Below are 72,089 nucleotides of genomic sequence, written 5' to 3'. Positions count from 1 at the left end.
AATGTGCACTAACAGTTATATATTATGACGAAGTAGACGGTGTTCGCACACAGTTTCCTGACATATATGAAGTCAAATCTGGAAAGGCTGAAGATATTTGTGATGGTTTATTAACTTGGCTGCAAGACCGGCAAATTCCTTTAAAAAAAATTGTAGGCTTTGCATCGGACACGACTAATAACATGGTAGGCGAACACAACTCTGTGTTTAGTCACTTGAAACAAAAAGTACCGCACATTGCATGCATCAAATGTAGCTGCCATATGATTAATCTTGTGGCATCCCAAGCGTGTCTTAAGCTGCCAAGATCTGTAGAAGATTTTTTAAGGAGTATAGGAGCTCATTTTAGCCGAAGCACTAAGAGGCAAAACAAATTAAAAGAGTTCCAGGATTTTTTTAAAGTCGACATTCATAAAATATTAAGCCCGGCAACAACAAGGTGGCTATCATTAGAGGCATGTGTCAATAGAACCTTGGAACAATATCAGGTACTCGGTGAGTACTTCAAATTGGAAGTATTCGAGGATCCAAGCAAAATAACTGAAGACATACTTACAAGTTTAAATAATATATTTACAAAAAATTATCTCGAATTTATGTCTTACGTGCTAAATCTGTTCAATGACTTTAATAGACTATTTCAATCTGAAAAACCGTTGCTACATCAATTAAAACCAGAAGTACACAAATTAATTAAAACAATAGCCAGTAATTATATGGATTTCAATTATTGTAAGACTACTGATGCCTACAAAATAGAGTATGCCAATCCAAGATTCTATTTGCCCCTTGAGAAGATATATTTAGGTGTTGCAGCACAGGCATCAATTGATGAATTTTTGAAAGAAATACCTCCAACCCAAATTGCCGAATTCCGAAAAACATGTTTGTCTTTTTATATTGAAGCTTTAGCACAAATAAGAAAACGCTTTACTTTCGATGATCCTCTTTTTGATTCATTAGAAAATGTTCTTCACCCAATCAAAGCACAAAAATTTGAAGTGAAAGACTTATCATGCGTAATAAAAAGATTTCCAAATATTGTTATTTATACAGAAAATTTACATAAAGAATGGAAGAAACACGCTTTTCTCGACTTCAGCGAATTAAACATTTCGCCTGACATGCCGGTCGAAGAATACTGGACTAAAATCCTAAAAATGACAGATAGGACAGAAGAACCCATGTTCCCAAATTTAAAGGAAGTAATAATGGTTTTGCTCGTTTTGCCATTTTCCAATGCATGTGTGGAACGAGTTTTCAGCCAATTAAAACTGATAAAATCGGACCACAGAAACAGACTAAATACGAACACCATTGCAGCTTTGATGGCTACCAAAGCGGCTGTAAAAAATGCCACAATATTTGAGCCATCAAAAGCATTAATGCATGCTACAATAAAATACAGCAAGGATGGTGATGATGATGGTGAAGGCTGGTACTTATTGCTTTTTCTTATTCTTTAACACATCAGCAATTTTTTTTTCCAAGAGGATATTTTCGAAACCTTTATTTGAAAACGCAGAAAAAACATTTGATTTTAAAATTTCAGATGCTGATGTGCTGTCTGGGCTCATGTACTCTTCGGTCATCATTTGAATTTCATATAATTATTTTAGTCTCATAATCACAATTGTTGTACCTAAATAATACACTAACTTTGTACTACAGCCCGTTTTTAATTACTTAATATATATTTTATGGTGCAGTCAGACATACAGGTTATACTCAGTAAAAAAATATTTATTGTATCAATTTACAAATTTGAATATAGAAATCGTCAATTGTACACTTACGAGTATGTACTTATTAATTTTATAAAATATGAATTTTGGAATCATTAAGTAATATAGAAATTTAAATTCATTCATATTAGGCGCCCTTGCGTGCGCATTTGATGGACCATATTTTTGCGATATCTCGATACTCGTTTAACTTCATATCAATTCTTAAGACAATGACACCAGCAAAACTAGCGCCACCCGTCATTTTGTTATTTTAATCCTTTATCAATTATTCCTTTAATAAAATAACAAAATGACGGGTGGCGCTAGTTTCGCTGCTGTCATCGTCTTAATGGGTGTGTTCCGCCGATGCAAGCGCTGAAAGCGCTTACGAAAGAAATGATCAACTGCCCTTTACCACAATGTAAACGGACGCCATTTTTTTGTCAATGTATCAATTTTATTTTATATGATCAATATGAACAAATCAAAAAATGCGGGCAAGTACTAAAATTCTCATCTATGTTTCTGTAAATCAATATAACAAACTTATCTTCTATTCTATTCTATCAACATAAAATACCTTTCCAGTAAAAAAATATTAAAGGTTATTTTTTTTACAAAAAGGTTACTTTTCTATATATTTCAGGTGATTTCTGACACGACCGACTGGCAACACTGGTACCTTTATCTGTAATTATTTCTTTTGGCACTCCGTATCTCAGGATGAAATTAGAAACGAATTCTCTCGCTACTGATTCGGAATCCTTACTCTGCATGGGATATACCTCTACAAATTTAGATAAGTCACATTGCAATGTTAAAATATATTTGTTATTGTTTATATCAGTCGGTAATGGACCCATGATATCTAACGCTACACGTTCAAATGCTGAGCTTGCAGTATTTGTTACAACCATTGGTTCTCTTACGAGGCGATTAGAAAATTTATTATATTGACATTGTTGACATTTTTTAACGTAATTAATAACGTCATTCGTCATATCTGGCCAGTAGTAATATTTTTTTAAATTCCCTAACATTCTGTTTATCCCTGCGTGTCCGCTCGTGGGTAACAAATGAAAATCATTTAATATGACTCTTTTATCCTCGTGATCACAAATTCTTATTATATCTGTTGTAATTAAAATTTTAGGTACCTTTACTTGCAACTTTTTCATATGACTTGCAAGTATTTTTATATTTGTTGCATTTTTTCTACTTAATATTTCATTTATATTTTCTTTTTCGCACAACAATCCTAAATCTCTCGCTAACTCAGTCGGGGTAGATAACGATCGAGTATTCAGGTATATAGTACAACATGAAGGTACATATGTGCAATATTCTTTACTAGAATAATTATTCAATTTCTGAAATTCTTTGTCATTAATAAAAATGAATTCTATCACATCATTCGGTTTTTTAAGAATTTCCACAGTCTCAGGTTGATGAGGCCTGCTACCGTTAGAAGATTCTTCTGTCAAATCATTATTATCAGTGGATAACTGAGACGTTAGCTTTTTTGTTTGTGCTCGCGTCAATACAGAAACTACCTGTTCTCCAATAGATTTTAAATCATCACAAGTCATTGTCATCGGGAGTCGACTTAATGCGTCTGCAGCTGCATTATTTCGACCCGGGATGTGCACAATTTCGAAGTCATACTCTTCAAGATATAGCCTAAACTTAGTTAGTCTGCTAGAAGGGTCCTTTAAACTAAATAAATACACTAATGGCTTATGATCTGTAAAGATTTTAAACCTTCTGCCATACAGATATGGTCTAAAATGCCTTACTGCCCATACGATAGCTAGTAATTCTAAGTCTATTATCGGATATCTACTTTCTGCGGGCGATAAGTTACGGCTCGCATAAGCAACTACATGACCATTACTATTAGACAAAACCGCGCCTAATCCTGTCTTACAAGCGTCTGTTCGCAACTGAAAAATATTCGTTTCCGAAAAATCGGGATACTGTAATATAGGCCGTGACATTAAAGCTGATTTTAACTTATGAAAAGATTGGTCACATTCGTATGTCCGTTTCAATTCTACATTCTTTTTACATAACTTATTTAATGGATGCGCAATATTGGAAAAGTTAGGTATAAAACGTGCAATGTGCATGCAATGTAACGCTTAAGGTCGTCCGCGTTCAATGGCACCGGATACTTGCGCAAGGCCTCGATTTTGCTGTCGTCAGGAAAAATGCCATGTGATGTTATTTTATGACCTAAGTATACTATTTCAGTGCGCAAGAAATCACATTTAATAGGATTTTATTTTAAATTGACCTTTCTTAATCTTTCCAAGACTGTAATTAAGTTTTTATTATGATTTTCCATAGATTTTTCTATAACAACACAATCTTCGAGATAAATAAAAGCTTGTTTATAATTAATACCTGACATTGCAATAGTCATTAATCTTGAGAACACACTGGGAGATGTTTTCAAACCCATAGGCGAGCGCTTCATCTGATACATTTTATCAGTAGTGAAGGCCGTATATTTACGTGATTCTGGATTTAATTCTAACTGGTACATTTTATCTACACTGAATGCTGTATATTTTCTCGAATTTTCTTCTAATGAAAGTTGGTAGTAACTTTGCGAAAGATCCAATTTTGAAAAATAAATGCTACCTGAGAGAGAATCTAAAATATCTGTTATGTTTGGTAAAGGAAATTTATCATCTTTGATTCTGTTATTCAGCTGTCTGTAATCAATGACTAATCTCCACTTTTTCTCGTTAGATCTATCAGACTTTTTAGGAACTAATAAAACTGGGCTGGACCATTCTGATGTCGTTTCTTCTATTTTATCGTTTGCTAACATTTCGTCAATTTGTTTTTGTACCTCCTTTTTCAAGGAATGAGGTATCCTGTAAGGCTTAACATAACTCGGTGTCACGTTATCTTTTAAAGATATTGTATGTGTCATAATATTTGTAGTTGATAATTTATCACCTGGAAGATGAAAAACGTCGGCATATTTTGCACAAATATGTTCAATACTACGTTTTTCCTCTGGGTTCATATTCGATAAATTTAATAACTCAAATAATGTTTTTACGCGATTGACACTATTTGTATTTTCAGAAAAATTACAAATATCAAAGTTATTTATGTCGTAAATAATAAGATCTTGAAAATCGCATTCTACTTCGTTATCTGTCGTATTTAATATCCTTAAAGGGATGCGACCATTATTTGGTTTCGAGATTATGCCAGCTACGAAAACTCCTTGCTGGACTTCTTTTGATAAAACTACACAATCGCTACTCGACGAGGTTGGAATGAACCTTATTACCTCGCACCGAGGCGGAATCGAATGCCTATACCTAGCATTATAATGTATTTCAATAGGAATGTTTCTATTGTTCTTATAAAGTTGTAATATACTATCTCTATAATTAATAATTGCTTCATATCGCTGTAAAAATTTATCTCCTAAGATCCCATTTGCAGTACAAGACATATTCTTAAACACATAAAATTTTTCACTAAATATTTCGTTATCATATACTAAATCTAAAAAGATATATCCTTCCGATTCTAACTTACCACTTACACCTCTAATGGTTATTCTATCATTACGTAACTGTTGTAATAATTGAGGATATTTACTAAGCCATTCGTACTTCAGTACACAAAGACTGGCTCCGCTATCAACTAAAAGATTAATTACTTGATTATCGACTAAAAATCTTACTGTACTACTATTATTAAAATTAAAAACGAAATTTTTAGAATCAACGAAAAAAATCGTTGGATGCACAATTGGGAGTAACTATTTGACTCGAATTATTCGTAGTAGTGCTCGATGGTTCCTGAGTAGTATAGTGAACCATGACAGAAGGTCTGTGGGACTTAAAGTCATATTGTCTAGTACTTTGACCTCTGTGAAAAGTTCTACCTCGATCGCGATTGTATTGTCCGCGATGAGACGATAGGTTACCCGATGCCTGTGGTCTCGCCTTACCTTGCTTATAATTAGATGAGAAATAATTATTGTTGCGAGATCGGGCAATATAATTTCCACGGAAATTATTATTAAAATTTCTATGATCGCGATTTGGGTAATTATGACATTTGATATTCATAATTTCGAATGACGAAGACAAGGATTGTTCGTCCATGGCAGTCCTAATAGCTTCCTGTAAAGATTGAAAATTCCTAGCCGCTATGACGGTACTCAATCTGGGGTCACTCAAACCGTCAGCGAAACGTTTTAAAGCAATTTTTTGAAAAGATCATAAGAATTTGGATTGTCTTCTGACTGAGCGATAGTTAAATTAACAAACAACTTTTCTAATTCATTACCAAATGACTCAATAGAGCGATTACCTTGTTTACATTGGTGTAATTTCCACTGTAAAGCTACTTCTAGTTTAGTTTGTATTAAATATTTGCGCATGTCGGCTAAAAGATTCTCAATGGTATCGACGGTCCCTACGTACAATAACCTAATTGCAAAACGCAAATTTTACAGGAGAGCGGTTTGAAGTTTCAAACACTTGTATCTCAAGTTCTATCAATCGCAGAGCTATGAAATTTTGCACGAAGTCTTTATTTGTTGTCTTTTATGAGAAAATAAAATAAAAACGTTAAAATATATTCATTTTATGTACCATTGGTCACAACCGTCGTTTTAGATCGGAAACATTCCGACTAGCATTTACCTAAGTGGTACTTACTGATCTTTACATGGGGGATTGAACAACGATCTAAATTGTAACTGCCTTTTACTAAATTTTACGTTGAGTATAATATTGAATTACGGTGTTTTCATACTGGAAGCCATGAGGTAAGGGCTGATAATAAAATAAAAAGAAATATTTTATAAACTTTTTTTATTAATTTCACAATAGGCAACCTTTTTCTTCATCATAAAGATATAAAATATTACATAGTAATAATATTGAGCAATCATAATTAGGTACTTGTTGAATATGGTTGCTCGAGAAAAATATTTCAAGTATACATCAACACTTCCAAAGAAGGATGATGAAGCCGAGATCGAGAAGGATCAAGAAGCATACACGTTAATATGCCTTAACTTAGAATCTCATCTGTATCCGTATGTTCAAAATCTTACTTACGCAAAAGAAGTGTGGGTAGCATTGACAATAATTTTTGAAGACAAGGGAATAAATAGGCGCATAACTCTGATGAATTGTCTCTTGGATGAGAAGCTGGAAAACCACCGATCTGCTGTCATGAGTCACGCTCAAAAGCGTAAAGAAATCAATCAAAGTTTCGATGACGATTTGGTTGCCGTGGTACTTTTGCGAGGTATACCTTATGTTTACCGACCATTAAAATAAAATAGAGCATTCAGGAATGAAGATTACTTCTCAAAATGTTCGGCAAAAGCTTCTACAAGAAGATAGCGCTCAGAGCTCTTCAAATGAATCCTCGTCGAACTCGGCTTTAGTAGTGAAGAAACAAAACAAAACAAACAACTGCTTTTAATGTGGAAAGAAAGGTCATAAGAAGTCCGATTGCCCGATGCTGGACAAGGATGTGGTGCACGCTTACCAACGGTTTCCTTGAAGTCGAAGAAAGTTGCGTTATGCTGTTCAAGTGTTCACTGTCGGTGCACACATCCTTCAGCCCCTCGACGTTTTATCTCGATAGTGGAGCCTCGACACACATGAGTTTTCAGAAGCAGTGGTTTAGAGACTTTAAGGTTACTGATAAGAATGTTGTGACGTGTGCAAATGATGATAGAATGTCAAGTGAAGGCAAAGGTGATATTATAGTTAATGTGAAAGGAGTTTTGTTAACTGTAAAAGATTGTTCCTTTGTGCCTGGCTTGAAAGTTAATCTTTTGTCGGTATCTAAGTTGGTACAGAATGGATGGAGAGTTATTTTTGATTCTAATGGCTGTAGGATGTTTCACCAATCGATAAGCGAGATAACGAGTAAACTTGTGGTTACTGCTAGTGAAGTCTCAGGTTGTTGTTTTGCTATTGTAGATGGTGCTTTGGCTACGGTTCTAGTTGAAGACTTGTTGGCAGTTTGGCATCGTAGATTAGGGCATGTTAACTTGAATGATTTACGGAAGTTGCCTAACATCGAGGTTGGAGGTAAAAGTGTAATGGAACCTTGTGCTGCTTGTATAAGAGGTAAGGCACATAGATTACCTTTTCCAAAGGGTGAAGCAAGGCGAGCGTAAGACAAACTCAGTTTATTACATGCTGATTTGTGTGGTCCCATGTCGGAACGTTCTTATGGTGGAGCTCGTTACATGTTCGTAATAGTAGACGATTTCACTAGTAAATTTCTTTCTCAGGGAGAAGTCTCAAGCTTTGAACTTTTTCAAAGACTTCGTGAGGCATGTGGAGAACGAAACACGTCTGACAGACCCAGACAGTATTGAAGATGCGGAGGAGAGCTCAGACTAAGCAGATGTGGATACAGATCCTTGTGTTGAATCTGTGGAGCCTGTGAATTCAAATGAATCTGATGCTGAACATTGTGATACAAGAGTCAGAACAGTAAGTGTGAATATCGAGGAAGAGCCTAGGTATCCTCTGAGGAATAGGCTTCGTAGCGTACAAAGTGGACTATATTGCTACAACAGTACATGCAAGTTAGAGGAAGAACCACGTTCGTACAAAGAAGTCCTTCGAAGACCTGATAGCCATGAGTGAATAGCAGCGATGAAGCGGGAGTTGGAGTCCATGAAGGAACACGATGTTCGGAAGGTGATTGAGAAACCCCCTGGAGCCAAAGAGAAGACGTCGGTTGTGGCGATTCCAATATTTCTGCTATACTTGAATCTGACAGTATTTTATCACCGAGCAAATTTGAAGCTAATGGAGCCGAGGGTGGCGTAGGACTCCTTTTTGCATGGATTTGAGCCAGATCTTAGTGTTCATCTTTTGATGCTAGCGAAAATGGACCCGAAAAAAATAACAAAAAACAACGTAAAATAACAGAAATGGTAATTACTTACATTTTAAATTAAATATTCCCGATGTAAAATAACTTAAGTGGCAGTTACTTAAAACAGTAGTATATGTTCTCCCACGTAAAAACACTTATGTAACACTTAAGACTTTTTGATTCAAAACACTCCCAAGTAAAATAACGTCACTACCAAAACCGACTAATTACGTCGGAATTGAACAAAGCTTGTTTCGATTACCAAAAAAGTAATTTAAGTTGATAATGTAATTAAAAATAAACTTTTTACTGACTAATAATTAAAGTTAAAGAAGGTACAATAAAATAAAACGTCAAATTCAACTTACCTGATGATATTTTGATGGTTTTACCTTTATCTTTTACATTTTTCATTTTCTTTTTTGCGCGAGCGCAACAAGCCCGCATGTGGGAGTTACGGGGGAGGCGCGCGGGAGTGTTGTTGACTTGCCAATGTAAAATGTCTTAACTCTCACTAGTGACATTTTACATCGGAAGTGTTGTAGTTCTGGGGTTTGTCGAGTGTTGATTTAGGGTAGAATTAAAGCATTTTTACTAATTTTTCTTTAATCAATCGAAAGTATATGACAACCGGAAGGTCACGAAAACAAAAAAGGCAAATCCCGTAAGTACCACTTGAGGGAATGTACGTAGGGACCGTCGGTATCATAAGTTGATTTCATACGTAATTTTGCACTCTGAGAAAGTCTGGTTTTTAGTATGAAATTAATTAACTCTTGAGTAGACGTTTCTAAGATCATCTTGCTGTACAACTCAATACAGTCAATATGAGATTTAGGTACAGATTCCTGTCCAGTCATTACAGGCAATAAAGAAATAGCAGTTTTTAAGTCGAATTCCTTTTTTGTAGACATTTTTATTTGTTTAGTGTCTTTAAGATCAGATAAATTAATTATTTTATTGTATAAAATATGTATATCACTAATTATTTTATGAACAGAAGTGATATCGCATGTACTTATTTCCTCGCGTTCAATTTGCAAGTGCAACAGAGATAAAATATTTTCTAAGGAAGAATACAACCTTTTTGCTTCTTCTATCTTTTTCTGGCGAAGTTCTAACTGTCTTTTTGCTGGACCTAATTTAACTAAATATTCTTTAAGATAATTTAACGAATTACGAAGTTCATGTAATTCTAAAATCAAACTTGTCATAATATTAAATTAAATACTAACAAAATAACAACCCTAATTAAGTAACTTAAAATAACTGAAAAATTACATACTTTTAGTCGCCGATACAACAAAATTTTCCCATTGTGAAGGTGCACGTAGATAGATGCTGGCACGTGGCTGGTCACGAGTAGGGCTGGCGCTGACGTGGAGCTGTGTATGGCGCCGCTGCTGATGACTCAGGCTGCAGTTTTATGTGTGGAGGGGTGGGCCGGGCTCTACCCTGGACTCCTCCAAACCTTCTTTTTTTTCTTTCTTCTTTCTTCTTAAACGGCAGTGGTGGTCAGGTCAGCATGTGAGATGGTGGCTAAGTTGTGTCTGTTCAGCTCTCGTTGCAGGGTCCGTACGTGGTGCTTGTTGCATTTCTTGAAAATGTAGTATACTACGGCGATTACCAAAATAACGACGACTCCGGTGATCAGAAGTTCAATCATTTCCAACCGTTCGATGTGGTATTGTTGTGTCGTCGCTGAAGCTGCTCCGTTGGCGTTCTGTGCAATTACGACTTGTTCCTTCGAAGCAGATTTCCCCATAGTATAATGTATTTAAAATCTTCTTTCTTGAAATATTGAAATCTTCTTTCTTGAAATTTTGGAATCCTCTTTCTTGAAATCTTCTTTCTTGAATTGTTGGAATCTTCTTTCTTGAAATCTTGGAATCTTCTGTCTTCGTTCTTCTTTCTTGAAATTATGTTTAATCTTCTTTCTTCATTTTTGATTTAAACGGTGCCAATGGCAGGGTCGCCATGTAATAACATGTGGGACTTAAGGTGTTGTTTCAATCAAACATGTCTTACTCGTTCAGTGTCCTTTATTGAATTGCCAATCAAACATATAAATACAAATTACAACAATATGCTTAACTACGCAATACCTAAATATAAAGTGTATTCGATGCAATATTCGTACACGTGAGTTTTTACTTATTGCTAAATTAAAAGCATAATAGCGTATTACACTACACCACCATAGTTGCGAAGGGTCTTGACAGTTTGCTTAACACAGAGTTAGACTATTGTCTCAAGATCCATGATAACCAATTTGGTTTCAGGCCTAGCCTGTCAACTGAGACTGCAATCTTGTGTCTTAAGCAAACTGTCAAGTACTACACAAGTCGCAAAACGCCCGTATAAATGCGTGTTTCCTGGACCTCTCCAAGGCCTTTGACCTGGTTAACTATAATATCTTATGGGAAAAGTTTAAAGACATCAGTATGCCCTCGGAGTTTAAGCGTATGTTTAAGTTTTGGTACCTTAACCAGGTCGATGTCGTGAGGTGGTCTGGAGCTTACTCAGAACCAAATAGGTTGGAATGTGGGGTAAGGCAGGGAGGATTATCCTCTCCCAAGCTATTTAACCTCTATGTTAACGCGCTGATAGAGCAGCTGAGCGGCGCCAGGGTTGGTTGTCATATTGATGGAGTCCCTGTTAATAACCTAAGCTACGCTGATGACATGGTGCTGCTTAGTGCCTCTATATGTGGCTTGTCTAAAATGTTGAGCGTTTGTGAACACTATACTCTTAAACATGGCTTAGTTTACAATGTTAAGAAGAGCGAGTTCATGGTCTTTCAAGTCAGAAATAGAGATCTATCTGTCATTCCGGCAGTGAAAATGAATGGTAGTGCCCTAAAGAGAGTGGAGAAATTTAAATATCTAGAGCACTGGCTCACCTCTGACTTGAAAGACGATGAAGATATAGAAAGAGAGCGTAAGGCGTTGTCTGTCAGAGCAAATATGATAGCCCGCAGGTTTGCTCGCTGCACGGTGGAAGTAAAAGTTACTCTTTTTAGAGCATACTGTACCTCATTCTATACCAGCAGCCTGTGGGTTGATTACACGCACAGACAGAACAGCGCCCTTCGTGTACAATATAATAATGCTTTCAGGGTGTTGGTGGGGTTGCCACGATTTTGCAGCGCCTCGGGTATGTTTGCCGACGCGCGTGTCGACTGCGCAAACGTTGCTCGTCACTGCTAAGCAGAGTACGGATTAGCCCTAACAGCATCCTGAAAGCATTTGCGCAGCATTTCGACTGTTGTTACTTGAATCATTGCTGTATGATTCGTGTACTGCCAAACAGATGATCTCATTATGCTTTGTTTATTTTAATTATTTTTCGTTTCGTTATATGATCGTTTGGTCGAAATAAATGATTATTATTATTATTATTATAAAATTGATAATTTCGTCAATTTCGATTAGAATTGTTATGAGTATTTTTTGTGTTACAATAATATTTTATTAACAAAACTGTAATAACAGGTATCAAAAACTTAAAAACAAAGATAAGCTTGTAAGTGTTTTTGTTTTGTTACTAAGGTGTTACTCAATTTGTTGACTGCTTCCCATAAGTGATAAATTATAAGATAATAAGACCGATTATTTCCAAAAGACTGATGGGTAATAGAGTGTTTCGATTAAGATTGTTATAATTGTACAATCAACTGTACAGGTTATCATCTGGATTTGTATCATGTTTACATTCTATATTCTTAGGCATATCTCTGTTCTCTTTTCTGCCCTCGGCAGCATGTACAATCAACTGTACAGGTTAATATTATTTTATATACATAATTAGCATCGCGCTGCGTGTCAGCACTTTTATATTTCGTAATCCGCGCAGCGTGTCAGCATTATCTTTATTGTAATTGATTTGTACTTTTAATTACTTAGTGACATTAAAGCACTCGTCGTGAAAGGTTGTGTTTATCATTCCCTATACCACAATCTTTATAACATCTATATCATCGACACACGTCACTCATCAACTAGCATCTCTTTGTAGGCAGTGACAACTCCCTACAAAATTTGGTCCTTCGAGCCGGATCTAAACCGGGCATCATTATCATTTTTGTGTTTGTAAGTATTCTAGTTTCGATAGCGAATCGGTTCGCTGGCCTCCCACAAGCGGGTCTCACCAGTAGAATTGAGAAGTCGCATATATCGAGCTAGAAATTACATACACGCAGCAATCACGATTGCAATCGTTTTATCAAGCACAGGAGAACACTCCTTCATCAGCAATCACAATAGCGATCGTTATATCAAGGACCAAATTTTGTAGGGAGTTGTCACTGCCTACAAAGAGATGTTAGTTGATGAGTGACGTGTGTCGATGATATAGATGTTATAAAGATTGTGGTATAGGGAATGAGAAACACAACCTTTCACGACGAGTGCTTTAATGTCACTAAGTAATTAAAAGTACAATTCAATTACAATAAAGATAATGCTGACACGCTGCGCGGATTACGAAATATAAAAGTGCTGACACGCAGCGCGATGCTAATTATGTATATAAAATAATTTTAACCTGTACAGTTGATTGTACAATAATATTTATTTTTCTTAAAATTATATTTTAATTTGAAGAACTATTTACAAAAACAATAAGTTTAATTGTACACAGTATTAAATAAATAAAATAAATATTTTAGGACAACCCACACATGGTCATCTGATTCCAAACTAAATACATACTTATGTAGATAAATTAACAACCAGGTTCAGTAGAAATACTCGTGCTTATCACAAAAATATTAGTAAGTATGTATTAGACAACTGGAAAGCTAATTTACAGATACGAATAAACATATTCGATAGACATAATCAAAATCAAATCATTTATTCATTTTAGTAAATATTGACACTTACGATAGTCGTTACAATTACTGAATCTACCACTAGCTCGGAAAGGGGGAAGAGCCTTATGAGAAGAGCTAGCGAGAAACTCACGGCCACTCTTTTCAATCGCCAAAAGTTTTACAATTTGGTTGATACAATAATTGATCATGCGAGGCGCTGCCAACAATCAATGATTTAGACTAAACGTCAATTAAGGAAAATTAATATAGCTAGGATATTTAACAGTCTCTAATCATACCGTATGTTAGGAGCACCTCATAACATGTGACAATAAAAATATGGGCAGCAAGTGAGCACATTGATTGTGCACATTATAGAATTTAAAAAAAAAGGTGACAGTTTTATGATTAACATCAAGTTGTACGTAATATCACTTATTTGCATCATTAATTAATTTATTTATTTCAAACTTTATATACAGGGCTGTATAAAGGCGGACTTAATGCCAGGGGCATTTTCTGCCAGTCTACCTTGGGGTGATGCAGAGATTGTTATGAAGGTGTTAAAAAGAGGAAGGAGAGTGAGTTGAGAAAGGGTGTACAAATAAATAATAATAGGTGTAGACAATATGAGGTGCAAATAAATAATAATATTAAGTATATATGTTACTGTAAAAGCCCGAACTGTGGTAAATCCTAAGATTTTCCGGTAAAACCTAAGATTTACGAACTCTCAATGGTAAAAGTCCGAACGTTCTTTTATTTCGAACTTTTACCACCATTTAATTGGCAAATCTTAGGATTAACATAATGACACGGTAAAAGTTGATTAAGTCATATCATAACGTGTTCGATAAAATTATATGCCGTAACATAGTTATAATGAGAGTTTGAAGATGTCGCCGGAGCCCCGCTTCGCGGGGCTCCTCCTTGTGGGTGGTTTACAAAAAATAACCACGAACCTAATCTACCCATGTCGGTTTGCCCAAAACACCTTCTTTATAACTATGTTATGTATTTTTCAACATTTACCTGCCCTTGAGGTAAATCCTAAGATTTACCAAGTGAATAGTGGTAAAAGTTCGAAATAAAATAATTGTTTGGACTTTTACCATTGAGAGTTCGTAAATCTTAGGTTTTGCCGGAAAATCTTAGGATTTACCACAATTCGGGCTTTTACAGTAACATATACACACAAAAAAATACAAATATACATACATATTAGCTACATAAATATAAATAACATACAGTAATAATAGGTAGGTATAGACTAAGATAATTGTGACGATTCTGCAACATTGTTCAATAAAAGATCGCGTACTTTACTCTTGAACATAAGACGGTTGGTGTACATCCTGATTTCAAGAGGGAGCGCATTCCATAACAAGACTGCTTGGAGAGGGAACGAAGAATTGACAAACCCAGAAGTGTGGGATGGACAGAGAAGAATAAGATTGCTTGAAGAGCGGAGAATACGATTGTGGTTATCACACAAGTATTGAAAGTAGGGAGTTAGGTAGGCTGGGGGAGAAGAAGAAGTAAGGAAAGAGAAGAGTGTGGTGAGAGCTAATTACGGCGCTCACGAATTGGTAGCCACCTAAGTTGAGAGCGATAAGTAGATACATGATCATACTTACGTAGATTAAAGATAAATCGAATGCAGTTGTTAAGAAGACGGTCAAGTTTGTTGAGGAGATCTGCATTCAGGTCAAAGTAACACACATCACCATAGTCGATCAGAGGGAATATTAAGGTCTGCACAAGCATGGCTTTGGTCCTAGATGTCAGAAAGTTCTTGAGGCGATATAAAGCCCGCAGTGTGCTAGTCACTCTACGACAGACATTGGCTATTTGGATTTTCCAGCTCAACGTTGAATCAACGTAAAGACCTAAATCTCTCACTGAGGATGCCATTTCGATAGTCGAGCCGTTAAAGACAATAGGTGGTACATGAACATGACCTAATTTGCTAATATTGCGGTGACTGCCTACCACTATAGCTTGACTTTATCAGGGTTAACGGTCAAGCCAAATTTCTCAGACCAGCACCTAATGTGTTCGAGGTCGCTATTCACGACGTCTACCGCTATCGATATAGAGTCCACGGATCCTTGCAAGTAAAGTTGCAAGTCATCAGCATACAGATGATACGATCCTCGAAGATTTTGGGTTACCAGATTGATAAATAACGAAAACAATAAAGGAGGAAGAATGCGGCCTTGTGGGACGCCAGAATCCAGTCCACGCCAGCTCGATGAAGATTCACCGAAGTGAACCGATTGCTGGCGCCCTTGAAGATATGAGGAAAACCAATTCAGCGCACCGGAAGATATGTTAAGATGGGAAAGGATAGAGAGAAGGATATCATGACTGACGGTATTAAAGGCGTTCGAGAAGTCTAACAAAGCCATAACAGTGACTTTAGTATCCTCCATCCCCGCCCTAATATCGCCAGTCACCTTACGGAGTGCCGACGTAGTGCTGTGGCCTGGCCTAAACCCAGATTGGAGCGGGCTAAGAAAGTTGTTGTTTAACACAAACTGTGTTAGCTGTTTATGTACACAGACCTCCAGCACTTTAGAGAAACGGTAGAATGGAAATGGGTCGGAAGTGAGCTGGAAGCGACGGCCTTGGGATTTTAGGCAAAGGAATAATGTAGGCTTTGCGCCACAAAGAAGGAAAGGAACCAGAGGTAAGGGAGAAATTTACGATATGACATATGGCGGGGAGCAGGTGATTCAAAACAGTGACAATCATGCGTCGCCTGACGTCATCAGCGCCTACTGCATTCGATTTAATGGACAGGATTATCTTCTTAATTTCTTCCCGTGTTACTGGAGATAAGGAGAAGGATTCAAAATAAGGTCGGGGTAATTCCAATATGGATTGGACAGTATCGGACTCGGTTTGGTGATCAATAGATGTAGTGGACGCAAAGTGACGATTTATATCATCCAAACCAACCGTGCACTGTAAGTTACTGCTGTGATGTTTGCCAATACCGAGGGTCCCGAGAAACCTCCAGATATCGGCAGGGAAGGAAGAGGAAAGATTATTTAGAAAATGCCGGCGTTTAGCGTTACGTACCATCTGATTGCAATTCTCGTCACACCGATCTCTACGAAACTTGGCAAAAGCCCTATCTCTTCGCCTCATGGCCATTCGAACGCCCTCTGACATCCAGGGGGCAGGAGGACGTTTAAGCCTTACCTTCCTTACTGGCGCGAACAGACAGCAAACAGCCCAACAACAGCTGTATTGAATACTAGCTGACCCGCGCAACTTCGCTTGCGTCACATAAGAGAATCATAATTTTCCCCGTTTTTGTAAAATTTTTCACTGGTACTCTGCTCCTATTGGTCGTAGCGTGATGATATATAGCCTATAACCTTCCTCGATAAATGGGCTATCTAACACTGAAAGAATTTTTTAAATCGGACCAGTAGTACCCGAGATTAGCGCGTTCAAACAAACAAACAAACAAACAAACAAACAAACAAACAAACAAACAAACAAACAAACAAACTCTTCAGCTTTATAATATTAGTATAGATATAGATAGCAATTTTGTCGTCAATGCTCGAAGCTGTTGTTAGCTGCTCCCAGTTGAGGTTAGCAGCGTCCATACCTAAATTGTCGACATTCATACGCCCGAAACAACGCTTGTACAGAACCTTTGGACGGGATTTAGGAGGTTTTAGGGTGTAGGACATGAAGATCAAGTCGTGGTGAGAGAAACCAGGAGCAAGGTATTGGCCAGAGGATGAGACAAGGGAGGGAGCAGACGTTAGGATTAAGTCCAGCCAGGTATCTCCAAACTTTGGCGAACAAAATCACCGAGCGTGCCCCTTGTGGAGCTGAAGCTATCGTTCAGGGAAGAGCTAAAATCGTCAGCAGATGCAAAAGAAGATTCATCTTCGCTAATGTTGAGTCGTTGACTCATGCTCCACATAGGCGGGATCGCGGATGGAACGCGGTGGGCGGAGCGGTAACAGCTGCGTCATCGCAGCGGGCCAGCGCCCCGCCGACCGGCCGCCCGCCAGTGCCTGACAGCAAGCAAGACCGAACATACGCGCTCGCGCATCCTAACATTTACGTTGTTTGCCGTTCGATTGTACTCTTGAAAATATATTTTTATTCCCTTTAAATACAGTCCACTCATTTATCAACAACCCAGCTATAGTTGTCGTCGTCTCAACACAGGGATCCAACTATACATTTTGGTCCTTCTACCGGATCTTTGAACCGAAGAAGGAAATCATATCGAGAAGAATTTTTTGACCGTTACATTTTCAAAAATATTTCAAGATCTTCACCTGTCTTCACGTTGGCTTTGCGCACTCATATCATCATCATCGCTCTTCGTGTCTTGGTTTGGACGTCGTGAACATCGGCACCGGTCTGAATACGTAATTCAGCCGTCTTAGCCTGCTTCAACCCAACGGACGAGAAGAGAAGATTAGAAGAATTTGTTGGCAGCAGCGGAATAGCAAAATCACAATAGATTGTCGTCGTGTATTGAAGAACATCCGTCGTTGGAATATCTCATCACCACAATCATCATCAGTGGTTTGCAGCACAAAACCGTGAGCTCGTTCCAATTCCTTTTTTCATATCATATCCATAAAATCATTCTTATCCATAATCATTAAATCATAATTCATTCATTATTTTCAACTTCTTAGTTAACCTTAAAGTTAGCTGTCATTTTTTTGCAAATCATCCTAATCATAGTCATCTTCAGCCATAAACTTTGAATTTAAACAGTTTCATCACACCTTCCATACATAAAGTAGCTTAGAATATCATATTTTTGCTAATTCACAATACCATTTTTAATATTTTTTGTGTATTTTAGTGTTTGCAAGTTTGTTACATTACAGTGCATTATTTGATCATCGTAACTTGCAAAGCTTCACATTGCTATAATTTTTTTGTCAGGCATCTAACTTTCTTGTAGTTCAAATTGCTAACGATTTTTCTCAGGAACTTAACTTTTACATTGCTCTAAAATTTTATCAGGTACTTAGTCAATTTATTTAGAACGCCTCTTTCAACAATATTTCTGCTTATTTATTACTTCTTCATTAGTATAATCATCTATTAGTTAGTTGGCTTGGTTTTGCTTTTAGATCTTTCCTTCTCTATACTTTTAAAATGTCTGACACAAAGACTCTTATTAAAAAACGCGCTTCAATCAAGGCTAAGCTTACGCAGTTTTCATCGTACCTCGAGATCTCTCGTTCGTGTGAAAAGCTTAGTGAGGTACAACTGGTAGAAGTAGAATACCGTCTTAATATATTTGAGAATTTATATGAGAAATATGACACGTTACAGAACCAGTTGGAGGAGTTAGCAGACGAACCCAGCGAGCAATATGCAGAGCGTGAGCAGTTCGAGAGCTAGTTCGCGAATTTGGTGGCTTCTGCACGCCAGTTGCTAAACAGTACTCGCAAGCATCTCGCAGAGGAAGACTCCGCCTCCGACTTCGGTTCTTGCAGTAAGCACACAAACAAACACAATTCTATTCATTTACCTAAAATAGATTTGCCTAAGTTTTCTGGCAGCTATCATGATTGGCTAGAGTTTCGCGATACTTTTCTTTCAATCATACATAATAACGACAGCATTGACAAAATTAATAAGTTGCATTATTTGCGTGCATCGTTAAAGGGTAGCGCTTCACTCGTGATTGATAATCTTGACTTTAGGTCTGCCAATTACGACGCTGCTTGGAAGCTTCTTTGTGATAGGTATGACAACAAAAGGTTACTTGTCAACAACCATGTCCAAGCCATCTTCAACATGAGTCCGGTCAACAAGGAGTCAAGTAAGGCTTTACGATATATAGTAGATAGTGCTAATAAAAACTTAAGAGCTTTATCCACCTTAGGTCAACCCGTAGAACATTGGGACACTCTTCTTATTCACATTATGACGAACAAACTTGATCAGGTGACTAATCGTGAGTGGGAAGAGCACCGCAATACGTTGAAGGAACCTCCAACATTCAATGACTTCATTCAGTTTGTTAGTAATAGGGCTGATTTACTTGAGACACTTGAGGAGTCTAGGTCATCTATCGTAAAGAGCGAGGGCTTACAATCATGTTGGCATTTACAAAACTAAAAAACCCTCAGGTCCTTCAGACCCAACATCTTCATTTAAAACCATACCATGTCCTATGTGTCGCAAGGAACATTTCCTTTTTCAGTGCGATGTATTTAGAAGTTTAAGTATACCAGCGCGTATCAAGAAAGCCAGAGAATCTAATGTATGCATGAATTGTCTTCGACCGGGGCATAATAGCAAAAAATTTAGCTTGGGACACTGCAAGTATTGTCAGGACAAACACAACACGTTATTACATATTGATCCTGATAATACAATTACAAATATACCGAATATTACGTTAGCTGCAGATAATATTTACTCATCCCGTGTCGTATTGCTGTCCACAGCGCTTGTTGAGGTGGTTGGTTCCGATGGTAAACATCACACCGCGCGAGTCTTGCTCGATAGTGGCAGTACGGCCAATTTCGTGACGGAAGAATTTGCTCGTAGTATCAATTTACCTACTTATAATGTCGCATCAAAGGTAAGAGGTATCAATGACCCTAGCTCTAACTGCGTTCAAGGCTGTTCTGTCTCATTTAAATCGGTTCATAGCGACTATACGCTCAACATTGAATGTCACGTTTTAACAAAAATTGCATCTTCAGTACCAAACACTTATGTAAACATAGACAACTTAGTATTACCGTCTAATATAATACTTGCCGACCCTAACTTCTTTGTTCCGTCTGCGATCGACATTCTTGTCGGCGCGGAAGTCTTTTGGGGTATCATAGGTAGTAATCGTATTCCTTTAGGTAAATTAATGCCAACATTAATCGAATCGAAATTAGGTTGGGTCATATCGGGTACCGTTTATAACTCTAACTCATCTTCTAATCTATGTATGCTTGCTGAAACATTGCAGCCGGACTTAGATCGCTTCTGGGAGTTAGATTCAGTATCTGCAAAACACCAACTGACTCACGAGGAGAGATCTTGTGAGGAACTTTACGTAGAAACTACATTTCGTGCTCCCGACGGACGATTTGTGGTAAGCATACCTCTTAAAGAGTCACCAGACGTCTTGGGTGATTCATATGGGATGGCTAAGCGTCGTTTTTTATCATTAGAACGCCGTTTAGCTAAAGACTCCTATCTAAAATCATTATATGTCGACTTTATAAACGACTACATTAAATTAGGCCATATGTCTAAAGACAGTAATAAATGTAGCTCGAAACCTTCTAATTATTTACCGCATCATGGTGTTCTGAAAGAGTCGAGAACTACGACTAAATTAAGAGTCGTTTTCGATGCTTCAGCCACCACATCTTCTGGAAAATCCTTTAATAATATTCAAATGGTGGGCCCTACTCTCCAAGATGATTTACTTTCAATTCTTCTTAGATTTCGTCAACATAAAATTGTAGTTAGTGCAGACATCGAGAAGATGTACCGTCAGACACTTGTAAATGACATTCATCGGCCTTTACAAAACATTCTTTGGAGAGAAGAGCCTACACATGAGTTAGAATCTTACACACTTAACACGGTGACGTACGGCACAGCCTCAGCGCCTTACTTAGCTACTAGGTCTTTAATTCAACTGGCTGAGGAGTGCGATGATTTGCCAACGCGATACACAATAGTACATGATTTTTATGTCGATGACTATTTGTCCGGTGGTTCATCTGTCGGCGAAACAGTAGATAGGTGTCGTCAGGTCATTGCTGTTCTTCAGTCAGCCAAATATAATCTTCGCAAGTGGCAATCTAACTCAAATGAAGTCATCCAAGCATTATGTAAAGACCATGTTATTTCTGATTTTGTGAACCTTAGTGATAACGAAACATCTAAAACCTTAGGGCTGAACTGGCGGTGTTCAAGTGATACATTTTCATTTTCCATTAGCTTAACCTTCACTACCAGTGACATTGCCACAAAACGCAAAATCCTTTCAGTTATAGCACAAATATTTGACCCACTTGGTTTAGTTGTTCCATGTATTGTAGAGGCTAAAATTATCATGCAGCAGCTGTGGCTTGTAAAGTGTTCTTGGGATGAGCCACTACCTGAAAACATTCAACATGCATGGAATAATTTTCAAAATAGCTTACCTTATTTAAAACAGTTCACGGTGCCACGATGGGTAACTTGTGATTCGCCTTCTTTTGTACAGGTGCATGTGTTCACTGATGCGTCGGAGAGAGCATACGGTGCCTGTGTGTACATCCGCAGCGAAGCACAAGACGGAGAGATTCACGTTCGTTTACTTACTGCCAAGAGCAAGGTAGCTCCGGTGAAACCTACTACCATACCTCGTCTCGAACTTTGTGCTGCTTTGTTAGGTTCTAGATTATACCAGAAAGTGCGTCACTCACTAACCTTAGTTATCCATGATACTTACTTCTGGAGTGACTCCACTATAGTTTTGGGCTGGCTGTCTGCTTCTCCGTCACAGCTTAAAACCTTTGTCCGCCATCGAGTATCTGAGATTCAAGAAATTTCCGGGGGCAGGACTTGGCGTTACGTTCCTTCACTTGAAAACCCCGCAGACCTCGCTTCGCGTGGACTCAGAGCTGAAACATTGCTCACTTCTACGTTGTGGTGGTCAGGACCACACTTCTTAAGTGAAGATGCTTCAAAATGGCCACAATTTCCCAAACATCATCGACAAGAACTCATAAACTTACCAGAAGTGGTCAATTCTTCTTCTTCCTTTCACGTTGATACTTCTGATTCCATAGGTCTCATATCGAAATTAGTTTTAAAATATAGTGATTTCAATAAAATACAGCGCATGACCGCCTATCTTATACGTTTCATAAACTTTAAATGTAAGAAACAACCTAGCGTTGGTCCGCTGACGTCTGTAGAATTACAAAGTGCTCTAAATGTGCTACTTAGGTATAGTCAAAAGGAATCTTTTTCTGAGGAGTACAAGCTTCTTTCCAAAGGCAAAGACTTACCTGCAAAGAACAAACTCTTATCGCTGTCTCCATTTTTTGACAAATCTTTTTGTTTAATTCGTGTTGGAGGCAGATTAAACAATTCTTTTTATGATTTTAACATTAAGCATCCTATTCTTTTATCTAAATCACATAGAATATGACGTGATCTCTTATTTCATACTAGCTGACCCGTGCGGCTCCGCTCGCGTGAATTTCGTACTGTTGCTTATTCGTTTGACTACGCGAATTGCGAAGCACTCGATACACCTACACATAAAAATGCTAACAACTCTTTTGTCATCTAATGGTTATTTACGAAAGGGACCCGAAGGGCACACAATGTGACACAGGCTCAGGCAGGCCTGATTTCCTGTGGTTACCTTCTTTCCCGCTCTTTTCTGTATCCATACCAGTTTACACTGTAAAATATAATAGGTACCTTATTATAGACGGACCATTGCTTACCCGTCAGGATTCAGAATATTATTACAGGTACAAACAGACCTATCTGCGCCGGAGCTCTTCACACGCGTAATAATGTATACTTGCGATGATACGTCCGAAACCGCGTAACCCGTAATTATTTTTTAATATATCATCCGTTGTTTATTTTTTAAAACTTACCACATAGTCTGTTTCACAGCTATCCAATTTATTTCCTTAATATGCAACCAATAAATTTGGTTATGTGATACGAACTACTACGCCATCTGTTAGTTGGGGCGACAACAAACGAAATTACTCGGTTTGCCATCTAGTATATCCCGAGCGCACCGGACCCACGTAAACCAACATTTTTGTGTAATATATCATACAACATTTATGTTTGAAAATCTTATAAATGTATAGCCTGTTTCAAAGGTATTTTTTTTTACAATAAAGCAATCAAAATAAATTAATTAGGAAAAACATGCTGTGTTGTTGACTATAACGCCATCTATTGGTTGGTGAGAACAACAGGTATCGATACGGAAGGCACCGCGTTAACTATATGCGAATGTTGTGAAATGAATTGCAACGCCATCTATGGTCTCTTTAGGGAAACGCAGGTTCAAACGATTTCTACGTATTTCTTTCAATTATCTAAAAATCTATGAAATTTTATGCGATAAAAAGTATCCCGGAAATTGCTCCACTACTTATTCTATGCATATACCAAATTTCAGCGCATTCTATCCGGTAGTTTTTACGTGATAGCGACACATACAGACGGAGGACAGACAGACAGACAGACAGACAGAAAAGAAAATTATAAATTGCAGATTCGGTATCAGTATCCGTTACTAAACATCCCCCATTGGTTTTTTTTTAAATATATTCAATGTACAGAATTGACCTCTCTACAGATTTATTATAAGTATAGATGTATCATTTACGACTTTTACATCCAGGACCTCAACTATTACTTTCTACCATCCGTCATCACTACTATCCTATCGGGGGTAGATCTTTAGCAAAGAAGGTTACGCATAAATGCGTAAAATGTTGTAGGATCAAGGCGAATACCGTACAACCCATCATGGGTAACCTTCCAAAGCAACGTCTGCACTTGGAATTTCCTTTCTTAGATTCTGGGGTTGACTACGCTGGTCCAATCATGATAGCTGATCGTAAAGGTAGAGGATGTAGACTTATTAAATGTTTTATATGTGTGTTTGTGTGCTTAGCTACGAGAGCTGTACACCTAGAGTTGGTGTCAGACCTCACCAAAGAGGCTTTCTTGGCTGCCATGAACCGCTTTATTGCTCGTAGGGGGAAACCTCGCAACATCTATTCCGACAACGGAACAACTTTCGTAGGCGCTTTCAACGAATTGGCCAACCTTCTTTCACAGGACTTAGGCCTCAGTACGATTGACCCTGGCATTAACTTTTCTTTTATTCCCGCATATAACCCTCACTTTGGTGGATTATGGGAGTCGGCTGTAAAGTCGACCAAACATCATCTCAGGCGTATCTTAACTTTAACAAATTTAACATTCGAAGAGATGGCAACTTGTTTAATTCAAGTGGAGGCTATTTTAAATTCCAGGCCTTTAACTCCACTTTCCGATGATCCTTCAGATCTTACTCCTCTTACTCCTGCTCATTTCCTTATTGGACGATCACTCATGATGCTGCCTCATCCACAGGTGCAGAATGCTCATGTATCCAGTCTTCAACGCTTTCGCCGCATTGAATTCTTGAAGCAACACTTCTGGACTCGCTTTTCCCACGAATACATTCTGTGGCTTCAGGAAAGGACAAAGTGGTGCCGATCATCAGGAGAGCTGAATGAAGGAGCCTTGGTACTTATTAAGGACAAAACCTTACCCCCACTCTTATGGCTTCTAGGACGCATCGTCAAGGTTCTTCCCGGCAGAGATGGTGTTGCTCGAGTTGCTGACATCCGCACTCGCAAGGGTGTCATTCGGCGAGCCTTCAACACTATTTGCCCTCTACCGGTGGCCACTTCATCTGTTGAAGACACTTCAACGGGGGGAGTGTGTTGAGTCGTTGACTCATGCTCCACATAGGCGGGATCGCGGATGGAACGCGGTGGGCGGAGCGGTAACAGCTGCGTCATCGCAGCGGGCCAGCGCCCCGCCGACCGGCCGCCCGCCAGTGCCTGACAGCAAGCGAGACCGAACATACGCGCTCGCGCATCCTAACATTTACGTTGTTTGCCGTTCGATTGTACTCTTGAAAAAATATTTTTATTCCCTTTAAATACAGTCCACTCATTTATCAACAACCCAGCTATAGTTGTCGTCGTCTCAACACAGGGATCCAACTATACACACTATAAAATAATAAAGTTGTTAGTTATGTCAACTTACTATTACCTATTTATTACATCAATTACAAATTACAATCATTTAAAAATCTTTTACATTATAATAACATTTACTCAATAATAAATTCATTAATCTTTTCTTAAATAAAAATAAATTCAAATCTTTCAAGCAATTTGGTACTTTATTATATATCTTAGGGGCCATACAGAAGACACTGTTCCCCATTAATGCTGTATTTGCCCTGTGCATACATAATCTCCTATTGTCTCTGCGGTTACGTGTACAGATATCAGACATGCGAGGAAACAGCTGAGGGTTACTTTTTACAGAAACTGCTACTTCTAAGATATAATATGGAGGCCAGTGTCAATATCTTATATTTTATAAAATATGGCTTACAGCTATCTATCGTCTGTAAGCCAAACATGGCCCTTATGCAGCGTTTTTGGTGCTTGAAAGCAGTTTCTATATTTACTGAGTTCCCCCAGAATATTATGCCATATCTAATTACGGATGCGACTAGTCCATGGTAGGCCATAAGTAGTGTGCTAATATTTACAACAGGTGAAAGTTTATAGAGGGCATATGAACTGCTACTTATTCTTTTGCAGAGTTTTTCAATATGCGCTTTCCAGTCACTTCTATGACGTAGGCATCACGTAAGAAAGTATTTTGATAAATTCCACACTTAAAGGGCTAAAATAGGGAATGCAAGTTTGTGAAATCTTCTTACATTTTTGACTGATTAACCTAAAATTCACATATAGGGTACTTTTTTCCTCGGGAAGCCTATTCACGCGATCGAAGTCGCGGACGGAAGCTAGTAAACGTATAAAGTAAATATTTAAATGTTTATTTTTATCTAAAATATGCTATAATTTATATATTAATGTAAACAATGCATAAATTAATTCTTACGTATTACTTTATGCGTTTATGTACCTAATTTACTATATACAAATATTTTTTATGCGTTCATTGTGCACATTTCTCCCGCCGTCGCATCTTACGATTGAACTAGTAGCACGATGACCTTCTTACATGGTCGCCGCAAGACATTACTGTTGCTGGTAGTGATGTCTACGACTCATATTTCGTTGTCTTTGCCAGGAAAGACGCGATTCACTTGTCCCTTCGGCCACACATTCCTCGGTAGGTTGGAATCGTAGATAACTACTACATCGCGACACGCAGGGGTGTACTAGATGCGTGCGGCTTCCGCCGGTGTTGGAGTAGCGGCCTGCTAGTTGCTGTGCTCGTCTCCACAGATTTCGAGTGGCGTCATTGTCCTCGCTAAAACTTCCAGGCGCAGGCACGTGACAGCTCGGACCCAGTAGAATGTGGGTCGGAGCATGTGTAGAACTTCTTCGCTGGGATGCTTTTCCCGGAGTGTAACCCGAAGGGCTTTTTTTACGTTTCGTACTAGGCGCTCCCATGCGACCATAAAAGGCGAGGCGGGGGGTATGAAGCGCCACTTTATATGGTGTACACTCGCTTCTTCCTGTATTGCTCTCCAGGCTTCCCGTAGCTCCTTGTCGGCTGCTTTGAAACAAGTTCCGTTGTCCGACCACAGCTCTGTCGGCATTCCTCTTCTCCCGATGAATCTTCTTATCGCGCAGATAGCCGAGTCTGCGCTGTATGACGGCACCACTTCCAAGTGTACTGCTTTTACAGTGAGACAGGTGGAGAGAGCTACCCATTTCTTTTCTCTGTGTCTGGCTACTGTTATTTCTACTGGACCAAACTAGTCGATCCCTGTGTAAGAGAAGGGTCTTGCGCCGTGAGTTAGTCGAGTTGCTGATAAGTCTCCTGTTAAAGGTTTAGTCGGCTTTGCTCTTCTTATTTTACATTTCTGGCAATTCCTTATAACATTTTTTACCGCTGGGCGTAGTAGTGTCACCCAGCACCGCTGTCGCAGTTTGTTCACAACCAGCTCTACTCTGCCGTGCATCATTTCCTCATGAACGTGCTGGATATACATTTTCGTGTATCGATGTTGGCCGTCGAGCAAAACAGGGTTGATCGTGGTTGCACTAATTCCGGGTGCAGTTGAAGTTCTTCCCCGTAGGCGCAGCAAGCCATCTTCGCCGATTATAACGTTTAGATCTAGGCTAGTCGGTCTTTTCCAGTCGGCGCATTACCGTTTTCTATCCTTGTCCTTTCTTGTGCGTAGCTTTCGTTCTGCATCGCTCGTATCCACATTTTTTCAGCTCTGTGTAGATAGGTTGCGTCGTGGGGAATCAGCCTTTTCTTTTTTTCATTCTTCACTGATGTTCCATTTCCGTTTTTCTTATTTATTTTAATTTATTTAAACTTCTTGTACAAAATTTGTACAAAGGCGGACTTAATGCTAAAGGCATTTTTTTGCCAGTCTACCTTGGAATGATGCAGATATTAAATGAAGTAAGTTTTTAAATAATAAAGGAGGAAAATTATGTTGAGAAAAAGCTTGACAAACCCAGAAGTGTGTGATGGGAAGAAAAGAAGAAGATTATTAGAGGAACGGAGGTTACGGTTGTGATTATCACACAGATATTGAAAGTAGGGAGTTAGGTAGGCTGGGGGAGTAGAGGAAGTAAGAAAAGAGAAGAGAGTCGTGAGTGCACGTAAATTACGACGCTCACAAATAGGCAGCCTACTAAGCTGGGAGCGATAAGTAGATATATGATCATACTTGCGGAGGTTGAAGATGAATCGAATGCAGTTGTTAAGAAGACGGTCAAGTTTGTTGAGGAGATCTGCATTCAGGTCAAAGTAACACACATCACCATAGTCGATCATAGGGAATATTAAGGTCTGCACAAGCATGGCTTTGGTCCTGGATGGCAGAAAGTTCTTGAGGCGATATAGAGCTCGCAGTATACCCGTGACCCTCTTGCAAACGTTAGATACTTGAGCTCTCCAGCTCAGAGTTGAGTCCAAATAAAGACCAAGATCTTTTACAGTAGGAGTCAGTTCTATGGTTGAGCCATTAAATACGACCGGTGGTACTAAAACGTGACCTAGCCTACTGTTGCTGCCATGACTGCCTACGAGCCTGCCTATAGCCTGAAATTTGTCAGGGTTAACAGCCAAACCGAACTTCCTAGACCAACATTTAATTTGCTCAATGTCGCTGTTTATCATGCAGACAACTGAAGCTATACATTCCACTGTTCCTTGCGCGTAGAGTTGCAAGTCATCAGCGTACAGATGATACGCACCCTGAAGATTTTCGGTTAGAAGATTGATGAAAATAGAAATAATAACGGAGAGAGGATGCCGCCAGAATCGAATTCACGACAGCTCGATGATAAGTCACCGATGTGAACCGACTGTTAGCGTCCATTAAGATATGAAGAAAACTTATCAGTGCACCAGAAAATATGTTAATGTGAGAAAGGATGGAAAGAAGGATATCATGACTGACGGTATTGAAGGCGTTCGAGAAATCAACCAAAGCCACCACGGTGACTTTAGTGTACTCCATGCCCGCCCTTATATCACCAGTTGCTTTAATGGGTGCGGATTAGTGATGCGCCGTTCCCAAATTTCCTTTCCCGGTAATATTTCCAGTGGAAAAGTTCCAGGGAATATTCCGGCATTCCCGGGAACGTTCCCTCATAGTGGGAATTGGACATTTAAATTAAAAGCAATATTATTACGTTGCTATATTTTTATAAAAAATAAATATTTTATATTTTAATCAATAATTAACTACTAATAATACAAGAATATAATATATTATACAAGTAAAATATAAAAAGTAAAAAATATATTCGTTACTTATCGCTAGGTCCCTAGTCATAAATAACATATTTATTTTAAAACAGCAAGATAATTATGACATTATTGTGAACAATATTTACAATCTATTGTAATGACGGTAAAAGGGTTTCACTACTTGCTATTGTAATAATTGTATTGTCTTTGGAAGTGCGTCGGCTTCACTTTGTATCCCTTCAACAGATTGTTTATTTGTTTTTTCTTTCTCACACATTTGCTTTTGCAAAAATAATATATTTTTATCACCAATTTTAGTTGCATTTCACACTTTAACCGTTTCGAGCGCCTATTTTGTAAAAACCATGAGCAAGAAAAGTGCAATTTTCGATCATTTTGTGATTAAATCCGTGGATGAAAAAACTATTTACGAATGTATTTACTGCCGTTTTGTGTATACGTTTAAAAATGCGACTAAATTTGCTCGTCACATATCTAAATGCAAAAATAGTCCAACAGACATAAAAATAAAATTTCAAATTTAAATTCCCAGTGCAAAGGTTGTGACCTCTAACTCAAGTTTAATATCTACGTCCATAAATACAATAGGACCACCAGAAAATCCTTCATTGTCACAGGAGGAAACTGCTATTAGACAAAGCCAAGTAAGTACCTACCATTTGTTATTGGATTTTTCATCCTAATATTTTTTTTCATTTATTTTAATACTTTTATGTATCTTCAATAGAAGAATTTCTTGGTTAAAAACCGTAATGGGAATATCTTCATATAACGATCTGATTTATTCAAAAAGAAAAAGTTGACGCTAAAATTTCTTTCTACTACTACTACCATTACTGAATATTTTCAATTTAGATTGCTCCTTCTATATTTTGACTGGGCTCTCTTTACTTCTTTATCTAATTTATTCATATGACTCCATAAACGTAGGCTATATGTTTAACTGTATGTTTTATTTTTAAGTAGTTTTATCTAACGATTTTGCATGATCGTGTTGTTTTGTTATGCATGAACGATTTTTGTTGTTTTGTTGCAGACAAATATACATCAAGCAATCGCAAGAGCGGTTTATGTGACCGGTATACCATTTTCTACTCTGCAACATCCTTTATGGACCGAAGCATTTGAAATGTTGAACCCCCAGTTTACCATGCCATCTAGAAAGCTGTTAGCAACAACATTATTAGATCAAGAATTTGAAACAGTACACAAAGACGTCACAAATAAAATAAGACATGCTAATGTAATTCACTTAGGCATCGATGGCTGGTCCAATATTCGTAATGAATCAATTGTAAATGTGATTTTATATGCCCCCAAGCCCTATTTTTGTAAATTTATAGAAACTACCGACAATCATCATACTGCTGAATATTTATGTGAGGAAGTTTCTAAAATCATTGATGAATTTGATGCATCAAAATGTTTCGCCATAGTAACAGACAACGCTAGTAATATGGTTAAACTTGGAAAGCTGTTATATGAAACACTAGCTGACCCGCGCAACTTCGCTTGCGTCACCTAAGAGAATGGGTCAAAATTTTCCCCGTTTTTGTAACATTTTTCGTTGCTACTCCGCTCCTAATGACCGTAGCGTGATGATATATAGCCTATAGAATTCCTCGATAAATGGGCTATCTAACACTGAAAGAATTTTTCAAATCGGACCAGTAGTTCCTGAGATTAGCGCGTTCAAACAAACAAACAAACAAACTCTTCAGCTTTATTATATTAGTATAGATATGACCATACTATTTGGACTGGATGCTTAGCACATACGCTTCACTTATTTATAGGAGATGTAGTCAAGGTTCCTAAAATTCGTAGCTTGTTTTCTAATATCGTGGAAATTATCAAAACTATTACTAGATCACATAACTTTTCAGCTGAGTTTCGTAGAATAGCTAATGATAGATTTATTAACAGTAGTCTTCATTTGCCTGTTAAAACAAGATGGGGAAGTTATTTATTATGTCTACAAAGTTTTGTAAAATGTAAAGATGTATTGCAGAATATGATAATTAACAATAATTCACTACAAACAAAATATAGAAACCTGATATTTGAAGAAGATACTTGGGTCGAAATAAAAAAACTGGAATATTTCTTAAAACCGATCGTCCAATGGATAATAACACTGGAAGGAGATTATTACGGAGTACACTTAGTACACAGAGCCTTTAAAGAAATACAAAAAGTGTTAAAACACGTAAATTCAAGAATGCTTTTTGGAGAGATGGTACATACTCTACAACAAAATTTTTAGAGTAGAAAACTAAATGCTCTTAAGCCAATTCATTTGGCAGCTGCCATTCTGGATCCACAAAATCAAGGAGTACTATTATCTAGTCAAGAGAATGTTGAAGGCTGTGAATTGATTATAAATATTGAAAAAGATGCAGAAGCTGCAGTTAATACATTTACGGAATGGAGAATGTTAACAAATTTGGGTTATTAGCTCTCCATATTCTTTGTTAAAAATAAAAAATACTAGTGAAAGAATTACTTTGATACGTCAATTAGTTTCCGATTTATAAGTAAAACAAGTTGTAACCGCGCGAGTCGGTGTGACGTCATTGTACATCACGTTAAGTCTGGCTCACATAGTCTTTTTTAATAATATTTACTATTATTACACTTTAAATGTATTAAGCAGACGAAAACACAACAAAATACTGCATAAGCTATTACATCTACGGCTGTAGACTTGATATTAAGCGGGACGCGGCCCGCGCGGCATGGTGTACTATGACGTCACGCTGTTAGCGGGACTCGATATTTTTTGAAACTTTGAATGCTTGTAAAATCAAAACTACTTGGTATTTTTGACTAAAACAAAAACTAGTTTTCATGTACATGTACAGGCTTTGCTGAGTCAAAATTTCAAGCGATTTGGCATACCTAGTAACATTCTCCATTATCGCAATACAAAAGCCGAACACACTTGTGGGAAAAAAGTTTTATTTGGACTACGGTCGAAAATATTTCACCATTATCATGGTGGGAAACTTTATTTCCTCAAACGCTTCTGGGTAAGATTGCCATAAAAATTTTATCAGTTCCCGCTACTTCTGCAGCTGTAGAAAGATCCTTTTCAACATTTTCAAATATGCATACGAAGAAACGAAATCGTTTAAAGGCAAACACAGCAGGGAAGCTAACATTCATATCACACAATTGGAAGCTAATTAACAAACCCACCCAACAATATCAAAGACCACTGTCAGATCATAATTTATCTTCAGTATCAAATTCTGCCTCGGAAGACGAATTTTCCGAAGTAGCAATAGATGAAACGGAAAACTCACAGCTTATTTTTAATAACCCTGGCACTTCCAGGGTCAGATTAGAATTGGATTCCGATGATTCCAATATTATGAATTGTACAACAGAAGTATTTGATCCAAATAAGCCAGGCCCCTCAAATATTAGGACAAGTGCAGAGAAAAAAAGAATAATAAGAAATATATTTCGTTCCGATTCAGACTCTGATGACTAATTTTACGTAGTCTCCGTCAAACAAACTGATTTCTACTACACTATACTGAATGAATTATTTTTATTACACTGTATGGATACTAATAACTGTGGAATTGATATATTTTAGGTGTCTGTAAAACACTAAAATAAAAATCTTTCCATAATTTTATTGTGTAATCAAAAACTTTACTTTCTGTGATTATAACGCTAATCTATAAGACTGATTTGTATTTTATTTAAACTATTTAAAATTGTTAATCTATAAGACTGGCGATTTATATACTCGTAAATACTTTATATAGGTACATTTGATCATAAGCCATGATATAATTATTATTAAAAAAAATGTGGAATTTTGCTACCACATTAAACTTTGTGATGATTCTTTTTAAGTTTTGTTATCATATCCAAAAGAAGAAAATGTGTGCCGTTTAAAAAAATATGTAAAATTATATATATCAAAGTTTTTCTTGATTAAAATACTAAATAAACACTTTGTTTTAATTCATATAATGTCTTACTAAAAACCTTGGAACGTGCCCATCGATTCCGGGAACAGAGGAATATTCCCAGGGAATATAGGAATATTCCCAGAGATTATCGGGAAAGTTTTCAAAGCAACGACTTAATTGAATTATGTATATGTATAAAGGTGTACTTGCTTTTGCACATAGTGCAAAAGTTATTAACAAAAGTATAAACAGCTATTTAAGTCAACGTTCCCAGTTGTTCCCAACGCGCCCGGGAGCGTTCCTGGGAATTAGGGAACGTAGGAAACGATCCCGGGAACGGCGCATCACTAGTGCGGATGGAGTGCTGTGACCTGGTCTGAACCCAGACTGAAGTGGGTTAAGCAGGTTGTTGTTTAAGACAAACTGTGTTAATTGCTTGTGTACACAGGCCTCAAGCACCTTGGAAAGGAAAGGGAGAATCGATATGGGTCGGAAGTGAGCAGGACTCGATGGATTTGGGATTTTAGGTAACGGTATAATGTATAGGCTTTGCGCAACAGAGAAGGAGCAGGTTCTTCTTGCGTTCATTTTTCTTCCAGGTTGGGTCATTCTCCTGCTTTTCCTTGGTAAGTTTTCTAGTTACAGCTGCAACGTGTTTTCTTTTCCTGCACAGGTCTATGAACTGCAGCATTCTTCCTGTAGCGCGTATCAGTGTTTGCCACTTAGCGATATTCTCGATGTTCGGCAAGTACATTAGCGTGCCTCTTTCTAGCGTGACGAGACATTTTTCTTTACCCGTTTTGTCGACAGTTGGTTTGACTTCTTGTGAGGGTCAATCCACATCTGGTTTTCTTAAAAAGCCGGGACCATGGAACCATCTGTGTCCAGAGTTGAAGTCTGCAGGTGTATTTCGGCCTGCGTCGTCAGCTCCATTTTATTTATTTATTTATTTAATCTTAATATACAAATTTGTATAAAGGCTGACTTAATGCCAGAAGCATTTTCTGCCAGTCTACCTTAGGGTGATGCAGAGATAATTACGAAGGTGTTTAAAAGAGGAAGGAAAGTGAGTTAAGAAAGAGTGTACAAATAAATAATAACATAAATAAGCGATATGAATGTAAATACATAAACGTAAATAATGTGTACATAAACATAACAAATATTACTTTTTAGATTTTAATTATGTGGTTATTGCTCACTGGATAACAAAATTTTCAGCGTTCTAGCCTTATCCAGAGGTTCTCAAATAGAGGCCACGCTGAAAAACATTTCGCCGAATTTTCAGGCCCATATGCGGACCATATTTAGGCGCTGAAAATTAAGTTATCCAGTAAGTAATAAACACATAATTTCAAGTCTGTAGGTCATTTAGTTCCGAAGTTAAACGAAAGCAAAGTTTCGCATTTATGACACTCACTCATGATCTGAAAAACATTCATTTTAACTATTTCGGAGCGTGATACTCGAAAACTGATGAGAATTTCGATAAAGTTTGTAACAAAAGTTGTGGACAATTTTATCACCTTTCATTATGTAGAAGACACTTTTTCTCTATGACGAACCGTTTTAAAGATATTGGTGAAAAACTAAAAAATGGGAACTTTAACCCCCTCCCCTCACTCCGGCGCCCCCCATAGAGGCGGGGATTTTTAGTATGTTTATCCCCTAAGCATCCTGAACCAATTTCTGAAGAAATTGCTTAGGATCCCTCTCACGCACTCTACACCCGCTTTTGGAGTATTCTTTGAGCGGACTATATAGATTCTATAAAATATGAGATATATACAATAATAAATAAATATAAATATAAACTAAAATAATTGTGACGATTCTGCAACTTTGTTCAACAAAAGACTTTGTTCTTGAGCGTAAGACGGTAAGTGGACATCCTGATTTCAAGAGAGAGCGCATTCCATAACAGAACTAATTTGACAGGGAAAGAAGAGTTGATAAACCCAGTAGGTCAGTAGTGTGGGATGGACAGAGAAGAATGAGATTGCTTGAAGAGCGAAGATTACGGTTGTGGTTATCACACAAGTATTGAAAGTAGGGAGTTAGGTAGGTTAGGGGAGAAGAAGTAAGGAAAGAGAAGAGTGTCGTGAGAGCGCGTAAATTACGAATAGGTAGCCACCTAAGTTGAGAGCGATGAGTAGATACATGATCATACTTGCGAAGATTGAATACAAATCGAATGCAGTTGTTAAGAAGACGGTCGAGTTTGTTGAGGAGATCTGCATTCAAGTCAAAGTAACACTCGTCACCATAGTTGATGAGAGGGAAAATTAAAGTCTGTACAAGCATCGCTTTCGTTCTAGATGGCAGCATGTTCTTGAGGCGATGTAGAGCCCGCAATGTGCTAGTGACTCTGCGACAAACATTGGCTATTTGGGTTTTCCAGCTTGAAGTTGAGTCAATGTATAATCCTAAATCTCGCACAGTAGACGTCGTTTCAATAGTCGAGCCATTAAAAACTATAGGTGGAACGTGAACGTGACCAAGCCTGCTGATGTTACGGTGACTGCCTACCAGTATAGCCTGACATTTGGTAAGGTTGCCGGCTAAGCCGAACTTCTCGGACCAAGACTTGATGTGTTCGAGTTCGCCGTTCACGACATCAACCGCTGTTGATATGGAGTCCACAGTTCCTTGTGAATAAAGCTGCAAGTCATCAGCGTACAGATGATACGCTCCTTGAAGATTTTGGATAACCAGATAAATAAAGAAAAAAAACAATAAGGGAGAAAAAATGCCGCCTTGCGGGACGCCAGAATCAAGTTCACGCCAGCTCAATGAGGATTGAGTGAGGTCGTTGAATGAGGTCGGAAGTGAGCTGGAAGCGACGGATTTGGAATTTTAGGTAAAGGGATAATGTAGGCTTTGCTTGGCTTGCTTTTACCTAAAATGAAAGGACTCAGGACTCAGGACGGCATCGTCCTGAGTCCAACAGTCCTTCATTCCGAAATGCTGCCGGGCCTTCGCAAATATAGTTTGGCGGGTCCTCGTCAGGAACTCTCTGACCGATATTGACGTCCCGCGCAGTTTCGCCTTGGCTCACCAGACCAATGACCGAACCCCTGCATCCGAGAAGCGCACTAGAATTGGTCGATGGTGCTTACCTCCGGGGGTGCCAATCCTGTGACAGACCCTAATGGAAGCAGCAGTGATGGTGGTCAAGCTCAATTTGGCATGGATAATGCTGGAGGCCATTGTGAGGATGGCGTTGAAATGATAACGACACGGCTGTTGAGTAAATACTGATTTATTATAATTAGAGTACACATTTATAAATTGTTGTACAGTCATACCTTTAGTTAATAGAATATAGACATAATTCTAGCTTAGTGTACAATACTATATCCACCACACCATACTTGCCGGTCTATGTTCTCCGTCTCCGGAATGCCGAGGAAGAGGAGATCCTTCCTCCGATGTCTCGTCACTATGGAGTCCACCATCCGTACACATTTAGCAACTTGATGCCGGAGCAAACTGAGGACACCAAAAATGAGCTCACGGAAAGTGTGTTACAGCAAGGCAGTTTTCTACACATAATACTCATCAACAGCTCGTGTAGACAGGGTGAATCCTTTTCCGAGTCTATACGTTATGCTACGACCTTAAATCAACTTCAGAGAAGTCGCTTTATTATGAAAATTGCTTTAGATAGTTAATTCTAGCAAAATCAATCATTATATTATGCTTAGCAGCACTTTCAGAAATGAATAAATATGTTGCGACCTATTTCATTCGCCCACATTCGCTTGTTACGTTTCCGAACGTAACCTGGCAAATCGAATTTGACAGCTGGCGTTCGAGGAGCAGGGATCTTTTTCCCGCGCGAACATTCTTGGACGCGCTAAAAAAGTAGAACGGACGCAGGGTCCATATTCTGTATCATATAACTCGGCTTAAGTGCTGTCTCAACAATGTACATTCAGTTATAGTTGTACTAAAACTTCTGTACTAATAATATAATATAATATAGTTAAATAGCAACCAAGTCGTTTGTTTCCTGACCTAAGGCCGCTCACAAAGCATCCGCCAAAGTGGTGACCCCGACGTGAACGAATGTTGCGGCGTGTAGGATCCTGATACTGACTGCCTGTCTACGTGTTCCGCTTTCCCGTGCACGGCCTGCTGCCTGTTGTGTAACGCCTGTTTTGCCTGATTGCACGTGGTGTTGATTCGTTTTGCATGCATTATTTCATAGAGAAGCAATCTACTAAAGGATTCACATTGGTCTACATACTACAAGCTTCAAGGTACTGGCTTCTTTATTAACTAACTACCACCTCCTGGCACTTTAATTTCTGGATAAATAAGGAGAAAACAAGTTTTAAAATTTTACAAACAATAAAGTCAAAGTCAAAGTCAAAGTCAAAGTCAAATATTCTTTATTTCATAAACTTTAACAAGTATTTGAAATCGTCAAAATATTTTTTATCTACCACCGTTTCGGAAAAGCTGTTGCTCGTGAGAAGAAACGGCAAGAAACTCACGGCTTGCTCTTTTTAAATGTCAATATTTCCAAATTAATAACAATGTCATAATAATGAGATATAACAAATTAATAACAATGTCATAATAAATTAATAACAATGTCATAATATCAAATTGTAATACATTATTTTGAAATAGACTTGGTAGAAGCAGCACAGTCCCAAGCTTTGTTATCATCTAAATAATCTTTAATAGTATAATATCCCTTACGACATAAATTACTTTTAACTAATAACTTAAATTTATTGAGACTTAAATTTTGAATTTCACTCGGGATTTTATTGTAGAATCGCACACACTGACCTCTGAAGGATTTATTTATTTTTTGGAGCCTAGTGACTGGGATAACAAGTTTGTCTTTATTGCGTGTGTTTATATTGTGCATGTCACTCTTTTTTTTAAAAAGGGCGATATTTTTATGTACATAAATTAAGTTTTCATAAATATATTGACTTGCCACTGTCATTATATTTATTTCCTTGAATTTTTCCCTTAGTGAATGTCTACTTCCTAAATTATAAATTGCACGAATAGCCCTTTTCTGCAGCACAAAGATGGTTTGGGTGTCGGCAGCATTACCCCAGAGTAGAATTCCATAAGACATGACGCTATGGAAGTAACTGAAGTAGACTAACCTAGCTGTTTCAATGTCAGTAAGTTGACGAATTTTTCTGACCGCGTAGGCTGCAGAACTAAGTCTATTCGCCAATTGTGATATATGAGGTCCCCACTGTAACTTACAATCTATTGTAATGCCTAAAAATTTAGCATTATCCACAAGGTCCAACACATCTTCCTTCATCTTTACTGCTGTTTTCACTGGTTTGACATTAGGTGTTACAAATTTTATACATTTAGTTTTTTGCTCGTTTAAAAGCAAATTGTTAACATCAAACCAGTGTACCACCTTTGAGATAGCAATGTTCACGTCGTCAAGAGTGGTTTGTTGTCGTTTAAGTTTAAACAATAATGAAGTGTCATCTGCGAACAGTACTATCTCGTGACTATCCTTAACAAGATGTGGTAAATCATTAATATAAACTAGAAACAAAAAAGGACCGAGTATTGAGCCTTGAGGCACCCCCATTTTAACCGCAGATCCCGCAGATCGCTTACCGTTAACGTCGACCCTTTGAATCCTATTATCTAAATACGAGATAAGAAGATTCAGTGCCGAATGTTGTATACCGTAGTGATGTAATTTCCTGATCAATGTTTCATGAGGGACACAGTCGAACGCCTTGGACAAATCACAGAAAATGCCGAGAGCATCGTGTGAGTCCTCCCAGGCGTCGAAGATGTGGTTCACAAGCTCAACACCAGCATCGATAGTGGAGCGACCCCTTGTGAACCCAAATTGTTTCCTATGTAATAAATTGTGTTTAGTAAAGAAACAATGCATTTGATCGAATATTAATTTTTCAAAGATTTTACTAAATGTAGGCAGTACTGAAATAGGTCTAAAGTTAGTGGGGTCTGATGTACTGCCTGACTTAAATAATGGTATTACTTTACTATGTTTCATTAGATCAGGAAACACACCACCATCTACGCACTTATTAAATATTAGAGCTAATTGGGGCGCAACTAGATCAATAATAGCTTTTGTAATGACTACTGAATTACCCCAAAGATCTGCAGTATTTTTTACATTAATACTATTAAAAACTTTTATAATGTCCTGATGCGAGACATAGTCAAACCTAAAAGTAGTGTTACACATAGTAACGTTTTCTTTAAGAATGCTTTCAGCGACAGTGGGTGATGAGTTCAAAGATTGGGTAGTCGAGACTGGAATGTCTGTGAAAAATTTTTCAAAAGCATGGGCTACGTCGGAATCCGCCCTAATGGTTCTGTTATCAACACTCAAGCAATATTCACGATCGTGGCCCCTTACTCTTCCAGTCTCACTATTAATTACACTCCAAGTCATTTTAATTTTATCATTACTATTTTTAATCTTTGAACTCAAGTAGCGAGCCTTGGCAGTTCTACAAACTATTCTAAACAATTTTGAGTAATTCTTAACATACGTCTGAAATCCTTCACTTCTATTATGATTTCTCTCTTCATATAGCTCAAAAAGCCTAGCTCTACTCTTATGTATACCTAAAGTAGCCCATTCACTAAAGGTAGCACTGTCTTGGACCGTAATCGTTCTGGAAGTAAATACTGAATCAAATTCAGAACAAAATAGTTTAAAAAAATTATTATATAACTTGTTAGGATCATTATTATGTTTTAGAAATGGAAGACTACAAGCTAATTTATTTTTAAAACTTTCAAAACGATTAACGGTTTTGGGAACAATAGTAATCTTTCTTTTAGCCACATGTTTAGTCTTAGCATCAAATGAAATTAATTGTCCACAATGATCCGAATCTAATTGATTAATAATTTTCTTATCATTAATTTTGATATTAGTGAAAATATTATCCAAACATGTGGCTGTTGTGGCAGTTATTCTTGTTGGCTCCAAAAACAAGTACTTCAGATTGTATGATTGAAAGAGAGCTTTAATTTTAATACATAAACTAGAATTCTCCAATAAATTTATATTAAAATCTCCAGAAATAATAACAAATTTGTTTAAATTTGTTACCTTACTTAAAACATCTTCCATAATACTCTCAAAACTATCATACAACGCAGAAGGAGGCCTGTATACACTCAATACAATAAACTGTTCTACCTCTATACAAGCTATTTCTGCAGTCCGTTCAACAGAGAGAGAAACAATATCATGGCGTTCCTTGTACTTTAACTGTTTATTAATTAATATGAGTGAACCACCATGTATGGAATGTTCCCTGCTGAATGAACTGCCAACCTGGTGATTATTAAAGTTGAACATGAATTGATTGCTTTTTAGCCAATGTTCAGTAATGCAAAATATATCAATACAATTACAATTCATAAACAATTCAATTTCTAGCTCTTTGCCCATAATTCCTCTAATGTTCTGATGCACCAGGTTAATTACATTTCTATTTTTCTTAATTATATTAGGGCACTTTTCAATTGATGGATCTATATTGCAAGAGGTTACCTCTTTTGTCTCATGATTTAATTTAAATTACATGTCATGTCAACATTCATGTCATAATTTTTATTTGGAATGTCAAAATTATTAGCCAATTTACTGGCTAAGTTATTTGAAATGTCAATATTATGTTGCTCAATAGAAGCAACTTGTTTAGCCAAGTTCTTGGCTGTAATAGAAATAAAATAGGATAGCGAAATTGCTATTTGTCTTTTACAATAATAAGAAAGATAATAACTATCTTTGGTCGTGTATAAGCAATTACTAACAATCCTGTTAGTGTCAATAAAATGAAATTTATTATAATTAATACCATTAATTTGGCATGTCAGATTATGCATAATTACATTTAAATTAGATCTAATATTAAGTTCTTCCTGTGGCAAACCTTTACTAAGGGGAAGTGCAAACAATACAATTTTGTTTACATTCAGTTTTGATAAACATTCAAAATAGTCAATAAACTTCTTTCTGTTTACATTTCCCCTATTACCAACAAATATAATTAATGTTGTGTCCTGGTTGAAATTAGAATTAACAATTCTATCTAGTATTTTGCAATAAGGTAAATTAGGAGTACAATAATTTGTGATTGAATGCTCCATGTTAGTGTTTAATATGTAGGAACTTAGATCTTTACCAATTTCATCACTGAATAATGTAATGTTATTTTTTTTGTTAATTATGGGAGAACTAGGAGTGGGAATATGTGTTTGAGGAGGATTAGGAGTTGAGGGAGGTGTGTTAATCATTGGCAGCGAGGAGGGAGCAGGTTCTGGCTGATAGTTCAGCGATATTCTCGTGAAATTTGAGTTATTTGACAATGTAATTGAACTATCATTATCACACTTACAGGAATTAACCAGTCTGCCTATTGCCAATACTTGCTCCCTACTCTGTTTAGCAGCCATTTCATATTTAGTGGTGATGGATGTTAGTGACTCATGGAGTCGGTCAATCTCAGACTGCATAGCCCTTGTGTCTGTTTGATATTGCAGTGAGACATTGTCCAACTCCAGTGAATACATTTTTAGTTGGTCAATAAGTTGCAATCTGTGTCTGTTTAACGACATACAATTGATGAAGAATTTATGTTTTTTTATTTGTTTCTTCATCTTTGTGATGTATCTTTTAATCTTTATATATTTCTTAAACTTTTTATTGCTACACCTAATAACCCTCACAGATTTAGGATGTTTAATGGGCTCATCATCTCGTGTTAGATCAATAATAACTGATGGATGAAGGTTATTAACTGAAGCACTGTCTAAGCCGGGGGCCACCAACTCGTCGAATAAACTTTGATTTGTGGAGGCAATGACGGTGGTATTTAACTCCTCTAAGTCTGATATCTTGTTATTAGCTCTGTGTAGTTGTTGTTCTAAGCTAGTTATCCTGTTCAGAGCGCAAATGTATTCATTTCGACACTCATCAAAGCTGTCAACAACGAGTTGGAGCCTGTCCCGGTCGTCTATGGCATGATTGTACTGTGAGTGCAACTTTGACATTTCTTTTTTCATCTTATCGTTTTTACTAAGCACCTCTAATAGTTCCCTTTCATTGTCGTCTCTTTCACCACTGAGTTGATTGTACCTCTCTTTGGTGGCCTTAAGTTCCCTCAAAGCCATTTGGAGTTTGGTCTCCTCCTGGCGAGCCAAGGCTTTGCGAGTCATAATCATGTTAAATAATTAACCTAATGAAACTGTTAAGACAAATAAAACACCTAAAAAGGCACAAACAAACAATGGGAGGTTATGTTGTTCTGCGAGATATTAAAGTGTAGTTGTTTGTGCAACTACACTGCAGAACTTTATAAAATAAGTTATTAATTTAAAGTTACTACGTTACCTTTAAGAAGACGACAATGAATCCTCGTAAATACAGAAAAATATAAACTTTTCACAAACTTTTAACGGATTGCCGGTAGTTGTTACTCACCAAATTTGCACTACACAATTTTTACACAATAAATACTATATAAGTTAACTAAATATGTTGTAATACAGATATTCCAACTATGAATAAGTGTGAAATTGGTATTTTATTGATAAATATGTTTAAAAATACTAATTATTAAATAAAAATTACACGGAGCTATTCAAATCAGCTGTTAACCGTAGGGTTGCCACAGCAAAAAATACATCATCAAGTTCATCATCAAGTTGTTGTGCCGAGATGTGTGACAAATTAACAAGTGCTACTTACTAAAGTGTGTGATTTATGTGGCTAGACTTTGATTTAACTGACTTTAGTAACTTAACTACATTACAGTGGCGAAGGCTCCATACAACTCGATTCCTGCCGGCTTCCCTTTCTGGACAGACTTAATATTAGTGTTAAATTAATTGTTTACTTTTGCCTAATAATACACAATTAATTAATAATCAACAATATTTAAACCGAAATCTTTAACTAGAATCAATAATCTAATCGAAACAGTACGAAAACGCCTTTTTTTTTTTCGTCAGGAAAATGCATTACTGCATGTCCCGCTCCAGGGAGGTAGCGGGGGTCTGTCGGGCTCTCCCGCCGGCTAGGCGTTCCGGCTTTAAATCGGTCCTAGCCGGTGACGGCCCGCTTTGGATGCGGGCCCACCTTCGAGCGGGGGCGGGCATGAATATTGCCCCCCCTAGCTCTCCACTTCAAGGGGGTATGCCAGGAACACACAGCACACCCCCACCTCTCGGAAAAACGCCTACCCTTCAAAAAAAAAAAAAAATTACACTCGGCTAAAAATGCAACGTGAAGTAATAATAATGAAATAAACCGTAGGCGCTGATCGGGAATCGCGTACAATAAAAAAAAAAAAACTATGGCGGCGATGTCGCTTACGACCTTTTGGATCGCTCTTTACACCGCGCTGCATAGTGGCGAGCAAGCCGGAGGAAGACCGGGTTACCTCGCGCTACAGCGCTCGCGCCGCCGCGCCGCGGCGGACACATGATCTTACGCATGTTTCTGTCGCGGCGCGAGCCGCGTGCAAGAGCGAGATGGCGAAATATAAGCTAGCATCCTGCATAAGTATGAGTCGAACATTGTTCACCAGTTTGACATTAGGTTATGTTTGTTTACTGTTTTTAGCGCGCTCTATAACAAATTAGAATATTTGTGTTTATTACAACATTATTCCTTATTAAATGTGTTTGTGCATAACTGTGAACGTATCAGTGTATTAAACAGTAATTGTTTTGCATGTTTCTATTCGAGTAAATTTTCATTTTGTCAGATTTATAGGTTAAACTCATTTCTATTAAAGTGTTCTGCGTTTATCCATAATGTGTTTGATATTTTATTGTTGATGAATACATTCTAAATTGCTTGTATAATATGTTATTAAACAACCAGTGCGAGACAATCATCAATCGTTCGATATACGTTATCTTAAATATGTGCTGTTGTGTTACCTACGTGTTACTACAGCGAAGACAGAGTAATGCAAAACAAGCATGATTAGGTAGCATGGTAAGTACCTATGTATTATTAGACTGTAGAGAGAGAAATTAGAGACTGTAGTCGAATGTAGATAATACTCTCATATTGTTATTAGGTATGCAGAATTTTACGTCGATATTCTTACGATGTACATAATATGTAGGTACTATACCTAGACAATGACTAATAGCTCCGGCTTACCTTTTGTAAAAACTGACCCTTCGCCACTGCTACATTATTCTATAATAATAATTATTGTTAACACTACATTTTGATTTTAAGTATGTTGTATTATTGCGTTAGCTTGTAAGTGTGTATATTGTTACTTCATAGTCTGCATATGGTGTTCTGCACAAAGTATCTACTTTTATGGTGTTCGGTTTATCTTTTAGCTTTTGTAGTTTTATAAATTTGATGCCTTTTATTTATATTGTGTTAGCATGTTTTAAGTTTTCATTTAAGGTTTAGTTTTATATTAATATTTTGGTTGTGCTTGCTGTCTGAATCAGAAACAGCCCCCCACGGAGTATTACATTTAGTATATCTAACCTATCTAAAGAATTATTTCAAAGTGCATAATGGCTGAAGCTATGGAAGACAAAATTTAAAAAATGCTGTCGGAGAAAGTTGTTTTAGAGCAAGAATTAGAATCACTCTCTAACAAAAAGTCTGAGAATTGTAAAGTGTCAGTTAGGATGCCTCCATTCTGGCCAGACAAACCTGCAGTCTGGTTTGCATAGGTTGAGGCTCAATTTGAAATTGCTGAAATTGTTGCAGATAGGACTAAATATGATGAATAAATATGTTGTAGGACAAATTGACCATAAGCTGGCTGGCGAGATTGAAGATATAATCACCCAGCCTCAAACTGCAGGTCAACGATACTTATTATTAAAAACTGAGTTAATTAAGCGGTTGTCCATATCAGAAGCACAAAAAGTCCGTAAACTTTTAAGTAATGAAGATTTGGGAGATAGAAAACCCACACAATTCCTAGGTCACTTAAGATCATTAGCTAGAGATTCCCTATCAGACCAAGACATTCTGCGGCAGTTGTGGTTGCAGCGTCTTCCTCAGAGTATTCAGGCAATACTTGCATTACAGCCAGAGCTTACACTAGACAAATTAGCAGAGCTAGTCGACAAAATTGTAGTACTCTCAGCTCCAGTTAGCCCTATTTGTGCTGCAATTACTCCGCCTGCAGACACATTATTTAATTTAGTTTCAAAAGTAGAAGAACTTTCTAAGCAGGTTTATGCCCTGTCCACTCAAGGACAAAGCCGTCCTAGTAGTAGGCTTCCGACCAGCAATAGGTCTTCGCGTTCCTCCTCACCAACCTGGAAAAGGTTCTGTTGGTATCACGGGCGTTTTGGAAAACGGGCTCTTAAATGCATAGCCCCATGCGATTGGACGACGGAAAACACCAGAAGCAGTCAGTAGCGCCGGCGACTGATTACTCTTCGATTAGCGACCGTCTTTTCGTAACAGACAAGACAACCAAACGTCAATTCCTCATCGACACAGGCTCCGATTTGTGCTGTTATCCATACAGCTGGCTTCCTCGCCGTCGAGAAGATACCGACTATGAGCTGAGCGCCGCAAATGGCAGCAGAATAAAAACCTTTGGGACTATAACTATTTGTCTCAACTTAAGGTTACGTCGTGATTTTGTTTGGAGATTTGTCGTTGCTGACGTTCAAAGAGCAATAACAGGTGCTGATTTCTTGGCTCATTACCATCTCTTACCCGATTGCCGTAACAAGAGGTTGATCGACAGCACTACAAAATTGTCTTCAGTGGCTTTATGTACCAGTATTGATCAGCCCAGCGTTAAGTCCATAGTCGTGCATGATTCTAATTTCGCTTCATTGCTCGCCGAGTCCCCGGATATAACTCGACCACCCGGGTTGCCTAGAGAAGTTAAACACGACACGGTACATTTCATAAACACGTCTGAAGGACCTCCCGTATCATGCCGTCCTCGTCGTTTAGCACCCCAAAGGCTAGTAATAAAAAAAAATTTGTCGAAATGGTTCGTTGTGGAACGGCAAGACCTTCTAAAAGTGCGTGGTCATCTCCGTTACATTTAACTTTAAAGAAAAATAACACTTGGCGCCCGTGTGGAGATTATCGCGCTTTGAATGCGAGAACTATACCAGACAAGTACCCTGTTCGTCACATCAATGATTTCGCGCACAACTTGACTGGAGCAACGGTGTTCAACGCGCTTGATTTAGTTAAAGCCCACCATCAAATTCCTGTTCACGAGAACGATATCTCGAAGACGGCCATGGTCACCCCGTTTGGCCTCTTTGAATATCCATTCATGACCTTCGGGCTACGTAATGCCGGTCAAACCTTTCAGCGGTTTATCGACGAAGTCACACGGGGCCTTGATTTCTGTTTTCCATATATTGATGACATTCTCATCTATTCAAAAGATGAATTCCATCATAGAGAACACCTACGCATCCTTTTTAAACGCCTTCAAGACTACGGCGTTGTCATTAATTGTTCTAAGTGTGTCATAGGCGCGAAAGAGGTACTATTTCTAGGCTACCATATCAGCCCCAACAGAACTCGTCCACCGAAGAATCGTATTCAAGCTCTTGTAGATTTTAAGCCACCTGAAACAGTTCAAGTTATGCGTAGATTTCTCGGTATGATTAATTACTATCGGCGATTTATACCCCATGCTGCAAAATTTCAAGCTCCTCTAATTGACACTTTGACATCCACTAACAGTAAAGGCTCCAAACCATACCCCTGGACCCCAGAGCTGCTACAAAATTTTTGGTGGGTAGGTGTCATAATAAGTGGACACAAAGAAATTGCTCTCCCTAATTTTATTTTTATTTAATTAATATAATAGTTTATTTTAAATTTTATTCATCCAATATAATCATTTAAGTACTCACAATTATTAGTTTATATTATATATTATAGTGATACTGTATCACTATACACCACCTGCCAGCTCAACACAAACCACAAAATTTGCAAGTCACTGTCACTAGTTGTTAGACAATATGTCTCAGCTTAGTGAAATACTATTAACTCAGACGAAGCTTGAAGAGACCTTCAGCAAGAGGATGGCTGAACTGGAGGCCCAACTGCAGACGGGTGCTGCGAAGGACACAGTGGCGAAGGTGGCGGAGGAGTTCCGGACTTTCCGTGAGCTCATTTTTGGTGTCCTCAGTTTGCTCCGACAACAAGTTGCTGAATGTGCACGGATGGTGGACTCCATAGAGACGAGGCATCGGAGGAAGGATCTCCTCTTCCTTGGAATTCCGGAGACTGAGAACATAGACCGGCAAAGTATGGCCTCCAGCATTCTCCATGCCAAGTTGGGCTTGACCACCGTCACTGCTGCTTCCATCAGGGTATGTCACAGGATTGGCACCCCCGGAGGTAAGCACCATCGACCAATTCTAGTGCGCTTCTCGGATGCAGAGGTCCGGTCATCTGTCTGGCGAGCCAAGGCGAAACTGCGCGGGACGTCAATATCGGTCCGGGAGTTCCTGACGAGGACCCGCCAAACTGTATTTGCGAGGGCCCGGCAGCATTTTGGGTTGAAGGACTGTTGGACTCAGGACGGCATCATCGTCGTCAAAACTATGGATCAACGACATAAGATCGTCACCTTGGAAGAGCTGAAGTCGTTAACTGCCCTGCATCCAAAGGTGGCCACTGCAGTCCCATCCCGGCCGAGGCACGGAGCGGCGAACACAGGATCATCTGCGGCGGGATCTGCTAAACCGCGTAAGATCTAAGTAAGTGTACTTGATCGTATCCTGAAGCGTGTGTTTATGCATTTTAGTGGCACTGCACAGTCCGGTACGCGCGGCCATCAATTTGTTCATTATTTTATTTATTTAGCAATCACCCTCGTATTGTATTTATTTTATTGTCTTAAATGTTATTTTCACACTCACTGGGTCGCAGTGTTGTCACTTGTCAGCTGTCAAACTGACAGATGACAGCATTGTGACTTTGGGAGTTACGTTCAGTAACGTTCGGTGTTGCGTTTTGTTATGTCTTTAATTTTAATTTTTTGTTTCAATTCACTTACCGTTTTTATTTTTAAGTTTTTCTAGTATGATGCTTTTATGTTATGTTTTTTTTATTTTTACTTGTGTGTGTTAGCTGGCGGGTGGTGCAGAGAGCAATTTGCACCGTTATATATTTTGTTTTTTTTTTATACCTATTTGTTATAATTATTATATTTATATATATTTATTTGTTATATTATGTATAGCAGCGATGATGCTTCTTTCGCATCAGCTGACAATTTCAGCTCTTCTTCAAGTGACAGCTTTTGTTCCACAGAGGGTACGCTCGGTGATTTTGTACGGCAAACTTTTGTAGGCTCAAATAAAAATATATTTAATGTGTGTCACCTTAATGCACAAAGCATTCCGAGCCACTACGCTGACCTACAAGAAGCATTCGTTGATGCTGACGTTCATGCCATCCTGATTTCAGAGTCTTGGCTCAAACCTCACCTACCATCTTCTTCCTACTCTCTCTCTGGTTTCTCTTTAATACGCAACGACCGCATAGATAAGAGAGGTGGTGGCGTCGCTATCTACCTTAGGAGTGACTTCCCTTATCTAATTCTTAATTCCTCTTGTCCTAATTACTCTGCATCAGCCGAATTTATTTTTCTCGAGGTTTGTGTCAAAGGAGTCAAAGTCCTTCTCGGCGTTGTTTATTGTCCCCCTTCCATTGACTACTTCTCCAGCATCGAGTCCGTGCTGGAATCTACAGGGTCTAGTTACACACATCAAATCATCATGGGCGATTTCAACACCGATCTCCTTTCTACCCGCTCACCTCGTTCCTGTAAACTCCTTGAGATCGTCGAGTCCACCAGCCTTCACGTTCTACCCCTTCTAGTTACCCCCACTCACCACAACACTGAAGGTGAAGATACCTGGCTGGACTTAATCCTCACGTCTGCTCCCTCCCTTGTCTCATCCTCTGGCCAATACCCAGCTCCTGGTTTCTCTCATCACGACTTAATCTTCATGTCCTATACCCTAAAGCCTCCTAAATCCCGCCCAAAGGTTCTGTACAAGCGCTGTTTCGGCCGTATGAATGTCGACAAATTAGGTGCGGATGCCGCTAATCTTAACTGGGAGCAGCTAACAACAGCTTCGAATATTGACGACAAGATTTGTATTTTCAATAAAGCTGTTGTTGGGCTGTTCGATGTCCACGCGCCCGTTAGGAAAGTTAGGCTCAAACGTCCACCCGCTCCCTGGATGTCCGAAGGCGTTCGTATGGCCATGAGACGAAGGGACAGGGCCTTTGCCAGGTTTCGCCGAGACCGCTGCGACGAAAATTGGGTTAGGTTTAAAGCTGCAAGAAACCGATGCAATCAGATGGTACGCAATGCTAAACGCCGACATTTTCTCAATAATCTTTCCTCCTCCTCCCCTGTCGATATCTGGAGGTTTCTCGGGACCCTGGGTATTGGCAGACATCAGAGTAATGACTTACATTGCACTGTTGGTTTGGATGATATAAATCGTCATTTCACTTCCACTACACCTATCGATCACCAAACCAAGTGCAATACTGTCCGTTCCATTTTAGATTTACCCCGCCCAAATCTTGAATCCTTCTCCTTTTCTCCAGTAACGCCGGAGGATATAAAGAAGATAATCCTGTCCATTAAGTCGAATGCAGTAGGCGCCGATGACGTCAGTCGTCGGATGATTGTCTCTGTTTTGGATCACTTGCTCCCAGCTATTTCCCATATCATTAATTTCTCCCTTACCGTCGGTTCCTTCCCTTCTCTGTGGCGCAAAGCCTACATTATCCCTTTACCTAAAATTCCAAATCCGTCGCTTCCAGCTCACTTCCGACCCATTTCCATTCTCCCTTTTCTTTCCAAAGTGCTCGAGGCCTGTGTGCACAAACAGTTAACACAGTTTGTGTTCAACAATAACCTCCTTAGTCCATTTCAATCCGGGTTCAGACCAGGCCACAGCACTACTTCGGCACTCCTTAAAGTGACTGGCGATATTAGGGCGGGGATGGAGGATACAAAAGTCACTGTGATGGCTCTGGTAGACTTCTCAAACGCCTTCAATACCGTCAGTCATGATATCCTCCTCTCTATCCTTTCTCATCTGAATATATCTTCCGGTGCAATAAAATGGTTTTCCTCATATCTTCAAGGACGCCAGCAATCAGTTCACTTCGGTGAATCCTCATCGAGCTGGCGTGAACTTGATTCTGGCGTCCCGCAAGGCGGCATTCTTTCTCCATTATTGTTTTCTTTCTTTATTAATCTGGTTACCCAAAATCTTCAAGGAGCGTATCATCTGTACGCTGATGACTTGCAGCTTTATTCGCAAGGAACTGTGGACTCCATATCCACAGCCAGGTTGATGTCGTGAACGGCGACCTCGAACATATCAAGTCCTGGTCCGAGAAGTTCGGCTTAGCCGTTAACCCTACCAAATGTCAGGCTATACTGGTAGGCAGTCACCGTAACATCTGCAGGCTTGGTCACGTTCACGTTCCACCTATAGTTTTTAATGGCTCGACTATTGAAACGACGTCTGCTGTGCGAGATTTAGGGCTATACATTGACTCAACTTTAAGCTGGAAAACCCAAATAGCCAATGTTTGTCGCAGAGTCACTAGCATATTGCGGGCTCTATATCGCCTCAAAAACATGTTGCCATCTAAGACGAAAGCGATGCTTGTACAGACTTTAATTTTCCCTCTCATCGACTATGGTGACGTGTGTTACTTTGACTTGAATGCAGATCTCCTCAACAAACTCGACCGTCTTCTTAACAACTGCATTCGATTTATATTCAATCTTCGCAAGTATGATCATGTATCTACTTATCGCTCTCAACTTAGGTGGCTACCAATCCGTGAGCGCCGTAATTTACGCGCTCTCACGACACTCTTCTCTTTCCTCACTTCTTCTTCTCCCCCAGCCTACCTAACTCCCTACTTTCAATACTTGTGTGATAACCACAACCGTAATCTCCGCTCTTCAAGCAATCTCACTCTTCTCTGTCCATCCCACACTACTGGGTTTATCAACTCTTCTTTCCCTGTCCAGTCAGTTCTGTTATGGAATGCGCTCCCTCTTGAAATCAGGATGTCCACTAACCGTCTTACGTTCAAGAACAAAGTGCGGGATCTTTTGTTGAACAAAGTTGCAGAATCGTCACAATTATCTTAGTGTATATTTATATTTATTTATTATTGTATATATCTCATATTTTATAGTATCTATATTTATTTTTTATATATCATAAGTAATATTTATTATGTTTATGTACATATTATTTATGTTTATGTATTTACACTCATATCGCTTATTTATCTTATTATTTATTTGTACACTCTTTCTTAACTCACTTTCCTTCCTCTTTTAAACACCTTCGTAATAATCTCTGCATCACCCTAAGGTAGACTGGCAGAAAATGCCCCTGGCATTAAGTCCGCCTTTATACAAATTTGTATATTAAGTTTAAATAAATAAATAAATAAATAAAATAAAATTTCAATGAGTGTAAGAAAAGTTTGTCTAAAGCAACCTGCTACATCATCCTTCTTCTGAAGCTCCGCTTGGTTTATACACCGACGCATCTGTTAGAAATAAGGTTGTGGATGTGCTAAAATGAAATGCAAAATTTCATGCTTCAACCAAACTCACTATATTTGTTCTTTACAACACTTGGAAATATATAGATCTGTTTCCTAGCAAAGCATGTGTCGAACAGAGAGCGTAACTCTAAAAGAACGTTACTTTTATAATGATTGCTTAGGTCAGTGTGACCAGTACACAAATACAAATATAATGTCTAGATAGTGCATAATTAATTTTTGTATTTGAAATGATAAATTTCAACACGCCCCCTCAAAAATTAATTCTCAATCATTCCAAAGCACGATGAAAAATTTCAATATCTTAGCTTACTCATTATTACAATAGGTTTACCTATATAACCAGAACATATATTATATAACTTCCAAGTGTTTTCTGGGAGAATCACATCACATGGTCCAACATTTGTTGCAAGGATTAGGGAAAACCCAGAAAAACCTAATCAGACCACTTATAAGATAACTTAAAAGTTGTTTAACAATAAACATAAAACGAATAGAATAATTATTCAATATAAGCATACAACAAGCATATCGTTTAACTGTTTACACATGACATTCGTTAGCGCCTTTATCAACATATCTGCTATTTGCTTACAACAATTTTATTTTATACATTGTTTACAATTTGTTCTCTAAGAAAGTGGTACTTGATGACAATGTGTTTCGGTCTTATGTGACTATTCGGGTTTTTCACTACACTTAATAATATTTCTGCAATAATTATTGTCTTAAAAATTAGAATTTGACTGACAATATTAATCTTTACACTTATTGCTAGAAACTTTTGCCAAATTGCCTCTTTTACAGCTTTAAACAGTTGAAGAAGCTGCAACAGATAATTTCTATTTTATATTCCAGATTATTGTACAGCTATTCAATAATTTCAATAAATAACCCGTGTTGCTTTTACAATCCTTTACATCATTACCACCTCAATTTGAATACACGTATTATCTACATATATTGAATATACTTAAAATAGTATCACAATTATCACACATAGTATAAGTTTATTTTACTTATATAGTGCCTTTCAAATATCTAAGGACAATTAACACATTTCCATAATTCTTTACTTGTGTTATTTATATTGCTTTCAATATAAACACTTATACTTAAGTCTAGACAAGTACAGAACAATATAATGTACATCAAACAGCCTGTGAGACTGTGACAAGGCGCATCGTACTCACCACCTGAGTTAAGAACTTCATAAAGGTTTAGGTTCTAAAGGTTTACTAACAGGATTACAGATAGACAAATTACATTTATCTCATCCTGTTTTTACATCTAGCAATTTTAATGCCCAAAAATATTTTGAAATCTATCATTTTAAATATACTCAAAAGATAACCTTTGAGATTAGCTATTGTATGACAGTTAGAATACACCAGGACATTATTATCACTGTACAATCGTAATCTCCGCTCTTCAAGCAATCTTATTCTTCTTTGTCCATCCCACACTTCTGGGTTTGTCAATTCTTCGTTCCCTGTCCAAGCAGTCTTGTTATGGAATGCGCTCCCTCTTGAAATCAGGATGTCCACTAACCGTCTTAAGTTCAAGAGCAAAGTACGTGATCTTTTATTGAACAAAGTTGCAGAATCGTCACAATTTTAAAAATATAAATAACATACAGTAAATATATTTACTGTATGTTACTGTATAAATAACATACAGTAAATATATTTACTGTATGTTATTTATATTTTTAATTATTTTTTTATGTAGCTAATATGTATGTATATATTTTGTATTTTTATTTTGTGTGTATATGTTACTGTAAAAGCCCGAACGGTGGTAAATCCTAAGATTTTCCGGTATAACCTAAGATTTACCAACTCGCAATGGTAAAAGTCCGAACAATTATTTTATTTCGAACTTTTACCTATATTCATTTGATGATGTCGAGATGTCGCCGGAGCCCCGCTTCGCGGGGCTCCTCCTTCTGGGTGGTTAAAAAAAAATAACCACGAAGGCTAAGGTGGGAGCTTCGCTTCGCTCGCTCCCACCTTAGCCTTCTAACCTAACCTACCCATGTCGCTCTGCCCAAAACTCCTTCTTTATAACCATGTCACAGTGTATAATTATACCGTGAAATAGTTATAAACATAGTTATGAAGGAGGATTTTTTTATATATCGTAACATAGTTTTTAAACTCTGGCTTGTTCGGACTTTTACCGTTGAGAGTTGGTAAATCTTAGGTTTTACCGGAAAATCTTAGGATTTACCACAGTTCGGGCTTTTACAGTAACATATATACTTCATATTATTATTTATTTACACCTCATATTGTCTACACCTATTATTTATTTACACACCCTTTCTCAACTCACTCTCCTTCCTCTTTTTGACACCTTCATAAAAATCTCTGCATCACCCCAAGGTAGACTGGCAGAAAATGCCCCTGGCATTAAGTCCGCCTTTATACAACCCTGTATATAAAGTTTGAAATAAATAAATAAATAAATATGAAGGCTACGGGAGTATTTGTCATGGTTAGCCGAACGCCAACACACTCAATGTTTTGTGTTTTGGGTAATATTAAAGGTGTATGCGTGATATCAGATTTGATTAGGATTGCGACTCCCTGTCCAGATCAGTCTTGTTTTTTGTCTTGTCGGTAGCAGGTAAAACCTGGGGTGTTGAGTTTTTATAGTGGGGATAGTCTAGTCTTTGAGATGGCTACTATGTCGACAGAAAGCTCGCTCACCAACTGCAGCAGTTGCGTAATTTTAGTGCGAATACCATCGGCATTCCAGTAAAAAACACGTATTCCGTCAATATTAAGTGAGTTAATATTAAGATAACTTTGTTCATCATGTTACTACACGTAAGAAATTCATTTTTAATGGTTTTGATGGTCATTAGAATAGCTAACATGTCAGATGTCGCCTGATCTTTCTTAGTTTCAGCGTCGCTGTTGTTTTTAGGCTTAGTTGCGGTGACCACATTCCATGGGCGGCCATCGGTTAGGCTACTCTTCGTTTTGAGATGAAAAGATCGAGCATCTTTGAGTCGCTCTAGGCGGTCGCGAATAAGTAGCAGGTATTTCTCACGCTCTTTGCACTTGCGGTAATTTGCAGGGTGGTCTTCTCCGCAGTTACAACACTTAGCTGGTTGGTCTCGCGTCGTCTTGGGGCAATGCTCTGTCGCATGGGGCTCGGTACATTTCACGCAACGTGGTGAGAGATTGCAGTTTCGGGATGAATGCCCAAAACCTTGGCATCTATAGCACTGCGTGCCGTACTGGTTGTTGGTGCGGATCTGAACAACGCTGTTACATAAGAGCTTGATTTGGCGGAATTTGTTGAAATCAGACCCTGGAGGCAGTTGAACCAAGAATGGTGGGCAGTACGATTCTTTGTCTATAGGAACTTTCATTTTGCGAACGATGACATTTTGAAACCCTAGCGTGGCTTGTTCGCCAGGTAGCAAGTCTTCAATATAGTCTGGAAGACCAAATATGACGGCTTTGTAGATTTTTTTGTCCTTGCGGGCGTACGTATGATAGGCAAGTTCTTTGGTGCGTAGACTTTCTTTAATAGCCTGGTGTGCTTCTGGCGTGTAATATATCACTGCCGCCTTCTTTTTACTTTTATATTGCAGATGATATTTATCCGAGAAGTTTAAGATACTAGTTTTGATCTGTTCATGAGTCCAAGTATCCGGTATTTCAATAAAGATTAGAGGAATTCGACTGACCTTTTTTACGATCGTTGCATCTCGAAATTTTGATGTGACTTCAGCATCTGGGTGTTCGCTGGATATGGGAGTGAAACTATTTGATGTTTGTATAGGTCCCGGTTTACGTTGTTCTGCTGGATGTGCCATTCTTTTTGGCACCTTCCACTCACTGGTGTTAACTGGGCCCTCAAGAGGACGTTTCCCTAAAGAGTTTGAACGTGTAAGGAACCGTTCCATATCGATAAGGTTTTATCGATACTTGTTCCCATCACTACCTAAACTGGTTATACGTAGCTGCGTAGGTGCGGTGAGTTGCGCTAGTAGTAGACGTGCGAGTGCGACGAGATCACTCGTGAGACTGAAGTATTTGGGTATCTCTAAAATGCGCACGACACCTTACCATCCGCAAAGTAACGGCATGATGAGAAATGAAGACATATGATGAGAATAAGAACGTTGGCATAGAGCATTAAAAGTGGCTCTTATGGCTCGTCTTAAATGCAATAGTTCATGGATCGACGAACTACCATCGGTATTGTTAGGTTTACGCGCCGCTGTCAGAAGCGACAGTGGTGTGAGCGCAGCCGAGTTAATTTACGGAAAGACAGTAAGGTTACCAGGCGATTTTTATGACAATAGTAGTGTTTGCATGTCGGACTCGGAATATTTGCAAAAGCTTAAGGATTGTATTAATAATCTTAAACCTAGACCATCAAGCCACAGTAGTTCACGTTCATTATTTTTACAAAGCGATCTGGCTACTTGCAAAAGTGTTTTTGTCAGGAATGATATGTTGCGTAAATCTCTATAATCTCCTTATGATGGCCCATACAGCGTCATTTTCAGGAGCGAAAAAGCATTCGTAATAAAAATAGGTGAAAAAGAAACGACTATTTCGGTGGATAGGCTTCAATCAGCCTACATTATCGACGAAGAGTAGCAGATTATAATGATTATATTAGTGATAATTTTAGCGATAGTTTTTGTTCAAATAATGAAGACACTTCTTGCAAGGTTCTATGTCCGAGAACATCGCGTAGTGGCCGCGTTATCAAACGTCCAATACGTTTTGCTACGTAAACACTTTTACAGGTGGCCGAGCGAGGCGAACGGCTTGTACCTATTGTTATTGTGAATTAAGCGTAGTTATAATAATAATTTGTGAATTAAGCGTAGTTATAATAATAATAGTGAAATTATAAAAGTGTGAGAAGTTAAATATTATATGACTTTGAACCTCATTATCATGTAATTAAGTATGTTTTCTAATGGTAAACTAAATTGAGTAACTAAATATCAACATGACTTATTTTATATTAATTGTATGAAAAATATATATCACAGCAAATAAATACTGCGAAATAACAAACATAAGTATGAAGTAAAATGGTAGATTAAGCATTCAATTTACATTTGGACATCGCGTGACACGGTACACTAGTCAGTAACATGGGTGGCACATCAAACAAAGATGAGGTTATTGCTCAGGCGACTGTGAACAACTCCATGAACACCCAGAAGCTGGACACAATGTATTGGGTCACCGTCACAATTGTCATCGTTGTCGGATTAGCCGCCGCATACTTGGCGTGGCGTCACTGCAAGGGCTCGGCGAAAGGCTGGGTGCGCAAGCAGGTATACTCGAACAAAGCAACGCTGACGAGCGTGCAGACGGTACCGCGTCAGCAGGTGTCAACGCCCCAGTATGCAGCATGAACTACTACTAACCAGTGTCACGTGTCATTGTCGATAAGTAATCTTAAGTTCTTATATTTTACCTTTTGGTTCTGTAATTTTTTTTTCTTGTAAAGGGGGGAGTACTGTAGGGACACATTGACATAGTACGTTTGTGTGTGATGTATGTAAGTGTACAAGGAACGGGATGTATGTATGTGTGTGTGGTAGAGACGGCTGCGTCCGTCGCATAAGAACTTAGTCGGGAATAAATAGTGAAACGTAATTAACGTCTTTAATCTATATTCTCACGACTCAATACTTAGGACGCTAAACATTACCTAAACATTCCAAAGCACGATGAAAATAAATATCTTAGCTTACCTACTCATTATTACAATAGGTTTACCTATATCATCAGAACATATATAACTTTCAAGTGTTTTCTGGGAGAATTACATCACATGGTCCAACATTTGTTGTAAGGATTAGGGAAAACCCATAAAAACCTAATCAGACCACTTCTATATCTATATATATATATATATATATATATATATATATATATATATATATATACAGGGTGTAAATGACAGCTAACCGAAAACTTTACTGGTAAGTTTGTGACACTGTATGCGCGAAATTTACTCCAACGATATTTCTCGGAAATGATTGGTTCCCGAGTTAGTCATTTTTGAGCGTTCAATGTATAGTGAACAACGCGATGTATCTCCGCGCATGCCTACGAGATTTCTGGCGGCGTACCACCACGTCTATGCGCTCACTAGTATGCAACGCTATCATTAGATAACAATCTTATGTATCGTTTATGGTATCGTAAGTAGGCCCGTATGTTACAATAGCTCATAGTAAAATTGTAAGTAGGTAGGTACCTACTTGGCTTACGTGAAATCAAACAATAATAGCAAAATGTAACCAATAATAAGAAAGTGCTAAAACAAATTGTTATCAATGTCTATCAACACGCAAATACCTGGTGTATGGCGAGAGTTTGAGTACCTTTGGATCCGGACGTACAGGTGCAGAGCACGCCGTGCACTTCCACGTGCTTCACCATACATAACACATCAACATTTCTTCCTATTTACGAACACAACTGCACTTCGAAAACAATAACAACAAAAATAATAACAATAAAAACACTAACAACTCAAAACCGAAACAATAACAAGTAATAATAAACAACAGTTCACACACGACACGACGAATAGGACATAACGAACGACACCGGTGAAGAGCTTCCGTCTTCCGCGAGCGAATTGCTCAAACTATCAATCAAAGAGAGCCGCCGGCGCATCTCCGCTCACTCGCGCCGCCCCTCGCCCGCGCCACCCGCTCCCTCCGCGCCGTCCGCGCGCGCCGATTTGGTGACGAGCGACGAGTTAGGATCCCAGCGAGAGATTAGATTCAATAAAATATTGATGTGGCATTACTATTTTTACTTGTCACAGTTGTTACTGGTTGCATTGTAGTTTTATTGCAATACCAAATAACATTATAAACATTATTGATGTAAGTTTAAAATACTTTGATATTTATAACATAAAATCAGCTTAAAGTAAATAAAATAAACACGAAACGTTTATTTCATTAAACCATAAAAAATGTAGTTACATAACAATGATAACAATCAATATCCATTAATATTCTTATCAGAGAAACTAACTTATAATAATTCATAATCCCCGGAGAATTACTTAGCATCCATTTTGTCGCATCCCATCTATGTAACATCCACGCGCGGTCGCGTCACTACGGTCATCTACTTTTCGAGTCGCACCGCGCTTGTATGAAGTATGAATGAGCGTGTAAATATCGAATAGAAATTTGCAAGAACAAATGGAACAAAGCGACAATAAATGTTAAATTGTTTATTAGAGATTTTTATAGCGCTAAAGAATATCAATAGGATTTTTTGTCGTTCTGTATGTATTTGTACGTGTAATAATAAGAAATCACAAATTTAAAATCTTATGAATTTACCTTTTATCGGAGAGCGGGATAATTATGTAATTTTCATTTTTAACATAGAACAAATAAGAACAAATACTAAGTAACGCTGCATACTAGTGAGTGTGAGGCTGACAGCTGTGTGCGTAATCGTGTCTGTGTGGCGCGCGTAGGTACGCGGCGTGACGTCGACCGTCGCGGCCGCGCCGCCGGCGCGGTGTCGTTGGCCGAACAGCTGATAGCGAATTTATACGTTGTTTTAATCCATTGCTGTTTTTTGTGAAAAACAGTAATATGACTGATTTTTTTTTCATATTCTTTCATTTTTAACATAGAACAAATACTAAGTAACGCTGCATACTAGTGAGTGTGAGGCTGACAGCTGTGTGCGTAATCGTGTCTGTGTGGCGCGCGTAGGTACGCGGCGTGACGTCGACCGTCGCGGCCGCGCCGCCGGCGCGGTGTCGTTGGCCGAACAGCTGATAGCGAATTTATACGTTGTTTTAATCCATTGCTGTTTTTTGTGAAAAACAGTAATATGACTGATTTTTTTTTCATATTCATGTTGCATTGTGTAGTATTAACGAAATAATACCAAAAAAAATTAAAAAAAACGCATAAAAAATCGGAAAAATCAAGAAAAAACCGATGAAGTTTTCAACGCCATAAGCACCAGAATCGTGTCTAAAGTCATTTATATCTATACTTATACTTATTACTTATATAATATAATATATTATATAATATATAATATAATTATAATTATACTATATATTATATTATATTATATATTATTATAATTATAATATATATAATATAATACAATACAATACAATACAATACAATACAATACAATACAATACAATACAATACAATACAATACAATACAATACAATACAATACAATACAATACAATACAATACAATACAATACAATACAATACAATACAATACAATACAATACAATACAATACAATACAATACAATACAATACAATACAATACAATACAATACAATACAATACAATACAATACAATACAATACAATACAATACAATACAATACAATACAATACAATACAATACAATACAATACAATACAATACAATACAATACAATACAATACAATACAATACAATACAATACAATACAATACAATACAATACAATACAATACAATACAATACAATACAATACAATACAATACAATACAATACAATACAATACAATACAATACAATACAATACAATACAATACAATACAATACAATACAATACAATACAATACAATACAATACAATACAATACAATACAATACAATACAATACAATACAATACAATACAATACAATACAATACAATACAATACAATACAATACAATACAATACAATACAATACAATACAATACAATACAATACAATACAATACAATACAATACAATACAATACAATACAATACAATACAATACAATACAATACAATACAATACAATACAATACAATACAATACAATACAATACAATACAATACAATACAATACAATACAATACAATACAATACAATACAATACAATACAATACAATACAATACAATACAATACAATACAATACAATACAATACAATACAATACAATACAATACAATACAATACAATACAATACAATACAATACAATACAATACAATACAATACAATACAATACAATACAATACAATACAATACAATACAATACAATACAATACAATACAATACAATACAATACAATACAATACAATACAATACAATACAATACAATACAATACAATACAATACAATACAATACAATACAATACAATACAATACAATACAATACAATACAATACAATACAATACAATACAATACAATACAATACAATACAATACAATACAATACAATACAATACAATACAATACAATACAATACAATACAATACAATACAATACAATACAATACAATACAATACAATACAATACAATACAATACAATACAATACAATACAATACAATACAATACAATACAATACAATACAATACAATACAATACAATACAATACAATACAATACAATACAATACAATACAATACAATACAATACAATACAATACAATACAATACAATACAATACAATACAATACAATACAATACAATACAATACAATACAATACAATACAATACAATACAATACAATACAATACAATACAATACAATACAATACAATACAATACAATACAATACAATACAATACAATACAATACAATACAATACAATACAATACAATACAATACAATACAATACAATACAATACAATACAATACAATACAATATAATATTATATCCAATAAAATACAAGGCCCTTCTTGTGGCCGGACCACAAGAAGGGCCTTGTATTTTATTGGATTACCAAACTCGTTATGATAATTAAAAATTCATCACAAACGACTATATTCTTGTCATTAGTTTTAGAACCCAATGTCCATGTTTCATCAGTTAGAAGTAAATGTAATTGAACCTCAATTGCATTTACCTACCGAGTTCTATCATCTCGATATTTAATTTCATTTAATGAATTAGGAACATTGCAACCAATTGCTTCAATACATATACATCAGTTCATTCCCTATTAGGATACAGGGGCCAACCCTTAAGCTTATCACTTCTGAACTGACAAGATTGATAAATATTTTTATCAATAGAATACTTGTTTTTTTTAATTGGCTCGGGCTTTTAACATTGTGCTACAGTATGTTACTATAATCACTTAACCTGCGATTTTTACGAGAAGAAACCAATTCATCAGATTTTGAAGGATCTGATTTCAAAACATTTGATTTTGATTTAATTATTTCTGAACCATCCAGCTTTTGACTACTGTATTTGGTTTCTTAGTTTTAGAATCATCAGATTTCATACTATCTGAATACGAAACAACTTATTTCGATTCAACTATTTCTGAACCATCCAGCTTTTGCCTACTGTATTTGGTTTCCATAGTTTTAGAATCATCAGATTTCATACTATCTGAATACGAAACAACTTATTTCGATTCAACTATTTCTGAACCATCCAGCTTTTGCCTACTGTATTTGGTTTCCATAGTTTTAGAATCATCAGATTTCATACTATCTGAATACGAAACAACTAATTCCGATTCAACTATTTCTGAACCATCCAGCTTTTGACCACTGGATTTAGTTTTCATAGTTTTAGAATCATCAGATTTTTAGGACTGTCAAAACTTTGAGGCTTTATTGATACTGATTTCAACATCACGTTACCATCAGTATTAACATGAAACTTCTTTGTTCCATTTTATTAATTTGGTAAGTCTAGTCTCGATTCCAGAAAATCAACCTCATTTAGATACAATGACATTTCTTATGGCTTCATATTCGCATTTTGTGTTCCATACTTTTTAGCCATTGGGTACAACACCCTGCCAGAATACCTTTGTACGATTTTTATCAAAATTAGTTTTAATGATTTTATTGTATACAGGCGGACAAAAATCTTTAGATGTTTTATTACAGGATTTTTGTTTTTAATATATGCCACAATTCAAATGGATTACTCTTAATTACAAAGATTACTTCGCCCGAATACACTTAGGTAATTTAGCACAATTTATCATTGTACCGGCTTTCTCTGTTAATGCTCAAAAAAAAACTTTGTTGTATTGTTCTGGGATTTTAAAAAGATATGATGTTCCTTAAGAAACAAAATAATCCAAATTAATATACAACAAATATTCGCGTCCATTAGCACAATATTGATTAACTAATTTGAAATTTAACTTAGTCTCTTATTTTGCTACAAAATCGTTAAAATCTGGAAACACATTAGATCTACGTGCTACCAAGTACGTAACATAGTAGCGAGCAAATTGAATGACAAACTAACGTAATAATTTTTACTATCGATTGTAGAAGGATTGACCGTATGAGACAGCCAATCGCAACACATCAGTATGAACAACAAATAGATCGCGAAACAATTTTATATAATTAATATTTAATTATTTATATTATTCATAATTTAGGCGTCAGGCGAAACCAACAAACTACCGTCATTATTTATATGTTAATTTTCCTTTTTAATTCTAGAACCTTTTGTTACTAATGGCGTATTTGAGGCGCCCATAGCCAGTTGCTTTGCAGTGAGTGCACTGATCGGTAAACGATCCGTGGGTTGAGTGTCGCGCGAGACGCGGTGGCAAGCGCACGTACTCACGCTCCACACAGTTAGTTGTCAAAATTATTTACAACTACCCGCGTTAAGATATAATGGATGGCATTGTAAGTGACGAAGAAAAAAGTGAATCAGATGTTATTGATGAATGCGAAAAGGAACTTTATAAGATGGAAATGAGAAAGAATGAGAAGAGACCACGTGAGAGTGAGACAAGCAGTGAAGAGGGCTTTATAACTGTAGGTACAAGAAGATCGAAAAGATTAATTAGAAGTAATTCATTAAACAACAGTAATTCTAACAACGAGAATGATAGTCAGAATATAACAGAAAAGTATGAAGTTTGTTTATCTTCATTGAAAATTCTTCCAAAACAAATGGCCTTAGCTCGGCTTTTGAGGGACGAAAATATAACACACATCAATAAAATTATCTATAAAAGTCCTTATCGAGTCTTTATACAATCTATACTTAATATTATAAAGGTGAAGAGTTTGTTTGTTTGTTTGATTGTTTGTTTGTTTGAACGCGCTAATCTCAGGAACTACTGGTCCGATTTGAAAAATTCTTTCAGTGTTAGATAGCCCATTTATCGAGGAATTCTATAGGCTATATATCATCACGCTACGACCAAAAAGAGCGGAGTAGCAACGAAAAATGTTACAAAAACGGGGAACATTTTGACTCATTCTCTTAGGTGACGCAAGCGAAGTTGCGCGGGTCAGCTAGTTTGAAAATAAAGTTCAAGCTGACAGTTTGTTACTAAATAAAACATTACTAGCGATGGAAATTCGAGCACAATTCACCGATCAAAATATGATTTCATACGGCATCATCAGGGGGGTTGACTTAGACTTAGAAGAAAACGAACTATTGGAAAACCTTACGGCTTCTTTTGAAATACTGTCGACTAAAAGAATGCGAAGACTAAATGAAGACCACCAGTGGGTAAATAGTGAGACAGTTAGTATAGGGTTTAAGAATATATCGCCCCCCTCCTTTATAACCGCTTATGGTTGCAAATTTGATGTGGAGAAATATGTATTTCCCGTAAGCCAATGCTCGAAGTGTTGGAGATTTGGGCACATTAAACGATTTTGCACGCTGAACAAATTCATTTGCCCAAAATGCGGTAAAGACCATAACAATTGTGATACTCAGGAATATAAATGTCCTAATTGTAAAGGTTCTCATATGGCACTCAGTAAAAACTGTCCGTTATTTATCAAGGAGAAAAATATCCGTCAAATTATGAGTGAGCAAAGCGTAACATATAAGAAGGCCTTACAAATTTATTTAAGCAGTCGTGAGCCTAAAGAGCATTCAATTGCAAGAGGACATACTAGGGTTATTATTGAAACATTTAATAATAACAATATATTGCTAGAAAATGGTAATCGGACTTACAGCAGTGTATTGCAGACGACAAACAAGGTAGCAAACGCACAAAAGGAGATGACTGAATTGCAACCGATAAAGAAGCAGGGCAATAGTAAGGAAAAGAAGAAGTTAATTGAGCATCAAAACGAGCAATCTCTACCTCAAGGAATAGAGAATGAGACAGAAAGTGCGGTTAATGAGCCCATACTTCCAAGGAGAGAAATTAGTAAAAATTTAACGAAAATTTGACATATGGAATTTAATTTTTAAGATAAGAAATATTATAATGTCGACAGACAGTTTTGAAGATAAGTGTAAGTTAGTGTTAAAAGTAGTTTTTGAAGAATTTAAGTTATGTTTTAGAAAAATATTATCGTATGTCGGATTAAGTGAAAATCTTTTAAACATATTTAATGGGTAAGTCATTTAATATTGTTCAATGGTATTCACAAAGTTTGAAACCGAAACTAGCAGATTTTGATACGCTATTGTTCAGAGAGAAGGTCCATATAGCTATAGTAAGCGAAACATGGTTGAATGAAGACTTGGCCCTCCATATCAATGGATACAATATTTATTTATTTATTTATTTATTTATTTAAACTTAATATACAAATTTGTATAAAGGCGGACTTAATGCCAGGGGTATTTTCTGCCAGTCTACCTTAGGGTGATGCAGAGATTATTACGAAGGTGTTTAAAAGAGGAAGAAAAGTGAGTTAAGAAAGAGTGTACAAATAAATAATAAGATAAATAAGCGATATGAGTGTAAATACATAAACATAAATAATATGTACATAAACATAATAAATATTACTTATGATATATAAAAAATAAATAAAGATACTATAAAATATATACAATAATAAATAAATATAAATATACACTAAGATAATTGTGACGATTCAGCAACTTTGTTCAACAAAAGATCCCGCACTTTGTTCTTGAACGTAAGACGGTTAGTGGACATCCTGATTTCAAGAGGGAGCGCCTTCCATAACAGAACTGACTGGACAGGGAAAGAAGAGTTAATAAACCCAGTAGTGTGGGATGGACAGAGAAGAGTGAGATTGCTTGAAGAGCGGAGATTACGGTTGTGGTTATCACACAAGTATTGAAAGTAGGGAGTTAGGTAGGCTGGGGGAGAAGAAGTGAGGAAAGAGAAGAGTGTCGTGAGAGCGCGTAAATTACGGCGCTCACGGATTGGTAGCCACCTAAGTTGAGAGCGATAAGTAGATACATGATCATACTTGCGAAGATTGAATATAAATCGAATGCAGTTGTTAAGAAGACGATCGAGTTTGTTGAGGAGATCTGCATTCAAGTCAAAGTAACACACGTCACCATAGTCGATGAGTGGGAAAATTAAAGTCTGTACAAGCATTGCTTTCGTGCGATATAGAGCCCGCAATGTGCTGGTGACTCTGCGACAAACATTGGCTATTTGGGTTTTCCAGCTTAAAGTTGAGTCAATGTATAGTCCTAAATCTCGCACAGCAGACGTAGTTTCAATAGTCGAGCCATTAAAAACTATAGGTGGAACGTGAACGTGACCAAGCCTGCTGCTGCCTACCAGTATAGCCTGACATTTGGTAGGGTTAACGGCTAAGCCGAACTTCTCGGACCAGGACTTGATATGTTCGAGGTCGCCGTTCACGACATCAACCGCTGTGGATATGGAGTCCACAGTTCCTTGCGAATAAAGCTGCAAGTCATCGGCGTACAGATGATACGCTCCTTGAAGATTTTGGGTAACCAGATTAATAAAGAAAGAAAACAATAAGGGAGAAAGAATGCCGCCTTGCGGGACGCCAGAATCAAGTTCACGCCAGCTCGATGAGGATTCACCGAAGTGAACTGATTGCTGGCGTCCTTGAAGATATGAGGAAAACCATTTTATTGCACCGGAAGATATATTCAGATGGGAAAGGATAGAGAGGAGGATATCATGACTGACGGTATTGAAGGCGTTTGAGAAGTCTACCAGAGCCATCACAGTGACTTTTGTATCCTCCATCCCCGCCCTAATATCGCCAGTAACTTTAAGGAGTGGCGAAGTAGTGCTGTGGCCTGGTCTGAACCCGGATTGAAATGGACTAAGGAGGTTATTGTTGAACACAAACTGTGTTAACTGTTTGTGCACACAGGCCTCGAGCACCTTGGAAAGAAAAGGGAGAATGGAAATAGGTCGGAAGTGAGCTGGAAGCGACGGATTTGGAATTTTAGGTAAAGGGATAATGTAGGCTTTGCGCCACAGAGAAGGGAAGGAACCGACGGTAAGGGAGAAATTTATAATATGGGAAATAGCTGGGAGCAAGTGATCCAATACAGAGACAATCATCCGACGACTGACGTCATCGGCGCCTACTGCATTCGACTTAATGGACAGGATTATCTTCTTTATATCCTCCGGCGTTACTGGAGAAAAGGAGAAGGATTCAAGGTTTGGGCGGGGTAAATCTAAAATGGAACGGACAGTATTGCACTTGGTTTGGTGATCGATAGGTGTAGTGGAAGTGAAATGGCGATTTATATCATCCAAACCAACAGTGCAATGTAAGTCTTTACTCTGATGTCTGCCAATACCCAGGGTCCCGAGAAACCTCCAGATATCGACAGGGGAGGAGGAGGAAAGATTATTGAGAAAATGTCGGCGTTTAGCATTGCGTACCATCTGATTGCATCGGTTTCTTGCAGCTTTAAACCTAACCCAATTTTCGTCGCAGCGGTCTCGGCGAAACTTGGCAAAGGCCCTGTCCCTTCGTCTCATGGCCATACGAACGCCTTCGGACATCCAGGGAGCGGGTGGACGCTTGAGCCTAATTTTCCTAACGGGCGCGTGGACATCGAACAGCCCAACATCAGCTTTATTGAAAATACAAATCTTGTCGTCAATGTTCGAAGCTGTTGTTAGCTGCTCCCAGTTAAGGTTAGCGGCATCCGCACCTAATTTGTCGACATTCATACGGCCGAAACAGCGCTTGTACAGAACCTTTGGGCGGGATTTAGGAGGCTTTAGGGAATAGGACATGAAGATCAAGTCGTGATGAGAGAAACCAGAAGCTGGGTATTGGCCAGAGGATGAGGCAAGGGAGGGAGCAGACGTGAGGATTAAGTCCAGCCAGGTATCTTCACCTTCAGTGTTGTGGTGAGTGGGATGTAGAGGTAGAACGTGAAGGCTGGTGGACTCGACGATCTCAAGGAGTTTACAGGAACGAGGTGAGCGGGTAGAAAGGAGATCGGTGTTGAAATCGCCCATGATGATTTGATGTGTGTAACTAGACCCTGTAGATTCCAGCACGGACTCGATGCTGGAGAAGTAGTCAATGGAAGGGGGACAATAAACAACGCCGAGAAGGACTTTAACTCCTTTGACACAAACCTCGAGAAAAATAAATTCGGCTGATGCAGAGTAATTAGGACAAGAGGAATTAAGAATTTGATAAGGGAAGTCACTCCTAAGGTAGATAGCGACGCCACCACCTCTCTTACCTATGCGGTCGTTGCGTATTAAAGAGAAACCAGAGAGAGAGTAGGAAGAAGATGGTAGGTGAGGTTTGAGCCAAGACTCTGAAATCAGGATGGCATGAACGTCAGCATCAACGAATGCTTCTTGTAGGTCAGCGTAGTGGCTCGGAATGCTTTGTGCATTAAGGTGACACACATTAAATATATTTTTATTTGAGCCTACAAAAGTTTGCCGTACAAAATCGTCGAGCGTACCCTCTGTGGAACAAAAGCTGTCACTTGAAGAAGAGCTGAAATTGTCAGCTGATGCGAAAGAAGCATCATCGCTGCTATACATAATATAACAATTAATAAATATATATAAATATAATAATTATAACAAATAGGTATAAAAAAAAAAAACAAAATATAAAACCGTGCAAATTGCTCTCTGCACCACCCGCCAGCTAACACACACAAGTAAAAATAAAAAAAAGCATAACATAAAAGCACCATACTAGAAAAACTTAAAAATAAAAACGGTAAGTGAATTGAAACAAAAAAAATAAAAAAATAAAGGACATAACAAAACGCAACACCGAACGTTACTGAACGTAACTGCCAAAGTCACAATGTTGTCATCTGTCAGTTTGACAGCTGACAAGTGACAACACTGCGACCCAGTGAGTGTGAAAATAACAATTATGACAATAAATACAATACGAGGGTGATCGCTAAATAAAGAAAATAGTGAACAAATTGATGGCCGCGCGTACCGCACTGTGCAGTGCCACTAAAATGCATAAACACACGCTTCACGATACGATCAAGTACACTTAGATCTTACGCGGTTTAGCAGATCCCGCCGCAGATGATCCTGTGTTCGCCGCTCCGTGCCTCGGCCGGGATGGGACTGTAGTGGCTACCTTTGGATGCAGGGCAGTTAACGACTTCAGCTCTTCCAAAGTGACGATCTTATGTCGTTGATCCGTAGTTTTGACGACGATGATGCCGTCCTGAGTCCAACAGTCCTTCAACCCAAAATGCTGCCGGGCCCTCGCAAATACAGTTTGGCGGGACCTCGTCAGGAACTCCCTGACTGATATTGACGTCCCGCGCAGTTTCGCCTTGGCACGCCAGACAGATGACCGGACCTCTGCATCCGAGAAGCGCACTAGAATTGGTCGATGGTGCTTACCTCCGGGGGTGCCAATCCTGTGACAGACCCTAATGGAAGCAGCAGTGACGGTGGTCAAGCCCAACTTGGCATGGAGAATGCTGGAGGCCATACTTTGCCGGTCCATGTTCTCCGTCTCCGGAATGCCGAGGAAGAGGAGATCCTTCCTCCGATGTCTCGTCTCTATGGAGTCCACCATCCGTGCACATTCAGCAACTTGTTGTCGGAGCAAACTGAGGACACCAAAAATGAGCTTACGGAAAGTCCGGAACTCCTCCGCCACCGTCGCCACTGTGTCCTTCGCAGCACCCGTCTGCAGTTGAGCCTCCAGTTCAGCCATCCTCTTGCTGAAGGTCTCTTCAAGCTTCGTCTGAGTTAATAGTATTTCACTAAGCTGAGACATATTGTCTAACAACTAGTGACAGTGACTTGCAAATTTTGTGGTTTGTGTTGAGCTGGCAGGTGGTGTATAGTGATACAGTATCACTACATATAATATAAACTTATAATTGTGAGTACTTTAATGATTATGTTGGATGAATAAAATTTAAAATAAACTATTATATTAATGAAATAAAAATAAAATTAGGGAGAGCAATTTCTTTGTGTCCACTTATTATGACACCTACCCACCAAAAAAAAAAAAAAAATATCGTAAAGATAGATTCGACTCTTACGGCGGCGTGGCGGCAATTGTCCATAAATCTTTAAAATCGCAGATATGCAGCGTTCACAGCGTAAACACGGGTATAGAAGTAATACATATTAAAATATTTAATTATACACATTTGGAAAATATTGTTTGCATATATTGTCCTTCGTCAGTACGGACGTCACAGTCAGACTGGGAACAAATTTTAATATTTACAATAGCTTCTAAAAAGACTATTATAGCGGGTGACTTCAATGGTCACCACACAAACTGGTCCTACAAAAATGATCAGAGAGGTGTTCAATTATTTGACTCCGCTATAGAAACTGGCTTTATCTCACTCAATGACGGAGGTGCTACTAGACTTAGATTAGTAAACAATGTGCTACAGAAATCCTCTCCAGACATAACTTTTCTTTCGTCGGATATTGCTATAGATTATAAATGGCAAATACTTAATGAAAATTTAGGCAGTGATCACCTCTTTATCAAAATTTCTAGATATATTACAGAGCATTTAAAATCCACTAAAAAGCGTAACTTTTCAAAAGCTAATTGGAAATGATATAAGGAAGATCTTGCGGAATCGTTTTTCGAATTTGATAGTCTCAGCTGTATTAGTACTGATATGCAAAATTATTATGATTATTTTTTAGACATGATGAATAGATCTGCGAATAAAAATATCCCTGATATTAAAATTTCGTCTGGGTTGACAAATTTTGGAGATCATCCATTTTGGGCCTTTTTTCAAAGTGCCGGCCAACAAAAAAAAGTGGCATGTATCAATAGAGCTAGCCATTTGAAGCAATAGTTAGTATGGCACAAAACCGGTAGGATCGCTTTGAACCGAGTTATACAGGTTTGAAGATTCATAATATTCAAACATTAATTCATTTCTGAAAGTGCTGTGAAACATAAAATAATGATTGATTTTGATAGAATTAACTATCTAAAGCAAATTACCACTCTGAAGTTGATTTAAGGTCGTAAGCCCACGTATAAACTCGGAAACGGGTCGTCACCGTATCAGCTCGAGATTATTAGTATTATTTGTATGTAATTCCCTACTGTAACACACTTATCGGAATCGTTATGTGATCGCCCCGGCTCACGACCATGGGAGTGGTTCGTATGCACATTATGCATACACCAGCACCCAGGGTGGAGTGCGGGGCTATGTGCAAATTCCGATAGAATTGTGGGCATACCTTCTAAACCGCAACATGTGTCCTCATAACAAGGGCCCTCATCACAAATCGTGCCCGAAGCACAAAATATTGTTCCACGTGCCGATGAGTCGGACATAACAACCCAACGGCAACACTCTAGATGACCTCTTACCTAGACGATGGTTTGTAAGTTGCACACAATCGAGGGTGCGGCCCCTTAGGTGCGAGTTTGATTCCCCCGGCGCCTCAATGCGTCGCCACTGGACTGGTCACTGGCGACTAGCGCAAGGTCAGCGCATCCTCCCTTAGCGAACCCAAGGGGCCGCACCCTCGATTGTGTGCAACTAACAAACCATCGTCATTAACGCGAGCAGACTCAGTCTGCCTGGGACCACGGCGAGTGCAACCTGCGCCGAAACGTTAGGCATTTTAAGGTAAAATGCGTGTTCGCGTTAATTCCCGTATTCTATTATACATTAAACATGCAACGCGAGAGTTTAAAAGTTATGAATACTGATGAGCTCGAGTTGATACGGTGACGACCCGTTTCCGAGTTGATACGTGTGCTTATGACCTTAAATCAACTTCAGAGTGGTCGTTTGCTTTAGATACTTAATTCTAGCAAAATCAATCATTATTTTATGTTTAACAGATCTTTCAGAAATGAATAAATGTTTGAATATCATGAATCTTCAAACCTGTATAACTCGGTTTAAAGCGATCCTACCGGTTTTGTGCCATACTAACTATTGTTTCAAATGGCTAGCTCTATCGATACATGCCACTTTTTTTTGTTGGCCGGCACCTTGAAAAAAGGCCCAAAAATGTATGGAGCGTGTGTACGGTCAACGTACAGGCAAACATTTCGCAAACGCTGCAACTCGGCGGCCTACTTATAACTTATTTTAGTTTTCTTTATTTTCTTTATACATAATAAAACGCAGTTGACAAATCGATCGCCGCGGATTAGCATCTAAACTAAAACTGTATTAACTAACTTTTAACGTACGAATAAACGTGAATTCTATCTAATCTGTGGTTTGTGTTAACTCATACTTTGAATTTGACGCTCTTGACCATACAAATTGGTCCTTCGAGCCGGATAAAGTGTGCTGAGTGTTCTATTAACGTTAGCGAATCGGTCTAGCTGGTCTCCCACAAGCGGGTCGCCCCAGTTGGATTGAGAAGGCGCACATAGCGTTAGTAGAGTGCGAAACACCTTTATCCATAT

The sequence above is a fragment of the Anticarsia gemmatalis genome, chromosome W (assembly GCF_050436995.1).
Source record: "Anticarsia gemmatalis isolate Benzon Research Colony breed Stoneville strain chromosome W, ilAntGemm2 primary, whole genome shotgun sequence".
NCBI lineage: Eukaryota > Metazoa > Arthropoda > Insecta > Lepidoptera > Erebidae > Anticarsia > Anticarsia gemmatalis.
The sequence above is the reverse complement of the archived record's forward strand: the minus strand, read 5'-3'. Positions refer to the sequence as shown.